The sequence below is a fragment of the Lactuca saligna genome, chromosome 4 (assembly GCF_052625555.1).
Source record: "Lactuca saligna cultivar CGN05327 chromosome 4, ASM5262555v1, whole genome shotgun sequence".
Classification (NCBI taxonomy): Eukaryota; Viridiplantae; Streptophyta; class Magnoliopsida; order Asterales; family Asteraceae; genus Lactuca; species Lactuca saligna.
Window position 1 is genome coordinate 269,370,764 of NC_136420.1, and position 72,089 is coordinate 269,442,852.

The 72,089-nt window shown below is 38.5% G+C and overlaps 2 protein-coding genes across 2 annotated transcripts; one reads left to right on the plus strand and one right to left on the minus strand.

Moving 5' to 3' along the window:
* Window positions 1-32,759: 32,759 nt before the first annotated feature.
* On the minus strand, window positions 32,760-36,290 carry LOC145043598 (Wound-responsive family protein). The gene is made up of 9 exons (XM_078992301.1): window positions 35,961-36,290; window positions 34,914-35,132; window positions 34,778-34,824; window positions 34,646-34,702; window positions 34,215-34,280; window positions 34,026-34,094; window positions 33,534-33,643; window positions 33,349-33,440; window positions 32,760-33,259 (listed from the first exon to the last, which is right to left on the minus strand). Exons 1-9 carry the CDS (start codon window positions 36,217-36,219, stop codon window positions 33,207-33,209), a joined length of 972 nt encoding a protein of 323 aa, XP_078848427.1. The 5' UTR covers window positions 36,220-36,290; the 3' UTR covers window positions 32,760-33,206.
* A 7,578-nt stretch (window positions 36,291-43,868) lies between these two features.
* On the plus strand, window positions 43,869-44,509 carry LOC145040649 (secreted RxLR effector protein 161-like). Its single transcript, XM_078988554.1, has 2 exons — window positions 43,869-44,318; window positions 44,423-44,509. Exons 1-2 carry the CDS (start codon window positions 43,869-43,871, stop codon window positions 44,507-44,509), a joined length of 537 nt encoding a protein of 178 aa, XP_078844680.1.
* Window positions 44,510-72,089: the final 27,580 nt, after the last annotated feature.

Below are 72,089 nucleotides of genomic sequence, written 5' to 3' on the forward strand. Positions count from 1 at the left end.
AGATCACAACTACCAATTACAAATGTTCACGAGTAAGAAAACTTTTCTACCCCACATTTCGTGATGTGTTATAAACCTACTTAGAATATGTCACTCAATGTACAATCTTGGAATATGACTCTAAGACTTGATTTTGGAATGAAGTATGATTCACCTCTTTGATTTAACCATTTCATAAATTCCCAATTCCTCTTCTTAGCTATACAAGTGCACTAAGGTGTTATTAGAGGATCTATTGTGATATGGTTTCATAATCATTAAGACAATCATAAAACATGAGACTAAAGTACTCTCCTTTCCTTCCGGATTGGAGAAACTTTTATCTTTCTGCCTAATTGATTCTTCTTATTCATTCTGCTATACATTGAAACTTTTCCAATGATTCAAAATTATACTTAATTTTGTAAGCATAATCATATTCACTAAACTCTTTGTAAATCATGACAAATAGTCTTATTGTTCTTTTGTGTTGGACCTGACTAGTGCACAACAACTTGTACTAGATCCCCTAGTCCTTCACTTGACTCAACTCTGTATGTGAACAAGGAATTAGTCTTAATTTCCTAAGGATGAAGGTTCCCATTTATCATACAATACAAGTTGCACGGTTCCAAGTTTCTGTCCAATTGAAACTTGGTGATGTGAATCTTTCCTTATTTTGTAAATTTAGACACTACCACAAACGAAATAATCAAATCCATATTGGTAAAAATAGAAACGTACAAACCTCAATTTTCACAAATGTCATTGCAAGGAAATATAAAATAAGATAAAATCAAAATTTTTCTTTATTTATTAAATGCGGAAAACCTTTCCTTACAATGCATATACATATGATAACTATGTTTCTAAATATTCCTAAGCAATCTTTCATAACTACTAAGTAGCAGCTTAAAAATTCCGATCATCGAATCATGCGAGCGAAATCCATCTTTTCGCGATTAGACTCTGCATGCTTTTCCTTAAAGCTTCCTTTCTCTTCATTGATCCTACAAAACATAAAAATGTGATCTCATCATATCATGTATTCAGAATCTACAAATAGGAACATAATAGTGTTAGACAGTGGACTTACCTGAAGCAGAGTCAAACACTTTGACTTTACCATCCTTGTGATCTTTCAGGTAGATACGGCATCTTCGCATCCTATGCCCCTTCTCTTAGCAATAGAAACAAACATACACTTTCGGAATGGAACATGGGACAATCTCAGACTTATCCTTTCTCTTTACCATTTGGTCAAATGGTTTGACCATGGCCGATTCCTTTCGATTGGGAAAAGAATACTTTTCTGGACTTCCAATGTCTCCAATGTCAATATCCATGGAAGTTTAGGAGATTGATCTTCCAATCAAATTTGTTTCACCAGTGCGCCAAATCATTGCAAATTCAGCAGCAATAAGCAAATAAGTAAGATCGATAAGGGTCACGTCACGATCTGTCACATAGTAGTCCTTAACAAACTCACTATATGACTTAGGAAGTGATTGAAGAACCAAGTCAATAGCCAACTTCCTTGACACAACGACACCTAACATTCCCAGCCTGTCAATGTGTGACTTCATCTCCTAGACATGTGAACACATAGAGCTTCCATCTTGGTGTTTGCTTGCCAATAGGGTTTGAGTGACCTTGAACTTTTCAAGTCGACAAACATGTGGGTTAAGAAAAAGTATAAGTGGAGGTGGAAGAAATGAAGTATGATTTCATAGAACATCATCTTCATGAGGAAAGCTTTTTCCTTAAGATTCAGGAAGACCATATTTTTCAGAACTAGACATATAGAGGGGAGAAATTGAAGTTAGGTGATTTAAGTCCTTAATATAACACCCAAAATGAAATATTAAGGCTAGGAACCATCACAATATTCTATAATTCGGAAGAGGGATGTCGTAATCCAATTGTAAAATATTTGAAGGTAGGTAAATGACGATTTAACAATTTCCACCATGAAAAACGAAAAGGAGTATTAAGTTTTAAATGAATTAAAATTCCTAGATTCTTTGAGATTCATTGAGACTTTTCAATGGCATGTTTAATCTCGATTATGCCCTTCAAGTTTGTGGCTGGGATGCCGAGGATCACAAACAAGGTGTGAATAACCATGCAAATTAGCTTGGTACTCTCGAAGTCATTTATCACCTAATCAATGTGTTGGTTAACCACACACACTCCATTGATCTATGACAAACGACGAGCTACCGATTTCCATCCTTCATTAGTCCCATATTAGTGTACCATTTAACCACACACACTCCACTAATGACTAATAAGGTACAATGTGCAATTTCATGGGTTAGCATCAAAGTCACATTTTTCCTAAGTAACTAAGATTGAGAGAAAAGTGGTGTTTGATACTTAGTGAAATGAGGGCAATTGAGAGAAATGAGGAGAGAGGATGTTTGTTCCAGCTCTAAAAACGTGGGAATGAGGGTAAATTGAGTGTGAGGGACATTGATGTGACCTAGGTAAGGTGGGGAGGTATGGCTGGTCATAGAGTGGGTGTGGGGTGGTTGCTTGTGACTTTGGATAAGGCAAAGTCAACACTCCACCTTTAATAATTCACCCATTTGATTTTTATTGTTTAAATAATGATTTTCATCAAAATATGTTTAAATTATGAATATTTAGGGTTTATTATGTTAAAATATAATTTCTGGAGAAAATCCCGCTTTAAAATCACGAAAAACGGGCTTAAAATGTTAAAAATATCAAAAATAGGCTAAAAGTGACAAATATGCGAAATCTGGCAGAGGCTCGGCCTTCTTATGCTGAACCGAGAGAGAGGGAGGCAGCAACCGAGAGACGAAGAAGAGAAAAGGGAAGGAACCGAGAGAGGGAGGAGAGAACAGAGGGCACGAAGAGACAGAGCGAGAAGCGAGAGAAGGCGGGGGTTCGGTTCGGGAATAAGAGGCGAGAACGTGCGAACCGAACGGACTGTAGTGAACAGTAGTGAACAGTACCTTCGGTTCGCTTAGTGAACAGTAGTTTTGGTTCGGTTCCTCCTGGCTCGGGTTCGGTCCTCTCACTTTCGGTTGGGTGAACAGTACCTTCGGTTCCTAAGGACCTTCGCCTCTCATAAGAGGGTTTTGGTTCCTAAGGTCTATTTTTCTTGTTTTTATCCCGTTTTAAGCCGTTTTTGACCCGGTTAAGGGTCGGAATGAGCCGAATGATTCTAAAAAGTTACGGAAAGCTTTTGAGAGAGATTTGGGAGAGATTTCACATACTTGGAGAGATTTGGGAGAGATTTGACATTCTTGGAGAGATTTGGGAGAGATTTGACATTCTTGGAGAGATTTGTCATACAGAGAGATATTTGAGAGAGATTTCACATACTTGGAGAGATTTGGGAGAGATTTAACATACTTATAGAGATTTGGGAGAGATTTAACATACTTATAGAGATTTCTCATACAAAGAGAGTTTTGGGAGAAGTTTCACATACTTAGAGAGATTTCAAATAGAGAGAGGTAGAGTGAAAACGATTGAGAGAGGTTTCGAGTGTGGCATGTGTGAGTGTCCGGCTTCGCAATGCAAGGTCTGTAAGCCCTATTAAGCCTTGTTTAAGGATCTTACACACTCCCGATGAGTATGCAACATTGTTTTATCGTTCTAGTTCATTGATTAGAACTAGGGTTTAGGAAATTTTTAACACAAGACTTTTCTCAAGTGAAGTTTTCCCATTAATATAGCAAGTTATACAGTATGAACATAACACAAACCCTAATACACAAGGTTTAATCGAGTTGATCGGTCTTGACTTGATGATTTGACTTGACTCAAGATTGACGATTGTCACATAAAGGGTAGCAGATAATGGCATACCAAACAATTATCACAAATACAATCATCTCAACTATAATCAATACTAGTGTGTCGACATTGGTGCCTTCGACCCACTCCTACTGGAAGGTAACTCACCTCAAATGTCGTGTAGTAGATGAACTACCATCAACTCTGGATCAACTCCTCTCAAACTCCTACACATAAAATATCCTTTATTTACCCTTTCATACTCATAACCCCTTCAAGGGTCAACTTAGGTCAAAGTCAAAGTCAATGTCAACACCCTGGTCAAAGTCAACCTTTAGTCAAAGTCAACATCTGGTTGACTCAACTCACCAAGTTGGTCCATCAACTCGCTGAGTTCCATAAATTAGAGAAACTCAAACTCGTGATATGGCTCATCGAGTTACCCTCTAACTTGTCAAGTTCTTCCTTATGACAGAATCGGGACTTTTTGCTTGAACTCGTCAACTCCTTCCTTGAACTCTTTGAGTTCTCCAATCTTCAAAGCCTTAAAAACTTAGCCAACTCACTGAGTCATCTCCTATACTCACTGAGTTTGCTTAGTAACCAGAAAAGGTTGGGGCCACGATCCAACACATCGAGTTCTTTCATGAACTCGTCGAGTTCCACTTCATAACATAGTTGGGACCTTTCAGTCACAACTTGCCGAGTCCTTCCTTAAACTAATCGATTTCCTCAATCTCCATAACCCAAAACCATGGCTAACTCGTTGAGTCATCTCCTAGAATCAACGAGTTTACTTGGTAACACAAAAGGTTGGGTACCACGACCCAACTCGTTGAGTTGTATGAACAACTCGTCAAGTCCCCCAAAGTCTAAATCCATACGGTGGTTTCCAATTGGGTTCAATGCTTCCAAACCACAGATCTGGTTCCCTAGGGTCAATATATCATGTAAAGCTTCTAACTTTACATCCATGCATGGGTTATTTAGCTCAAAATGCCCTAAAAAGTAGTTCACAAGTTGCATGGGACTCCCATGGCCATAAATTTGGCACCTTTATGACATGGAGTCCCTCAAAGGCTCTAGATATGAAGTCATGACTCCAAAACATGCTTGCATCCATGAATGGTTCCAAAATAGGCTCCTTAAGGCCCTAAACTACTCCATGAAGAGATCTAGTAAATGAATAGTCAAGGTATAGACTTTATACCTTAATAAGGTTGATTTAACACAGAACGCTCTGGATCCAAAGCTTCTTCCTTCAACCAAGAACTTCTAACTTCCACTCCTTCAAGGAAATACCAGGGAATCACTCTCTTTTCACTCACACACACTCAAAAGGCTCAAGATCATGAATTACGGTTTTGTTGGGCTAAGGGAGGCGATGAGGGAGGCCACAAATAAGTGTTAATGTCCTTAAATAGTGTGAAAACCCTTAAATTAGGGTTTCACTCTAGCAGCCTTACTCGTCGAGTTGAGGTTTCTCAACTCATCGAGTAGACTCCAAGTCCCGCGTCCAAAAATTTGTTTCTACTCGACAAGTTTGGGGCCTCCAACTCATCAAGTCCCTTAACAAAAATGAATAATTTTGTGTAAAATACATACCAGGAACCGAGCATTAGAAACCTCCCCCACTTATTTTACATTTCATCCTCGAAGTCTGTTGCATCTAGGAATAGCTCTGGGTAGTGCTCCCTCATCTTGTCCTTCGGCTTTCATGTCCATTAAGAGCCCTTGCAGTGCTGCCATTGCACCTTCACTAACTGAATTTCTTGTTCCTCAGATCTTTCTTCTTCATCTCGAGGATGGCTATCGGCCGCTCAAAGTAGTTCGGGCTATCATCCACCTGAATATCCTCTAGAGTTACCACCACAGAGTTGTCTACCAGGCACTTCCGCAGCTGGGAGACATGAAAATGTTTAGTTTTGTGTACTAGAACACTCCTATGGTGCACATATAACCCTAAATGTTATGGATCCAAGTTTTCTCTAGTTATACATGCAACAAAATTATCCAAAGTATGAAACCTATAACTAGCATTCAACATAGATATTTGTAACATGAATCACTAGTTAGAAGAATACCACTTAGTTGTAGCTTGTAGAATTTTGGCCTTTCAAGAGCTTAGCTCCTCAAGTGTGATGCCTCAAACAATTCACATACACCAATGAACAAAGTGGAAGATTATGAGAGAGAAGTTATGAACCTAAAATCGGCTAGGCTCTTCATGAAATTCAAGAGTCGTGATTTTAGGGTTTAGGGAATACATATATAGTGTAGAATTCCAAGAATTATATGCAAACCCTAATTCTTAAACATAGGCTTATGATCCAATAAATCACATGGACTAACTCTTAACGGACTGTCACATAAACTTAGTTCATCATGGATCAATAGCCCAAACCATATGTATCACTGATTTACATAATCAGTCCCCGTTAATTTAATTAGTCTATTTGATCACTAAATTAATTCCAAGTTAATTCTTGGTCAATACTAATTAAATAATATGGTTTCTCAATTAATATATTATACTTATAATATATTAATAAATCACAAATAACCTCTTTCACAAATATCCATCCTATCAGATTGTTGTTGTGAAGGAAACCCAAAATGGACCATGCTACTCTCAGGTCAAGTACATACCAATTATAGTTATGGGCTTAGACACCTAATCCAACAGTCTCCAACTTGGATAAGTCTCATAATTATTATTACAAGTACGACTCCAAAACCTGACTAGCAATCGTAGCTCTCAAAAGTCGTTGTTGAACTCTGATCTTATCAACAACGCGTCCATTAGATAAGGGATCCTATATTCCTCCATTATAGATAACATATGGACATGATACAAGGGTTATAATCATTCTCTCTTTCCATGTGTTGTTTTCTGATTTCCGATTTATGATGACCAACTAATTGAACAAATCAAATCAATTCAGGCTTGGCTAAGCACTTCGGGTTGTCATCACTAAATCATTGAGGGGCCCACAAATATCGCTTTTATCCCTCTCAAGGAAAATGGAAAGGATAAACTTCAACTCGTATTCTTACTCTATTTGCTCATCAAATCACACACAACAATACATTTTATAACACCAAGTTACTGGTGCGTTTTCACATCATGAATGTCCAACCGACTTGCAAACTACAACTCATATGTATCTATTTCAAGAATATAAGATATTATCACCTCACAATCACTCGTGATAAAATCCATGAAGTAATTAAATGAGTGTGGGTTTAATCCAATACTCAAATCTTTTTACAGGAGTACTCATGAATACTGCATCGAACTTGTGTTATGTCTAACACTTAGAAAATCTATAGACGGATTCATAACAGTCTTGCCTCAATACCTACTTCCAAAGTATGATCGACTGTGGATGGTTTGAATAACCTTATTATTCGAGAAGTCAAAACATGCGAAGTAAAACACAAGAATAATCGAATCCAATATCGTCTCAAAATTTTTGAATATAAATAAAACACCATTTATTTAATCACAATATTGATTACACATTATTCGTTGTATAATGTTTCCATCAATCAACTTAATACTTGAATTAAAACAATAGTCATCCCATGCTCCAAGCATGCACACTATGTTTACCTATGGTCCTTACTTTGAGAAATTGATCAATTGTAAACATTTCCAATGACACTCATTTCACAATTCGAAATCCTTATTGTAAGTGTAAGAATACCAAGTCCTTGCCACTTACTGTAATATGTTAGATATAAAGCTTATATGTAGTGATCCTTTTGTAATGACTATGTACACAAGTCACAGAGACTTTGCCAATTATAAAATATTCCATTGGAAATTGTTACAAGACAATTCCATAGATACGAAGTCTCATATTCAAAGCACATTCATTTGAACATCCTTCTTGCATAAGAGTTTCTAACTTACTCATATTCTTGATATCCAACTCCTATTATGGAATCTTATCCATAATTTCCATATGACTATCCATTCGAAAAAGAATCCTATCTATTCATAATTATATCAATATGGTCCATTCATTACTATACTTCCAACTGTCCTTAAGCAACCAATCCTTAGCGAACCTCAGATCATCCTCGACAGTTGTTTAATAACTTTAGTCATATCCGGTTCTAGTCCTGTTTTTCTTCTTAATGTCGTACATATTTGAAAATTATAACACATGAATATTTAGAATTTTCAATTGATCCTCTACCCGAAGCATATGGGACACGATTCATAATATCTTACATAAAGACATGATACTTGACCAGTCTTTTTGCTAAAATATTCTTATATATAGAATTTCCTTATATTGAATCATTTCAACATAACATTCACATATGTCCATGACTAAATTAAAATTTTAATCTAAGCTTTTAGATTTGAAATGAAGTATAAATATCCTCTCCCTTATTATAGCGAAACAATTTTCCAAATTCTGCAACTTTGCAAAATTCTTAACCTTTGTTTCTTATAACCGGTATTGCTAACTTGCAACACTTCACATAATAATCATGCTCCCACTATCATCATAATTATATTCTTACCAGCATAACATTTATACTCCCTCTAGCTTTGACATGTACTCAGAAATTTGTTGGACTTCTAAAAATCAATACTTAATTCACTTTCTTACTAAAGTTCAGATTTCTGATATGAGTTGCTTTGATAACCTTTATCTAACCTCATACACCTTTTATAAGAAAGCTCATATGTGTGTCTAAACTATTCAGAACTTACAAAAATGAGTTCCGAATGTTCAAACTATTTTCTATTTCTCACAATTCGAACTATGAAGAGGGATGTCGTAATCATAATCGAATTTTAGAACGTAATTAACACGGTTGCTATCTCCTTGAAATCTACTTAGTGAAAGCATTTCCTCACAATCATTTTCATGAATTATAGAGAAACCTTATGTCACTTAGATTCTATGGCGTATGTCTTTGTATCCATGTGAAACTATCATTTCCAACCATTATCATTAGATAAGGTCTATGGCAGATTCAAACTCATATGGATTGAATGTGTTCAATCTTAATTTCTTGCCACTAGGAAACAAGTGCCTACCATTTCTTCCAAGTTGTTAAGCAGTTCACCATTACATATCAATAAACTTCCATCAATCAAGGCACTTTGCCTTATGCGAACAATTTAGAACTCATGGAACTCATATGTGTAGTCAACTTTAATTGGAACAGACACGGAAACAAGAATATGTCAACACGATAGGTTACAACCCTCAAGTCGTGTGCTAGTGATAAACAATAGGGTTACTCTTGATTAGTTCTTGAAACTTTTCAAGATCTTTAAGACTTCCACTGACCTCTTGATATATAATATTCTCTTATCAAGAACCATTCCTTGACAAACAAATATTAAAGAGTTAATGAGGATTCTTATCAAGAATGATACTTCCTATAACTGGTCTTAATTGGTCTTTGTCTTATCCAAGAGATCACAACTACCAATTACAAATGTTCACGAGTAAGAAAACTTTTCTACCCCACATTTCGTGATGTGTTATAAACCTACTTAGAATATGTCACTCAATGTACAATCTTGGAATATGACTCTAAGACTTGATTTTGGAATGAAGTATGATTCACCTCTTTGATTTAACCATTTCATAAATTCCCAATTCCTCTTCTTAGCTATACAAGTGCACTAAGGTGTTATTAGAGGATCTATTGTGATATGGTTTCATAATCATTAAGACAATCATAAAACATGAGACTAAAGTACTCTCCTTTCCTTCCGGATTGGAGAAACTTTTATCTTTCTGCCTAATTGATTCTTCTTATTCATTCTGCTATACATTGAAACTTTTCCAATGATTCAAAATTATACTTAATTTTGTAAGCATAATCATATTCACTAAACTCTTTGTAAATCATGACAAATAGTCTTATTGTTCTTTTGTGTTGGACCTGACTAGTGCACAACAACTTGTACTAGATCCCCTAGTCCTTCACTTGACTCAACTCTGTATGTGAACAAGGAATTAGTCTTAATTTCCTAAGGATGAAGGTTCCCATTTATCATACAATACAAGTTGCACGGTTCCAAGTTTCTGTCCAATTGAAACTTGGTGGTGTGAATCTTTCCTTATTTTGTAAATTTAGACACTACCACAAACGAAATAATCAAATCCATATTGGTAAAAATAGAAACGTACAAACCTCAATTTTCACAAATGTCATTGCAAGGAAATATAAAATAAGATAAAATCAAAATTTTTCTTTATTTATTAAATGCGGAAAACCTTTCCTTACAATGCATATACATATGATAACTATGTTTCTAAATATTCCTAAGCAATCTTTCATAACTACTAAGTAGCAGCTTAAAAATTCCGATCATCGAATCATGCGAGCGAAATCCATCTTTTCGCGATTAGACTCTGCATGCTTTTCCTTAAAGCTTCCTTTCTCTTCATTGATCCTACAAAACATAAAAATGTGATCTCATCATATCATGTATTCAGAATCTACAAATAGGAACATAATAGTGTTAGACAGTGGACTTACCTGAAGCAGAGTCAAACACTTTGACTTTACCATCCTTGTGATCTTTCAGGTAGATACGGCAGCTTCGCATCCTATGCCCCTTCTCTTAGCAATAGAAACAAACATACACTTTCGGAATGGAACATGGGACAATCTCAGACTTATCCTTTCTCTTTACCATTTGGTCAAATGGTTTGACCATGGCCGATTCCTTTCGATTGGGAAAAGAATACTTTTCTGGACTTCCAATGTCTCCAATGTCAATATCCATGGAAGTTTAGGAGATTGATCTTCCAATCAAATTTGTTTCACCAGTGCGCCAAATCATTGCAAATTCAGCAGCAATAAGCAAATAAGTAAGATCGATAAGGGCCACGTCACGATCTGTCACATAGTAGTCCTTAACAAACTCACTATATGACTTAGGAAGTGATTGAAGAACCAAGTCAATAGCCAACTTCCTTGACACAACGACACCTAACATTCCCAGCCTGTCAATGTGTGACTTCATCTCCTATACATGTGAACACATAGACCTTCCATCTTGGTGTTTGCTTGCCAATAGGGTTTGAGTGACCTTGAACTTTTCAAGTAGACAAACATGTGGGTTAAGAAAAAGTATAAGTGGAGGTGGAAGAAATGATGTATGATTTCATAGAACATCATCTTCATGAGGAAAGCTTTTTCCTTAAGATTCAGGAAGACCATATTTTTCAGAACTAGACATATAGAGGGGAGAAATTGAAGTTAGGTGATTTAAGTCCTTAATATAACACCCAAAATGAAATATTAAGGCTAGGAACCATCACAATATTCTATAATTCGGAAGAGGGATGTTGTAATCCAATTGTAAAATATTTGAAGGTAGGTAAATGACGATTTAACAATTTCCACCATGAAAAATGAAAAGGAGTATTAAGTTTTAAATGAATTGAAATTCCTAGATTCTTTGAGATTCATTGAGACTTTTCAATGGCATGTTTAATCTCGATTATGCCCTTCAAGTTTGTGGCTGGGATGCCGAGGATCACAAACAAGGTGTGAATAACCATGCAAATTAGCTTGGTACTCTCGAAGTCATTTATCACCTAATCAATGTGTTGGTTAACCACACACACTCCATTGATCTATGACAAACTACGAGCTACCGATTTCCATCCTTCATTACTCCCATATTAGTGTACCATTTAACCACACACACTCCACTAATGACTAATAAGGTACAATGTGCAATTTCATGGGTTAGCATCAAAGTCACATTTTTCCTAAGTAACTAAGATTGGGAATTTATAAAAGGTTTAGTTACTTAATAATTCATCATATTTTTAATGAGGATTTAAATGTCCTGTCAAACCCATTCGGCTAACAACCCTCCACTAGTCAAGAGTGCGGCGAGTAAGAGTGGATACACATTCAATCGTCATTTTATATGCAATTTCCTAAAATATCCCTTATACACTAGCTTCGTGAATGAGGCCTACTAATGATAAAACTAACTTTTTACTTATACATATATAAAATATTCAACGTTAAATTTTATATAGTATAAGGGTGTATTTTAAACTTTTAAAATATTAGGTGGTTTAATCTATTAATAAATTATAGTCTTAATTTAATTAATCTTAAACCATGTGAGTATGGATTTAAGAATATTCTCTTAATTAAACATTTAATTAACTTAACAGAATCCATAATAGTGTAATTGAACTATTCAAAAACATCAAGGTTCTAAATATAAAAATTCAAAATCTAAAACTATTTAATTAATTTTAAGTTATCAACCCAAGAGTTATACCTTTTGAAACCTTTCAATTACTAGATATTTTAGAATTCAGTATTTCAAATTAAAACTTTTTAATTAAACTTTTCAACTTTCAAAACTTGATTCAAAAACTCTTGAAATCTAAACATGATGACAAATTTTGTAACTTCTTAAAAAAACATTTTGAGTTCCAAAACTTGATGGCAAGCTTTATAACTCTCTTTAGTCATAAAAGAGACTTTCCAAGTTCCATAACTTGAGGGCAAGTTATGAAACTCTTCAAAGTCATTTAATTCAAATTTTAAACTAATAAAATAATCATATAATTTTATCTTTTACTAATCTAAACTCAATAATTCATATGGCGATATAATTTCAAATTCTACAAATAATTAGTTTTTCACAAAATCAAGTAATTATCTTAGAATTTGAAAATCATAATGTTATTGAATAGGGATAATCATTACCATATCAGTAAAATCAAATTTTTTTAGCCAAAACATTTTGTGATAATGATCCTAATCCAAAACATGCCAAAAAAAAAACTCGAAAAATCTTCCATCTAATGATCCAACTCGTCGACCCAAGCTATGGACTCATCGAGTTCTGGTCATGTGAGCCAACTCGTCGAGTCCACTCATGGAACTCATCGAGTCCAGTAGTCAGACAACACTTTTTTATGTTTTTTTTTCAACTTTGAACAATTAAACAATGCATCTATATAACAAAAAACTACCCATGGCTCTGATACCACTGTTGGGTTTTGTGTACTAGAACACTCCTATGGTGTACATACAACCCTAAATGTTATGGATCCAAGTTTTCTCTAGTTATATATGCAACAAAATTATCTAAAGCATGAAACCTAGAACTAGCATACAACATAGATATTTGAAACATGAATCACTAGTTAGAAGAATACCTCTTAGTTGTAGCTTGTAGAATTTTGGCCTTTAAAGAGCTTAGCACCTCAAGTGTGATGCCTCAAACAAGTCACAAACACCAATGAACAAATTAGAGGATTATGATAGAGAATTTATGAACCTAAAATCGGCTAGGCTCTTCATGAAATTCACAAGTCACGGTTTTAGGGTTTAGGGAATACATATATAGTGTAGAATTCCAAGAGTCATATGCAAACCCTAATTCTTAAACTTAGTCCATCATGGATCAATAGCCCAAACCATATGTATCACCGATTTACATAATCAGCCCCCATTAATTTAATTAGACTCTTTTGATCTCTAAATTAATTCCAAATTAATTTTTGATCAATACTAATTAAATAATATGATTTCTCAATTAATATATTATATTTATAATATATTAATAAATCACAAATAACCTCTTTCACAAATATATATCTTATCATATTGTTCTAGTGAAGGCAAATCGAAATGGACCATGCTACTCTCAGGTCAAGTATATATACCAATTATAGTTATGGGCTTAGACACCTAATCCAACAGAAAGGTATTGTGGATCTGACTAAGTTCGGCTGGCAGATCCAGCCTATATGCCACCTTGCCTACCCGGGTTACAACCCTGAAAGGACCAACGTACCTAGGGCCCAATGTGCCCACTTCCTTAACTGGATGACACCTTTCCAAGGTGACACCTTCAGGAGAGCCATATCCCCAACCTAGAACTCCAGGTCCAATAGGTGTCTGTCGGCATAACTCTTATGCCGACTCTGAGCAGTCTGAAGCCTGCTCCGGACCTGTTGTATCCTCTTTTTCGTCTTGAGTACCAATTTGGTACTCCCCATGACCCTCTGTCCAATCGCACCGCGTCTTATCGGGGTTCTGCACTTCCTCCCATATATCATCTCGAAGGTAGGACGGTCGTACTCGTGTTGTAGTTATTATTGTAGGAATACTCTATCGAGGGAAGGTAGGTATCCCTGCTACCACCAAACTCCAGGACGAATACCCGCAGCATATCCTCTAGATTTTGGATGGTCCACTCCTTCTGACATTTCGTCTGCGGGTGAAAAACTGTGCTAAAGTGCAGAAAAGTACCCAACTTGTCGTGAAGCATCTTCAAGAATCTGGAAGTGAACCGTACATATTTGTCAGAAATCATGGAGACTGGAACCCCGTGTCGAGCTACTACCTCCCTAATATAGATTTCGGCTAACTTCTCGGTCGAAATTCTCTCCTAAATTAGGATGAAATGGGCACTCTTGATCAACCTATCCACGATAACCCAAATCCAATCCGCTCCCCGTGTAGTCCTGGGAAGTTTCGTGACGAAATCCATAGTAATATCCTCCCACTTCCCCACATGGATATCCAAAAATTATGTCTTGTCGTGAGGCCTCTGGTGCTCTACCTTGACCTTCTTGTAGGTCAGGCATCTCTCGACGTACCAGGCTACATCCCGGTTCTTGAAGGGCCACAAGTAATCAAGGCAAAGATCTTTGTACATATTCGTCACCCCGAGATGGATGGAAAATTCAGAATTATGGGCCTCATCCATCAGAATCTTTCGTACTATGCCCCAACACGGAACCTAGACCCTCCCATGCAGGGTCAACAGCCAACGACTATCATAGTCAAAATGAGGCCACCTGTCCTATGATCCGCTCACACTTCCGACAATCCTCCTTCATACCCTTGACCTGCGTCTCTCAGATCCGCTCCAGAAGCAGAGTCACCACCGTCATCCTCAAGAAAATGTCTCTAATCGGGGATGCCTTGTGGATAAGTGCATCGGCCACAACATTTGCCTTCCCCGGGTGGTAGAGGATCTCACAGTCATAATCCTTCACCGCATCTAGCCACTGACATTGCCTCATGTTTAGGTTTGGTTGGTCCATTAGGTACCTCAAGCTCTTGTGATCCGTGTAAATGGTACAATGGATCCCATAGAGGTAGTGTAGCCAAATCTTGAGGGCGGAAAAAACCTCCCCCAATTATGCATCGGGTAGTTTGCCTCGTGAGGCTTCAGCTGCCTCGAGGTGTAGGCGATGACGTGCCCCCTCTGCATCAATATTGCGCCCAAACCTGAAATGGACGCATCACAGTACACTACAAAATCCTCCACACCCTCTAGCAGGGCTAAGAACAGGGCCTCACACAACCTCTGTCTCAACATCTTGAACACTGCATGTTGCTCAGGCCCCTAGCGAAAGAAAACAGCCTTCTTTGTCAGTCGGGTCAAGGGTACTACTATCTTGGAGAAGTCATGTATGAATCTCTGGTAATAGCCTGCTAACCCGAGGAAACTCCGAATCTCAGATGGAGACTTCGGAACCTCCCATCTCATCACGGCCTCCACTTTGGCCAGGTCAACCAGAATACCGTTCTAGTTGACATGGTGTCCCAAGAACTGCACGACATGCAACCAGAACCCACACTTGGAGAACTTGGCATGCAGGCTCTCCTTCCTCATTGTTTCCAACACCTCTCATAAGTGCTCCATGTGCTTCTCCTGCATCTTGGAGTAAACCAAGATGTCATCAATAAAGAGAATCACAGAACAATCTAGCATCGGTCTGCATACGCGGTTCATGAGTTCCATGAACATGGAAGGGGAATTGGTGAGCCCGAAGAGCATCACCACGAACTCGTAGTCACCATAGTGAGTCGGGAAAGTAGTCTTCTGTACATCCTAATCCCTAACTCGCATCTGGTGGTAGCCTGAATGCAAATTTATCTTGGAAAACCAAGATGCCCCCTGCATCTGGTCGAAGAGATCATTAATCCTCGGGAGTGGGTAACGGTTCTTCATTGTTACCTTGTTTAGCTCTCGGTAGTCTATACACATTCGATGCGACTCATCCTTCTTCTTCACAAACAGGATCGGGGCTCCACAGGGCGAACTGTTCGACCTAATGAATCCCTTGTCTAACAACTCCTGTAGATGTGTAGACAACTCATGTGTCTCGGGAGGAGCCAACCGATATGGTGCCTTGGCTATCGGAGCCGCACCAGGGACTAGGTCGATCCTGAACTCTACTTGTCTCTCTGGAGGTATCCCAGGCGGCTCCTCTAGAAATATGACCAGGTACTCTTGCATCACTGTTACATCCCTCACGGTTGCCATACCTACCTCCTAGATATCCATAACATAGGCAACATACTCTACACAACCCTGATGAATGTAGCACCCAGCCCTAGCTGTTGAGCACAAAGTTGGTCCACATTGCAGCCTCTCACCCTGAATCACTAACTCTCCCCCACTTGGGGTCCTCACACGTACCAATTGTTGTGCACAATCGATCACCATCCCCATCAGGGCTCAGCCAATCCATGCCGATGATAACCTGGTTCCCACGCAACGGAATGGGAACCAAATCCACGACGTGACGCTCTTCATACAACCTCAACATGCAATCTCTGAAAACCTATGATGCTCGAACAGATCGGTCGTCAACAATCTCAACCTCTAAAGAGCAGTCCAACATGCTCGAAGACTCAGAAAACCTATTGCTAAGAGCAAGAGAGACCAATGATTGGGTAGCCCCAAAGTCAAATAACACCTGAACTGGGATATCGTTCACATGGAATGATCCTAAGCAAAACACATAAAACAAAGAACATAAATAACATAACTGAAATGTATTAATAGTTAGGGAGAAGAAATCATACCCTTCACCACATCCAATTCGGCATGCGCCTCCTCGGTGGTCAGTTGGAAAGCTCAACTCCTCACTACTGGAGCATTTATCTTGCCCTCTCGGCCATCTGTGATCCGCAAGGTTTCTAGAGCTGGCGCCACCACTGGGGCTCCTGATGTCAATCTCGGGCAATTGGCCTTTTTTATGGCCCTTCTGATTGCAATGTAAGCAAATCAGGTCTGATGTCTGAAGGGTAGGGTAGGAGCAGTACAATCCCTACCATAGTTCCCAAGCTTGTCGTACTTGTAGCAGCCAGATCCCCCTAGTCTGCAAGATCCATCATGTGTCTTGTCACACTTCCCATAGTGGCTCTGGCCTTGCTGACCCTTTGACCTAGAGTCGAATCCCTTGGGTTTCTTCCCTAAAACCCCAATAACCTACCCAGCCTCCTCCTTCCTCTTCCAGAGGTGCTCTATGTCAATGTCCCTCGCCCTCGCCCTCGCAATCATGTCATCAAAATTCGGGTATGATGAGTAGCTGACATGCTTCTAGATGTTATCCCTCAACATGTTGTGGTACCGAGTCTTCCTCATCTCCTCATCCCCTGCGTACTGAGGCACCAGTAAGGCCCTCTCCCTGAACTTGGCGGTAATCTCTACCACCGACTCAACCATCTGCCTCATATCCTGAAACTCCCTGGACAGCTGCTGAAGCTCCACATTCGGCATAAACTCATCCCTAAACCTAGTCACAGAGTCCGACCAAGTCATAGCCCCGATGGTTGGGGCTCCCAACGAATCAATGACTGCATCCTACCAATCTCTAGCTTTGTCCCTCAAACATCATGCAGCATATCGGACCTTTGACCTCTTAGGGCAGAAGCTCATCAACTAAGCAGACTCTATGTCTATAATCCACCTTTTGTCCATAATGGGGTCCTTCACCCCGTAAAAGTATGTCGCACCACTCCCCTAAAATCCTTGAAGGAGAGTTTATGTGTCCCTACCTGGCGAGATGCCATGTCACTCCTGAACACCCTGAGGCGATCCTCCATCAGCTCAATGATCCCTTCTTTGATCGAACCGAAAATCACTAGGGTCGCCTCAAGGATGCCTCTCGTAATCTCTGAAGCAATGAACTCGCCTAACCCATCATCAACCGGCTTGGAACCCGCACCTGAACATAAACATGAACCTAATCCAGACCCTGAACCTCCTGCTCTGTGATGTTTCACCACCATTCTGAAACAAAACACATAATCATCAGGGTCATACATAATCTCGAGAGGTCTCACACACTCTACAAGTTCCATTGTTCTATCTCAACCCTCTTTGACTCAAGTACAAATCTTCTGCTTTCAGTAGTACGGGCCCATGCATAATACCTTCCACATCTATCCATACTTTCCTCAAGGATTTCCTTGACTTCACCAAGTCCCTCTTTACACTACTGCTCGGATCACTAATCTCATCCTCCAACCCATTCTCCACCATCAACTGCATAAGAAGTCCCTGTTACCTTACCCTAACTAGCTCGTGAATACTATCACATATTACTAAGAACATATAATTCTTCAAATGAGAGGTCTCTCCCCACAACGGTTAGAATCAGACGAGAGCTGTGAAATAGGGCTAAACCTAACCTTCTGAAATTATTTAGTCCTCGTAATATGTAACTTAACATATAGGTTTACTAGTTAGTTAAAGATAGCTAGAAATCATAAAAGCACAAAGTAAGCAACATTCAGGCATTGAGTAAACCAAACCAAGCATATCCTATTCAGGCTATCATATCACTGACTAATCAGTATTATCATGCAGCTCAATAAGCACATACAACATGCATATTAGGCATCTTCCTAGATCCTTAGCCCTAATCTAGCATGCAGTTCTCATATAATAAGAAAATAAGGCATCCTTCCTAGATCCTTAGCCCTAATCTAGCATGCAGTTCTCATAATCATATCATATATCATAACAAACATGTATGCGTATCTTGGGGAAAACTAACTTGAGCTCGGTTGATTGCACGCATCACGCACCTTGTTCTTTCTCAAAACACTTTATTTAATTTTTAGAAATGTAACATCCGAAAAATACAACCAGTTTAAATTTTTCAAAAACAACCCGATTTTCATTAAATTGTTTACAAAAAGGTTTTCAATACAAATCATGTAGAGTATTCCCAGAATCACATTGCTACAAAATCATGGGGAGCAGTACGATCGCACCTTCGCCTTGCCACGGTCTCCTGAAGAACCTGAAAAACATTAAACCACAACTGTAAGCCCGAAAGCTTAGTGAGATACCCCCAAAATACCAACCACGTATACGCCCTTCCAGGCTGCGACCTTCCGGTCCAAAACATATTGCCTTCCGGCCCATAACATATAAAACATACATAACATAACAGAACATAGAACAGCCATGCATATCGGGTCTACTGTGTGACTGGTCCGCCGTATCGGGCCTTCAGTCCATCGGATCCATCCTCCAGGTCTAGTCATGTCCTTCGAGTCTATAGTGGGGTTGGTCCGCCCGCATCGGGCCTTCAACCCACCTGGTCCACTCTCTGAGTCTACAGTGTGACTGGTCCGCCCGCATCGGGCCTTCAGTCGGCCTGGTCCACTCTCCGAGCCTCGGCACGTCTGGTCCGCCCTCGTGGGGCCTACAGCCTATCCGGACCGCTCGCTGGGCCTTCGGAACAACCGGTCCGCCCTGGGTATCTTGGCCTACAACACAAAGCAGGACCCGCCTCAACCCATCTCTAGTCCAAACAACCATGTGCACAAAACATACAATCATATAACAGTCATAGCCAACAAACCAAACAAACAGATCACATAGCATATCATTACCCTACCCAGGTTACCGACCTAACCGGTCACTAGCATGGCATCACTTTATATATATCAGGAAACTAACCTTAACAAGGTCTCCTAGCATGTACCATCCTAGCTACCAGGATGCAGACACATCAAACAATAACATAATAACCATATCCGAATTTCAATCCAATAAAGGGTCGGCCTTGGTGCCTTAGACCCTGTTGATATAGTGAGGATAACTCACCTCGAAACTGTCGGCTGAAAGGATAAGATCCCGCTGCTCCGAACTCTGACACGAACTCCTCCACTGAACATCAAAACATACAACTTAATAAATACCCTTAATTACCAAAATACCCCTGGAAGACAACTGGTCAACCTTGGACAAGTCAAAGTCAACCCCTGACTGACCCTACTCGCCGAGTCAATCCGATGACTCGCCGAGTCCTTATGCTCAGAACTTCCCTCAATCAGCGACCCAACTCGCCGAGTCACCCCAAGACTCGTCGAGTCCAACAACTCTGAGTCCACTCGCACCCAACTCACCGAGTCAACCCTTGACTCACCGATTCTCGACTCAACCAGGAAATATTGGGACTCTTCGACAAGACTCGCTGAGTCCAAGAACAGACTCGCCGAGTCTAAGGCTATCTTCAACCTACTCGCCGAGTTGTTCTTTCAACTCGTCGAGTTCCAGGCCATCTTCAAGCAACTCGTCGAGTCCACCCATGTGACTCGTCGAGTACCACAGATCTGAATCCATACAGAAGCATCTCAGGCCATGCAATTGATCCAAAACATAGATCCAACCTCCTACAATCCATCCATCACGTAATGTGGCAAACTTTACGTGAATCTAAAGAGATCTAGGCCTTATTCACCTTAGAACCAAGGTTTGGGACATGATAGCTCCATTAACAACACAAGAACAGGGGCTTTAATGCTCTTAAGATCTTCTCCACTCCAGATATGAGGTAGCAACCTCAGATCCATCCTCCAAACATCAAGATGCCACACAACTAAGCTCCCCACACAACCCCAAAATGAGAAACTAGGAGAACACAGCCCAAGAACGAAAGTATTACCTCCAAGGGATGCCTCAACAGCAATACTACTCGAATCCAAGCAAAGCCCTTTGATCCAAGCCACTTCTCCTTCAAGATTTCTTCAACCAACACCTCTCCAAGCTCTAATTTGCTCAACAATGGGGCTCTCCACGAAATTAGGGTTTTTGGGACTCAAGGGGGGAATAGAGGAGGCTGTGGAGGGGTATAATGATCTTTATATAGGGCTCAACCCCGAAAATTAGGGTTTTCTCCAAACAGCACCTACTCGCCGAGTCCATCTTTGGACTCGCCGAGTAGGCCACTTGATACGCGATCATAGTCGCGACCTGCCTCACCGAGTCTATCCATGGACTCGCCGAGTCACCCTCCGAAACCTACACTTTTATCCCTTCAACTCTACTCTTGCGATTCCGGGATGTTACAATTCTCCCCTACTTAAATTAGGCTTCATCCTCGAAGCCTACGGCATCTCATCTTCAAATTATTTCCCACGACGCGACGCCTGACCTTGACCGAACCCAGTCCCTCAAGGCACAACCATAGAAACCAGAAGCTCACTTTCTCCTTCCATACGGTGTCCCAACCACCTACTCAAACCGGGCACCAGCTGTACTCTCCGATAGCCGCACTCAACAACCGAGGATTACCCATGATGCCTTACTGCTCCAATTCTCATCTCTCACTTGACTCATATGGCTAGAAAACCATGAACCATCAGATCCCCGATCCGAATCCCACTCTATCCATTCCATGACGACAGAAAGACCCATTCTTCCATTCCGGAGCAACTCCCCCGAGTTCTCCTCTCACAATCACACACACACGCTGATCTAGCTCTAGCTCTCTCAGGTTTGGAAAACCTGATACACTGATGATATCCTCAAACATCCTTCCAGGATGAACCGCTAATACATACCCAAAACCCTGATCAGAATCTCACTGAGAGTCCAAGACTCTCTCTCTGTATCCCTTCCGAACCCCTCTCCCTGGCTCTACGCCTGCGGTATTCCCTCCGCACCCTGAGCAAACATATCAAGTCGAATGAGCTTTTATTCTACCGCCGCAACACGCTACTCAAAGACCATCGACGGACCACTCCAATCATAACTCTACACTGCCGCTTTCACTTCCGTGAATTCGCATTCCCTTTCGGAATTTCATTCCTCCCTCTTTCCTTACCAAGGAAACCACTCGTCCGCCCTGTCACCATGACAGGTACTATGGTGCTCACCCCACGCTACACTACCTCTTTAAAGCGTACCCGACATCCATACATCACTACTACTCTGACTCTCATCGCAGGGACTCTCAAGCCCATGCACTACCTTCACTGATCAAGATCGCCACCCGGGGCCAGACCTCCCAATGTAATCACACTGCAACATACGCAACCCATAACCTCGAACCGATCCAACAGTACTCGCAGAGTCTTCAGCATGACTGGACCGCCTCCCCAGGCCTTCAGCCAATCTGGACCACTTTCAGAACCTTCAGCCAATCTGATTGGACCGTCCTCCGAGCCTTCGGCCTGACTGATACGCCTACCGGCCTTCAGTCTATCCGGACCGCTCAACAAGCATTCATCATCCCGAGCTATCTCTTTGGGAAATCTTCCCATTCATGTCGTTCTAGCCCTCTAGGGGTTCCGAACTCTATCTCCATCTTACATGCTCGATCCCGGCCTACTCCCAGGCCTTCCACAATCAAATGCCCTAGGTTTGTATTCCGCCCCGCATGCCTGTTACTCACCCATACGAGCCTGCTCTCGGCTGATAGAAATACCGCTGAATTCCCCAAGCAGCGAAGCAACCTCTCAAGCCTAACGACCATCCGGAGAATTTCCAATTCTCCCCGACTTAAGACATTGACAGTTATTCACCGGTCGCCATCACCGATCTCAAAAAGCAACAATGCAGAGAAAAACAACACTTACACGCAATATGTTTCTCCCCGGTGCTAACAACTTCCATAAAAATCATGTTTCCACACTAAACAACCCGCTCGAAAGGAACCCAATCTTCAAATATCCATTCCTCAGACTGCAGAATCTACCTAGCCTCCAAGCCAATGACGCATCCACCACCAATCCTCACAAAGATAATCAACGATAGCTCGAAGTACTAATCCATAACCATATCGATCCTCCAGGGAGCAAAGGATACCAAAACGAAATCTCGATCACAACTCGCCAAACCCTCAAGGAACGACGGATACCACACGAAAACCCGAAACGCAATTTCCATAACCAACCAACGAAACTAGCAGATAACAATACACCACAATAATCATAAATAATCAAAAACAACAAAAAGAAACATACCCGCAGCAGCAAGCTGAAAAACACATCCCTAAGCCCTTGGGGGCTCCGCTCCACCCTGACCTCCACCTGTGATCCTCAACGTAGCCGGTGTTGGAGCCTGCACCGGTCCTGCAGCAAGTCGTGGACAGTTGACCTTCAAATGTCCAACCTGATGACAATGATAGCATATCCTCAAATCCCGAATTGGCACTGACTGCCGACAATCCCTCGCATAGTGTCCCTCCTTTCCACACTTGCGGCATGCTCCACCGGACCGACAAACTCCGGCGTGACCCCTTCCACACTTTCCACAGATGTGGCTACCCTGATCTCCCATCCTGGAATCAACGGTCTTAGACCGTTTCGTCGTCGGCTGCGACTGAACCGGAGCTTGCCTCAGCTCACGCATCTGTAACTCAATCTCTAACTCACGCCACCTGGCGGCCTCCTGCAACTCCAGCAAAGTCTCGCACCTCTGCGCAGACACAAACTGCCTGATGTCTCTCTTTAGCATACTCAGATATCGGGACATCTGAGCCTGCTCTGAAGCGAACTCAGGGAAAAACATCACCCTCTCAGTAAACATCCTGGTGATTTCCGTCACTGACTCCGAATCCTGTTTCAGCTCCAAGAACTCCTGAGCCAACCTCTCCCTCTCGACCTGCGGAACATAAAAAGTGCTGAACATCTCTCAGAACCGATCCCATGAAATCGAAACCCTCTGCGCATCCGAGTACGACCCCGTGGTCAATCTCCACCAATCCTTTGCCCCGAGCCTTAACAGGTTCAGAGCGCACCTCACCCTCTGATCAGCAGGGCATGAACACGTGAAGAAACATCCCTCCACATCTGATAACCATCTCATAGCAACGATCAGATCCTGAACTCCATCAAAAGTGGGAGGCTTCGTATTATCGAAGTCCCGATACTGAAAACCTCTACTAGATCCTCCCCATGCCGCCGCTACAGCTGCTGTAGCCGCCGCGGCAGTCGTCTCCGTGAGAGCCGCATAGCGCTCATCAAAATACTCTACCATGGCGATCTTGATTGATCCAAACACCTCCGACAGCTCAGCCCGAAACAATGCAGCAACCTCATCATGCAGGATCTCACGAATCCTCGCATCCAACTCGTGCGTACTCATCTGACTGACAACCTCGGGCAGTACAGACCCACCCGGAACTCCCTCTCCTGCTCCTGATCCTGACCCGGATCCACTCCCAGCGTGCCCTGAAATCTCCATACTGAAAATAAAACACCAAAATCTCAGACATATTCCACTATCCCGGGAACCAGCTCTCATCCCAACCCTAGAGGTCATGGTTTCCCTGATACATGTATGGGTCCATGCTTTCGGTAGTACGGGCCCATACTACCTTCCACACCTACCCATATTTGTATGAGGTACTCCCACAACACCCTAGCGACATACATAACAACGCTCTATCCTCACAACTAGAGGAACACTAGAAATCTCTCACAAGGAACCCTAGGCTAGCAGGCATCATAAATCAGGCAACTCATCAAGAAATCCTGAAGATCCCTAGCCTAACTCTAGCATGTTGTTCTATCAAAGCTCAATAAAACAATTGTCATGTATGGTATTTTGGGGTTACTTACTGGCTCCGGCTGATCGTACCTCCGCGTCCTCCTTTACTTATTTTGAAAACCATTTTAAATTCTCTTTGAAAACCCTCCTCGATTTGAGACTAGAGTCACACAAGTGTTCCTCCAATTCACTCAAACCAAGGTTCTGATACCAACTTGTAACATCCGAAAAATACAACCAGTTTAAATTTTTCAAAAACAACCCGATTTTCATTAAATTGTTTACAAAAAGGTTTTCAATACAAATCATGTAGAGTATTCCCAGAATCAAATTGCTACAAAATCATGATGAGCGGTACGATCGCGCCTTCGCCTTGCCACGGTCTCCTGAAGAACCTGAAAAACATTAAACCACAACTGTAAGCCCGAAAGCTTAGTGAGATACCCCAAAATACCAACCACGTATACGCCCTTCCAGGCTGTGACCTTCCGGTCCAAAACATATTGCCTTCCAGCCCATAACATATAAAACATACATAACATAACAGAACATAGAACAGCCATGCATATCGGGTCTACTGTGTGACTGGTCCGCCGTATCGGGCCTTCAGTCCATCGGATCCATCCTCCAGGTCTAGTCATGTCCTTCGAGTCTACAATGGGGTTGGTCTGCCCGCATCGGGCCTTCAACCCACCTGGTCCACTCTTTGAGTCTACAGTGTGACTGGTCCGCCCGCATCGGGCCTTCAGTCGGCCTGGTCCACTCTTCGAGCCTCGGCACGTCTGGTCCGCCCTCGTGGGGCCTACAGCCTATCCGGACCGCTCGTTGGGCCTTTGGAACAATCGGTCCGCCCTGGGTATCTTGGCGTACAGCACAAAGCAGGACATGCCTCAACTCATCTCTAGTCCAATCAACCATGTGCACAAAACATACAATCATATAACAGCCATAGCTAACAAACCGAACAAACAGATCACATAACATATCATTACCCTACCCAGGTTACCGACCTAAATGGTCACTAGCATGGCATCACTTTATATATATCGGGAAACTGACCTTAACAAGGTCTCCTAGCATGTACCATCCTAGCTACCAGGATGCAGACACATCAAACAATAACATAATAACCATATCCGAATTTCAATCCAATAAAGGGCCGGCCTTGGTGCCTTAGACCCTGTTGATATAGTGAGGATAACTCACCTCGAAACTGCCGGCTGAAAGGATAAGATCCCGCTGCTCTGAACTCTGACACGAACTCCTCCACTGAACATCAAAACATACAACTCAATAAATATCCTTAATTACCAAAATACCCCTGAAAGACAACTGGTCAACCTTGGACAAGTCAAAGTCAACCCCTGACTGACCCTACTCGCCGAGTCAATCCGATGACTCGCCGAGTCCTTATGCTCAGAACTTCCCTCAATCAGCGACCCAACTCGCCGAGTCACCCCAAGACTCGTCGAGTCCAACAACTCTGAGTCCACTCGCACCCAACTCACCGAGTCATCCCTTGACTCACTGATTCTCGACTCAACCAGGAAATATTGGGACTCTTCGACCAGACTCGCCGACTCCAAGAACAGACTCGTCGAGTCTAAGGCTATCTTCAACCTACTCGCCGAGTTGTTCTTCCAACTCGTCGAGTTCTAGGCCATCTTCAAGCAACTCGTCGAGTCCACCTATGTGACTCGTCGAGTACCACCGGTCTGAATCCATACAGAAGCATCTCAGGCCATGCAATTGATCCAACCTCCTACAATCCATCCATCACGTAAAGTGGCAAACTTTACGTGAATCTAAAGAGATCTAGGCCTTATTCACCTTAGAACCAAGGTTTGGGACATGATAGCTCCATTAACAACACAAGAACAGGGGCTTTAATGCTCTTAAGATCTTCTCCACTCCAGATCTGAGGTAGCAACCTCAGATCCATCCTCCAAACATCAAGATGCCACACAACTAAGCTCCCCACATAACCCCAAAATGAGAAACTAGGAGAACACAGCCCAAGAACGAAAGTATTACCTCCAAGGGATGCCTCAACATCAATACAACTCGAATCCAAGCAAAGCCCTTTGAGCCAAGCCACTTCTCCTTCAAGATTTCTTCAACCAACACCTCTCCAAGCTCTAATTTGCTCAACAATGGGGCTCTCCACGAAATTAGGGTTTCTGGGACTCAAGGGGGGAATAGAGGAGGCTGTGGAGGGGCATAATGATCTTTATATAGGGCTCAACCCCGAAAATTAGGGTTTTCTCCACACAGCACCTACTCACCGAGTCCATCTTTGGACTCGCCGAGTAGGCCACTTGATACGCGATCATAGTCGCGACCTGACTCGCCGAGTCTATCCATGGACTCGCCGAGTCACCCTCTGAAACCTACACTTTTAGCCCTTCAACTCTACTCTTGCGATTCCGGGATGTTACAAGAAAATTTATTTTTTTCTTGTAAAAATCATTCAATCCCTCGATTTGAGTCCAGACACCCCCGAAGGTGTGTCCGAATCCTTCAAACCAAGGCTCTGATACCAACTTGTAACATCCCAAAAATACGGACCAAAAATTTCATTTTAAATTAAACAAATATAAAACCATTTTTCTGAAAACCTCATAGTAATATATATATATATATATATATATATATATATATATATATATATATATATATATATATATATATATATATCAAAACCAATGTATCCATAGTCAAAACATGTCATAACTAAATCACATCAGAGTATAAATCACATAGATCTCCGGTATGAAAAATGTGGTGTGATGTGCTGCGATCATGCCGGCTCTTTTCCCTTCGAAGACGAAGTACCTGAAACCAAAACTGAAAACCATAAGCACAAAGCTTAGTGAGTTCTCCCCCCCCCCCCCCCCCCATCATACCACATACCAAATAATCACATATTTCCTAGCATATTTGGGTGTTGGGCTACTCCTTTGGTCTCTTTCAACCGGTAACTACCTAACATATCTGGGTGTTGGCCTCCCCTTCGATCTCTTTCAACTAATAACTTCCTAGCATATTTGGGTGCTGGCCTACCCCTTCGGTCTCTTTCAACTAGTAACCAGGGACTATTTCACCCCCTTACCACAACCATATAAAACCTTATCATATACATATAAGTCATATACTACCTAGCATAGCTGGGTGTTGGCCTACCCCTTTGGTCTCTTTCAAGCGGTAACTAGGGACTATTTCACCCCTACCACTATCACATAATAACATAATATACTAGCACATAAATCATAGTAGATAGTGGCATACCTGACAGTTATCACAAAGACAATCATCTCAACTATAATCAATAATAATGGGTCGGCATTGGTGCCTTTGACCAACTCCTACTGGAAGGTAACTCACCTCAAATGTCGTGTAGTAGCTAAACTATCCTCGGCTATCGATCAATTCCTCTCAAACTCCTACACATAAAATCTCATTTAATTACCCTTTCATACTCATAACCCCTTCAAGGGTCAACTTAGGTCAAAGTCAAAGTCAAAGTCAAGGTCAACACACTAGTTAAAGTTAACATATGGTTGACTCAACTCGTCAAGTTGGTCCATCAACTCGCCGAGTTCCATAAATCAGAGAACCTCGAACTCATGATCCAACTCGTCGAGTTACCCTTTAACTCGCCGAGTTCTTCCTTATGATAGAATCGTGACTTTTCGCTTGAACTCGTCGAGTTCTGCAATCTTCAAAGCCTCAAAAATGTAGCCAACTCACTAAGTCATCTCCTAGACTCACTAAGTTTGCTCAGTAACCAGAAAAGGTTGGAGCCACGATCCAACTCGTCGAGTTCTTTCATGAACTCATGGAGTTCCCTTCATAACATAGTCGGTACCTTTCACTCACAACTTGTTGAGTCCTTCCTTGAACTCGTCGAGTTCCTCAATCTCCATAACCCAAAACCATGGCCAACTCGTTGGGTCATATCCTAGACTCAACGAGGTTGCCCAGTAACAGAAAAAGTTGGGGGACCACAAACCAACCTGTTGAGTTGTATGAACAACTCGTCGAGTTCCCCATAGTCTAAATCCATACAGTCGTTTCCAGTCGAGTTTATCCAAACCATATATTTGGTTACCTAGGGTCAATATATCACGTAAAGTTTCTAACTTTACGTCCATGCATGGGTTATTTAGCTCAAAAGGCCCTAAAAAGTGGTTCACAAGTTTCATAGGACTCCTATGGCCATAAAGTTGGCACATTTATGCCATGGAGTCCCTTAAAGGATCTAGATCTGAAGTCATGACTCCAAAACATGCTTGCATCCATGAATGGTTCCAAAATAGGCTCCTTAAGGCCCTAAACTACTCCATGAAGAGATCTAGTAAATGAATAGTCAAGGTATATACTTTATACCTCAATAAAGCTGCTTTGACAAAGAACTCTCTGGATCCAAATCTTCTTCCTTCAACCAAGCACTTCTAACTTCCACTCCTTCAAGGAAATACCAAGAAATCACTCTTTTTTCACTCACACACACTCAAAAGGCTTAAGATCACGAATTAGGGTTTTGATGAACGGAGGGAGGTGATGAGGAAGGCTACACATAAGTGTTAAGGTCCTTAAATAGGGTGCAAACCCTGAAAATTAGGGTTTCACTTTGGCATCCCTACTCGTCCATAACTCTTAAACCCCTAATCTTTAAGTTCATAACCAATATGAACTTGAAGAGGGCATGAAGATGCAAGTGTTCTTCAAGTTTTCTAACCAAAACTAGAGAGAAAGAGAGGGGAGAAGGAGGATTCGGCTATTTGCCTCAAAGGAAGAATGAATCAACTAGCCAAATGCAAGCCCCTTATATATATGCATAAAATGAAAGTATTAACCATTAGGTCTTAACACTTTAAGCACTTGTGTCCCCATGTCATAAACATGTCTCCCATGCTTCATTACTTTTGAATAAACTAATGGAAAACCCATACTTTTCTTCCTTTTATCAATTTCCGAAAAATAATATAAAAAGAGGAAAGTTAGTTTAAATACTATAAACTCAATGTTTATAAAATATAAACTTTATCTTTTGAGTAAAAGACAAAAGGTTTTCAACTAGTCCAAAAAGTTGTGCATGACTTCTTAATTAATACCATATGAAATAATATAATGTTACTTGCTAATGAAAATTATTATTTCTATGAAATACATACTTTCCAATTTAATTATAAGAGTTTTATTGAATATTTATTAAAATCAATTTCTAATAAATAATCAATTGTATCAAGTTGTTGTTAGTGTGGCCCATTAGTATCATATGTTATTTAGCAATATCACTTTAATATGACTCTTGATCATACTAGACCTTTCAAAGGTAACCTTAGATGATCCATTGAGAATCCATTTATCCACCATCTTTACCTTTCGGTTCTTTAAGTCTATTAGGATCAAATTGTGTTTATCTAAATGATCTTTCAAAACAAAATGTTGTTTCATTCTAAGGGAGAACAAGGTTATCTTAGCAACAACTTACTCGTTAGGGACTTTGTAGTGCAAAGAAACTCGAGTTTCATCCATAAACTCATTGCACTTTCTTCATCAACTACCTCGTGTAGTACCTCGTCCTCATCTGAAGGAGATAGCAAAATGGTAGAATGTGCATTTTCTTCTAACTATCCATCATCTACACTTGTGGGCTTCTTCCCGGTAAGTGGAAGTCGTATACCTTATCGTTTTAGTAATGCGTGCATCTTAATCTTCCAAAGACTGGATTTATATAAACCGGTGAAAACTTCTTTGAGGAATCATGAAATCGACCCATTGCACTCAAGAAGACTATGAAAACTTCTTTGAGGAATTTGACCGAGCAGATGGTGTGCGACACGAAAGTTGAAAGTGTCTTTAATACCGTTTAAAGATCGAAAATTACCAAAATATATACACACCTTGTCTTGATGTTTTTGTTGTCGTTGGATTTGAGAAACATGCATGTAGTGACGAAAAGAAATTACCCAATTTTATTATTTTCCAAAAATGCTAACAATTTACAATGGCTCAAGTGAACTATTTAAAGTTTGATACCCACCAAAAAATAATCTTTCTAACACATTATTCTTCGTAATAAACTTCTCAATTTTTTTTTTTGCAAATTATAAATTTCTATTAAAAAAATTGAAGTTTTTTTTATTGTAGCAATCTTTAAAATTAATGTCCTCGTAGCCATCATCACCACACCACTATTATCGCCTCCATTATGACCAATATCCCCCCTCCGCAGTCATGATCGCCACCAATACCATCACCATTTTCGCGCCACCACCACCATCACCATTGTATTCTAAAAATGAAAATCGATAAAAATATATATATACATATAAATATGTTTTCTAATTTTCTACAACATAAAATAAAAACTAAATAGGTTTTATCTAAACAAATTTTCTAAATTTTCTAGCTAGAACTTATTTTGTTTTTCTAAAAATTGAAAACGAAAAACAAAAACTATTTTTCTGCATCTAAATGCAAGCATTGTGAAATTAATTGGCATTTTAAAGAATAGTGCTTATTGGTGGCTAATGATAAATAGATGTTTTGTGACAAAAATATATCATTTGCGACTTTAAGACCATCTCCAACCCATATCTATTTTTTCCTCTATAAATAGAGTAAAAAAATTAAGTAAATAGTATTTCATCTTCAATTCTATTTCATTTTTTACTTTATTTTTTACTCCAAAAAAAATATTCTTAGAATATTTTATTTTTGCAACTTATATATATTATCAAATATACATCTTTACTAATTAGATTTTAATAAATATATATTATATTTTTTATTACAGTAATATTACAAATTGTATTATCATAAATAAATTGTTTATATATAATAAATTTGTATTTATTATTAATTTATTATAAATAATTATTAAATAAATAAGATTATTTATAATAAATATATCAAAATCACGATCATATTCGATTACTATATTATATAAAATAATTCATGTAATTATTATGTCATGTAGTACCGATGTTTTATTAGAATATATTATTGTGTTTGTAAGATATATTTCAATTATAAATTTTTATAATTTATGTTACCGTATTTCAAGTCTTTAGTATATCTTTAATTTTTTATATGAATTCGATAAATAAATACTAAACTTTATATTTATGATTAATTAATATAAATTAGTATATAACATGATTTTACAAATATTAAATATTGCATTTAAATTATAATTAGTAGATAAAAATAAATTAGAAATGTATAAATTTAAAAAAAAAATAAAGCAAAAAGAAAAGAGAGAGAGAGAGAGAGAGAGAGAGAGAGAGAGAGAGAGAGAAATTAGCAACCGAAACTTCAACTCCATTTTTTGAGTATCGGAGAATATTTTTATATCTCCAAAATGGATATAGAAATGTGGTAGGATTTAAAAAGAGTGGGAAAATAAAGAAAAAAATAAGAGTTTAAGAGTAAATCGAAAATGCCCTAACTACTAAGCTACAACAAATCTCTCTTACAAGACTTTTAATATATTTTGTCTCTCAAAATATACTTTGACACCCATTTTTAACATAAAATAAAAAAAATTATGGGATGTTGTGCGCTGTAAACTTCCTTTGGATAAAGTCTGGTCTCCAATTCGAATCTAGCCTAAAATTAAAAAGTTGGGTTGAGATTTTCAACATATTTAAGTTAAATGAGTCATTTAACTTTAATATAAATTTACTTTAATAATTATTTAAATATTATCATGTATTAATTTAAATATTAATTTATAAATTACAATGTTGTATAGTCATTTATTTTTTTTAAAATGCAATCATAATTCTTATCTTTTTTTTTTTTTTTTTTTATGTCAACAACACTAGTCACTCTTCAAAATCACTTCGAAATTACATATCTTTAATATTATTTGAACAATTTTTTGATATTTGTGAATTAAGATTGTTTTTTTATTATACTTTAAAAGTTTATTTAAGTTTAGAACTAATTTAAGTGGTGTAATCTTTAATTATTTTATTTACTTTTTTATTTTAAATGAATTAACCCAAGTTTAAACCCAAATTGGATTGAAAATTACATAAACGAGTCAACTTGATAACAATCCATTTATCTGAAATGTTTGGTTTGGTTGAAAATATCCACCCATTTAAAAAAAAAAAAAAAAAAAAAAAAAAAAAAAAAAAGAAAGAAAGTTGGTTTGGATTGAAATATTCAACCCAATTAATAAATTGATTGAACCTGTACCCAACCCAAATTATATCATCACTACGATTACCAACATCAAATTGTAAAGTAAATTAATAAATTGGTATTAAAAGTATGAAAATAATCTATCTATTGAGCTTGTAAATTACAAGCAATGTAAAAAAATGAAAAAGCTCCCACAATAGCTTTTTTTGACTTTACATAATTTATTCGACCCCGATAAGAAAAACTCCAATACTAAACTTTGAATTCACTCTTCGTACACAAAATCATCACCCCACGCATTTTACTTCACTAGTAAAACCAAAATCATTGTTACATTTCAGATTTCACAACATTCTAAAAGACATATCATTACACTTTTTTAATAAAATTACCATCCACCAATAACAATTTACAAGAAAACACCATCAATTTCCACATAAATAATGGCATTAAAGCTGTACATATCAAAATATTTACATTCATATAGTTTTGAATTTTGATAATTCGATCTTTTAATCTCATCTTCATTACTGTATCTTCAAATGGTTTGAAGTTCCATTCAAGCACCAACAAATTCCATAAATATTTCTGGATTTTTTAGAATGCAAGAACTTTTTTCATATCATCATCATCATCATCCAAAATTTTAATCACAGCATTGTATTTTCAAATTATTTCTTAATAAGAAATAACTTAAAATTACAATGCTATAAAAATCCTATGGGTTGTTTTTTGGCAAACGTAGCTTCAATAGTTTGTCCCTCCACATAGCTGCAGTATAAAAATCGTATTTAGAGATTTGCTTTTGAAACATTAAAAAAATTGCTAAACTATAAAAAAATAAATAAATAAATAAAAACCTGCATCACTGTATCTTTCATCCTTAACAGCAAGGTTCATTTTTGTAACCAAATCAAGCTCCTCAGCAAGAACATCTGGACCATCTATGGCACTGTATAACGAAATTTGAAACCATGTTAATGACAAGGAAGGGTATTTTTGGGATTTTAATTTTACAGAAACAGGAGAAAGGTGGAGGGTATACCTGTCCAAAAACACGTCATATGTCGGTTTTTTATCGCGCAATTTGTTCACCCCGTAGACTATCTTAACAGCATCAGCCAACACAATTTGTTTGCTTACATAAATCGGTGCCTGCTTACAAAAGGTTAAAAATGTAAATTTATCATCCCACCCAAAAAGGTGGAACGAGATGTCGATAGGACAAAATTGTAATTTTGTGTCCCGCCCAAAAAGTGGGACAGGGACTGATGTCAGTCAATAAGACAAAAACTGTCATTTTTTGTCTCATACAAAAAGATGGAAAGAGACTGATGTCAATAGGAAAAAAACTGTAACTTTTTGTATCATCCAAAAAGGTAGGACAGGGACTTGTCCTCTGTCTAGCGTTTGTACAAAAGACGTGAATACCCTTTTTGTCCTTGTTATCAAAGCCTACAAAGCTAGTCCAATTATGTCTGTGTAAAAAAGGCAAACTTGAGAGAGAGAGAGAGAGAGAGAGAGAGAGAGAGAGTACCTGGCATCTTTTAGCTACATTTATGGCATCTGAAGGGCGAGCATCAACTCTAATATCTTCTGTGCCAGGCTGCAAGTTATGAAATTCAATCAAGGTCAAAATGGTCAAATACTCAAATTAACTTCATCTCTTCATAGAAAATTATAATCATAGGGTCTTATGTGAATATGTGATATGTTCTTTATTTACCTTATGAAAACATATATTAGCAAAATATATACTATCCACTCTTTCTGTAATTTGTACCATTTTTACCTGAAATAAAAAAACAAAGGCAGCATTAGAGGAAACAAAAGGTCTGTTCCTACTTTAACTTCTTCCTGTTGCACCATTGTACTTTTAATTTTTTTTTTATTAAGGCATTTTACTTTGAAAAATGTATCCAATTGTAGCATTGTACTTTCAAGCTTTCCAAATATGGCAATGAAAATGCTTAGAATTTGTATTGAAATTGCTATAATGGGGTAGAAGTTTTGAAAAACAATTTTGTAATAGGAAGAAATGAAAGTAAGATGTTATCATGTTACAATAAACAAATCAATAAAAATCCGTTGTTGTTTCTTGCATTTCACCCAAAAAATAAAATATTATATAAGTGCATGATAAATTCATCTGCTTACTTCATAGCCAAGTTTCCCAACAATATTTTTCACAAGCTGAAAATGATTTGGGAATCCCTGCAATTTAACAAAAAATAAAAAGTTAATATAGAAATTCTATTGAACTTCTCTTTAAGTATAAACAACCTAAACCTCATCTTCCAGTGTGGAGCTTATTAGTTTTTCAACAGCATATTCCCCTACAATTTATTAATATAAAGTGTTATTACAGTTAACAATAGTTGGATAAAACTTCAAATATAACAGCATGATGAATGCATTTATTTACCTACGATAATTGGTAGCAAATAATCTCCATCACAATCACATGAGATTTTAAGAAAGATAGTGGGATTTCGATATTGGCTAAGAAATTCGGGTCCAAATGTATGGATGTTGTTTCTAAGACCTTTTCCTTTACCAGATATTGGAAACAACCTTGCAGTAGGTTTCCAATTTATTGCTTCTTGATATCCTTGTATGTGCATCTGATAGTGCATTAGTGTTTCTGCACAAAAATAAAAGGAACCCAAGATTCATAATCATAATCCAAAACTATAGATTTGACTAAAAACATCAATTGTTACACTTTTTCCACTAATCCCAACAATTTTATAGACATATTTAGTTACAGAGAGTATAACAAATTCAACTCAATAGATTGAACACCACTGGATAAGAAGCATCCTAGGTGGGACATAACTAGCTCTTAGTTTCTTGTTTGTGTAAAAGACATGAATGCCCTCCTAATCCTCATTATGGAACATAGCCCTAGAAAAATTGTCTTGTCCAGTGAACTAGATTGGACCTTTGAACTTAGAGTAGCTTTTTGTCAAGGGTATGCTAATAATGTGTATGAATGGTTTATGCAGTAGATTAGGTAAGCTAATGTTGTAATTGGAAGCCTAAAAATAACTCCACTGGCAATTGACATTATGTTAAATTGATAGTAATTTGATTAGCAATAGCATACAAACTGCTCGTGTTAAGTTAAAGTGGTAGAGCTCTGGTAATCTAATCTATTGCACAACCATTCATACATATTCCCTATACGATCTCACAAGTCACAAATCTCAAAATAAAACTCCAAACTATAAATCAGTAAATGTTCTACAGACTACACTATATAGAGTGCAGTTAGAATTTTACACACAGACGAAACATAAGACTGAGAGGACTTTAAACAAGTGATACGACGACCTACAAAACTAATTCGTCAAATATGGAGAATTCAACTGAAGAAAATTAACTTCAAAGCTTCAAAACAAAATAAAAATCTCTTAATCATCTAGATTGTCATATATCACATCAGATTCTGATAAAGGGACAGTGATACCTGTCATGAGAACAGAAGCTTCCAAGTAATCATCACCATCTTGATAGTCATAGTCTTTAGATCTTCTACCGCGAGAAGAATTACAAGATATGACAACCGATTTCGAGCGCCGGCGACGATAATGCTTTACTGTAGGAGTGGAATATGAAATTGAAGGTGATGAGCATCGGAGCTGAGTGGAGAATAAAGTTTGATGATCGGCGAAGTCGCCCGCTCCGGAGCTGAAGAACGTGCGTGCACACAGTTGAAGTCGGAGCATTGTACCAATAGAGATTCCGATGTTTCGAGAGAAATGGGGTTGTTGGTGAGGTAGAAACAAGGTTCCATTGATCAAATCAGATCTTTATATATATATAAAAAACGTACGATCTTCTCTATTTGACATATTCACGTGGCTTTCTATCTTATTCCAATTATTTGTGTATTAAAATACTTTGGTTCTCTTTACTCAAAATGGAAGTAGAAATAAAATATATAAATACAAAATAATAATAATAATAATAATAATAATAATAATAATGATTTATGTAATAACTTTCTAACAAGTATGGGCGTACATGAAGCGGTTATTTGTCAAAAACGAACCATAAACGGTAATATTGGTTAATGTATTTCGATAGTGATTAGGTTTTAGATGAAAACTATAACCGAGTCATATGTAATCGGTTAATCAAAACTAAAAACTGCACCATATGTTTTAGTAATGATTCTATTAAAATGGTTTGGTTATATTGGTTGATTTGGTTTTTCGGTTAATATGTTCATCCCTACTAGCAAGGGTGTACATAATATGATGATATTGTATTAGTTTTTTTAAATCCAGTATCAATTATAATTGTTTGACATTATAATTGTTTGACATATTTATCAATTGTATTGTATCATGTATAAGGCTATAAGGAATGCATCACAATGTATTTTACGCGTTTAGGGCTGCCACATCACATAAAATCCTTCCACCTTACAAAATATATCAAGTTATTAGTAATGAAAAATGGTGTTTAGCAATAAGGAAGCAGTGAGATGGAGGGGGAAAGAGAGAAATAGATGAAAGAAGAGATAGAAATAGATAGGAAGAGAGAATGAGAGAGATTGTAAAGGATTGTACCCTCACTTACGGAGCATCACAATTACTAAGCTTGGGGTGGTAAAACCAATGAATTAGATATCCAACTACATTATTATTGGATATACAATTAGATAACATCTATAAAGTCCCGATTTTCAACCCAAAATTTTCATTTTTATTTATTCAAATATATCAAAGTATGATTACATTGTGAGGAAACATGTAGTGAATATGTGTGTGTACAGTCGAACCTCGCCCTTCTTACAAACCAAGAAGCTTCTGAAAAATATTTATAAACAACTAGGTAAGCGGTATGCTTAGTGATTTCCCAAAATACCATATACCACAATATATATATATATATATATATATATATATATATATATATATATATATATATATATATATATATATATATATATATGCATACAAACAATGGCTCACAATCTGCCAATATATATCCTGGAATATGCCGGTATGTAGGCTCCCGTCTCTTTAATCGTTCCACCATCATCCCTTAACTAAACATATGTGGGTCTATAGGTTCCCGGTCTCTTTAACTATTCCACCATCAACCCCTACCTAAGTCTAATATCACAACAATTATACATATAGAGATTGCACTTTAGATTCTACTAATACAGGCACATTTATACTTTCTACTCTACCGGTTCACACTTAAGCACATAAAGATTATACTACTAGCTCTACTCTACGCATTCCCTATCCTAACATACATGGATACATATTAGAGTACATGGTATAGTGAGATAACTCAGCTATACAATTACTTCGACGATTGACAGCTATCTGGGTGATCCTACTGGCGATCCAATTAGCAGGAAATATGTCTAACAAGTATTAACCTATAATACTATGACTTATTAATCTTTATGGAAATCTAGTGATGAAAGCTATATCTTTCATTAATCCCAACGAATACTGAGAGTTCTATAAAATAAGGATCAGCATGGCCAGACAGTTGTGAGGCAGGACCATTTCGGCATATAGTCTTTCAGAAATCCAACAACCAAGCCAACATGCTCATTATAGACATCTCTCCCATAATTAGATCAATTAGCATTATAACTGGAATCACTTATAAATATTATTTATACATTCATAACAACGACTATGAATATAAATATAAGTTAAGTTTGAAAGTGTAGCTTAACTTACAGGGATCCTAGCAAGAATCGAAATTTGTGCTCGCAGAACTCCGACCCACCCATTTTTTCTGCCTGACTCTCTGATGTCGTAGAGCCTCACTAAAGTACTCCAAAAACCTAGAAAGATCATACTCGAGGGGGAGTTGAAGGTTTCTAGAGAGAGTTGGAGTGAAGAGAGGAGTGAGAAATAAATGAAACCGCATCACTCTATATTATAGTAAGGATATGCGCCATACATTATTGGTGTGTAACGCGCACTAGGGTAACGTTGATCCATTCTCTGCCTTTCCATGTGTCAAACTCATGTGGTCCACGTTGCACCTTCTACAAGTTGTGCGCCATGCAAAACATGGTTTTTGTAAATTTCATATCTTCTTCATACCAGCTCTGTTTTCAAGGTTCTTTATATCCACGCGTAGCTATCAACGAGATCTGCAACGTTCATTTAAACTTCGTCAGCTAATTCTCAAGTTATAACTTTAACAGACTTAGACTATTAAAACTCGTATAAAAATCATAACTCTCTCTTCGTCGGCTAATTTTAGTAGCCCTTAAAAGAGAGAATGTAAGGTCGAACCTTATAATATGATGATGTTTGAAACTAATTCATCAGCATCAGCGTCAGCATCAGTATCAGCATCAGCATACAAGATGTTTTGTATATATAGTCTTACGTAACAGATTTAGTATTTATCTTGTTTCCATAGTTATCTTGTATTAGTTAGCTGTAACATCCATGATTTGTAGGGATTGTCTATAATAGTTTTATATAATCTTTTGTACGGGTTTGTGAAGGGGTTGTCTTTCACAAACCCTAATAGCCGCTTTGTGCAAACAATAATCTCTTTGTGAGATTATCATTCTTAGTGAAAGCTCTTTGTGATATTTCATCGTTCTGTTCTTATTATTAGTCATTGTTTAATAAATCGACTGATCTAAGGTCCTTTCAATTGGTATCAGAGCGGGTTTCTTTTATCAAACAAATGGCTTCATCCTCTTCTTCTTCAAACTCATCAAATCATCCTTCTGCTAAAATTCCTCTGTTTGATGAAACAAATTTTGCTATGTGGAAAATAAAGGCTCTCTATGCATTAGAGTCGGTAGATGAAGACATGTTGGACATCATCGAAAAGGGTCCATATGTTCCGATGTATCAGCCCCTGAAAAACAACGTTCCTGATGGTGCTATGAAGAAAACACCTAGAGAAAACTGGACTGCAGATGACAAAAGAAAGAATGGTCTAGATGTTCGTGCTTGGGCTGCAATCAGCTATGCTTTGCCATACAATATCTTTGGGCTGGTTCAGAATTGCATCTCAGCAAAAGAGATGATGGATACGCTGACTGTATCTTTTGAAGGCACTGAAGAAGTCAAGGCTACTCAAATAAATGATCTAAATAGAAGGTATGAACACTTTTTTGCAAAGAAAGGTGAAACCCTAACTCAAACCTTTAATAGGTTTAATACTCTTGTTAATGATCTGCGGAGACTGGATCAGTTGAAGCATCGAACTATTCTAGTGTAGAAGTTTTTGGATTCTCTGGGTGCAGGTTGGGAGAACCATGTTGATGTGCTGAAAAATAGTGAGAAGATCAACACTATGGACTTACAAAGTCTCTATGGAAACCTTCGATACTATGAGGAATCCAAGCTTCAGAGAAAGGAGTTGATGAAGGATTCTCAGCGTGAGTCATCAGTAGCTTTATTCTCAAACAAAAAGCAAATGTCAGAGTCAGACACTGAAAACCATTCAGACACTGATTCTTCTAAAAGTGACACTGATGATCTCGAAAAGGTTGTGGCTAGTGCGGCTTTGATTGTGAAGACTTTTGAGAAATCAGGCCGAAATTTCTCAAAGTTTCAGAAGAAGATGAGTGGGAAATCTTTAAAAAGATCAGACGCTGATAAAAAGCATGGTACTGAAAGGAAAGGGAAAGCTCAGTGCTTTAATTGTGGGAGCACTGATCATTTTGCAAAAGAATTCAAACAAAGAACCCAAAGCTCGGATGAATACTAGAAGCAGAATTACAACAAGCTGGTTGAGAAACTGAAAGCAGAGAACTTGGAACATAAAGTTCTTGTCGCTGAAGAAGAAAAATGGAAGACTGATGAGGAATCATCAAATGATGAAGTTAAGTGTTTGATGGTCAAGATAGAAGACACTGATGAATGTAAAGTCAGCAACAGTTCATTTGATGCTGATATATCTGATGCAGTGGAAAACTCCAGGAAGCACAACACTGATTCTCCTTCAATGTATCAGGTTCAAAACTTTGTTTCATATTCAATGAATGAAAAAATCAAAATGTTTGAGTGTTTGGGTGTTCTTAATTCTAAGAAGAATCAAACCATTAGAGATATGCAAAATCAAATCAATCTTCTTAAAACTGAACTATCCTTAAAAATTAACATTATTGACACTACTCAGGAAAATCTAAGAGTTACTAGTTTATCAAATTCCTCACTATCTGCTGAAATTGACAAAGTTAAAGACCTCTTGAACAAAGAACAAACTGTTTTAAAACTTTGGGCTAAATCTCACAAGAATGCTAATTATGTTATTTCTACTCAAATACCTCATTCATGTGAGAAAATCCTTGGGGAAAATTTTGCTGAAGCTGAAAACGTTTTCAAATCTCAAGAAAAAGAATCTGAATTTTATTCCATGAATGAATTAAAAGATAGTTTCAAAAACACATTTTTCAGCAACACCTTTATTAATCAGTCTCTCATTGATGAACACTGTGTTACTGACTCTAATGGTGTTACTGAGTGTAATATTGAAATTACTGGAATTGATCCTACTTCATATCCTGCACATCTTGTGAGACCAACTTCTCTCACTGAAAATATTATTGCATTTCCTATCTCAAATGGAGTGTTTCATGCTATTCATGAACAACTTAAACAATATCCTGATTGCAGTGTTTCAGTACATAAGTCTAAATCTGATACTGATGTCAGCTCCTCACCCATCACTGATTGTGGTTCTTCTGACACTGAATTCTTTAGTAATTCAATGTTAAATAAAAGGACTCAAAGTTCTCTCGGTGAATCCTTCAAATATAAATGTGTCAAATCTAGAAATGTGTTTACCAAGAAAAATTTTGGTACTAGAATTTGCTACAGGTGTGGTGACTCGACTCACAAAATCAGTGAATGCAAGTTTGATAAAACATCATTAAGAGCTGATAACATCAAAGTTAGAAATGAAAAATGGACTCTTAAATCAAATTCTTTAAACTGTCTTCCTAAAGAATGCTATAATATATTATCAAATAATTTTGTGAATGACCCATCTTCCAATGGGTCAGTGTGTTCTAACTAGTTTCTCAGCACTGCAGGGTCAGGAGCATCTTTGGTACTTAGATAGTGGTTGCTCAAGGCATATGACAGGATCCAAGTCTCTCCTGGAAGACTATGTCAAGAAAACTGGTCCTGCAGTAGCATACGGAGACAATGGAAAGGGGTTCACTAAAGGATATGGAAATATCAAGTGCAATAACGTGGTATTTCAGAACGTTTCATATGTAAAGGGTCTCAAACACAATCGTATCTCAATCAGCCAATTGTGTGATGCTGATTATGAAGTTCACTTTACAAAGAAGGAAGGAAGAGTTGTTAACACTAACAAGAACATCGTACTTTCAGCAAGTAGAAAAGATGATATATATGTTCTTGACATGTTCTCAAGTGAAAAGGCGTTGATGCAATGTTTCTTTACAAAGTCTCAAACCAATCTCAGCTGGATTTGGCACAAAAGGTTCTCTCATTTGAACTTTAAGAATCTATCCAAAATTTCCAATCAAGATCTAGTTAGAGGTCTCCCAAAACTCAGCTTTGTCAAAGAGAAGATGTGCTCAGCGTGTGAACAAGGAAAACAAACCAAGTCGTCATTCAAACCCAAGTCATGTTCTAGCATATCAGCTCCTCTTCATTTACTACACATGGACTTGTTTGGACCTATTCCTGTTCGTTCCCAAGGAGGGAACAAGTATACTCTAGTGGTTGTGGATGAGTTTACTCGATTTACATGGGTGGTTTTCTTGAAGAAGAAAAGTCATGCTGCATAGGAAATCATCTCGTTGATTCGTAAAAATGAGACACTGACTTGTCTCAAAGTTAAGCAGCTGAGGAGTGATCATGGCATTGAGTTCCGGAATTCAACTCTTGAGGAATTTTGTGATTATACAGGCATTGGGCAGAACTTTTCAGCTCCTCGCACACCTCAGCAAAATGGAGTTGCTGAACGAAGAAATCGAACACTGATTGAGGCAGGAAGAACCTTAATGATTCATGCTGGTCTTCCTATGTCATTTTGGGCTGAAGCTGTTAATACAGCATGCTATACTCAAAATCGATCTCTAATTCACAGGATTCACAAGAAGACACCAAGATCAAAATTTGAGGCTAAGGCTGACAAAGGTATTTTTGTTGGGTACTCATCTATTTCAAAAGCTTTTCGTGTTTTTCATGTAAACAGGCAATGCATTGAAGAATCCATTCATGTGAAGTTTGACGAGGAATCATACACTGATGGAAAAATAGCTCATTCTTCCTCTATTTTTCAAGAGCTTCTCTCTTGCCCATATGATGAAGTTTCTCATACTAAAGAAGAAACTACTATTCCTGATCCTATCGTTCCAAATCCAAATTCCTTGAATCAAGATACTGTAGTAAGCTCGACAACTCATTTGTCTGATACTGATGAAACTCTTGAGAATGAAGACTCTCCTGCAACTGATGTTCCCTTCAGTAATAACATTTCAGCGTCAAATCCAGTGGAATCAACTTCTTGACATCGAGATCACCCTGTTGATCAAATTATTGGGAATCTTCATGATGGTGTCCGAACCAGATCTCGTGTATCTAATAATTTTTGCATGTATGTTAATTTCGTTTCAATGATTTTACATGACAAGGTTCAAACAGCTCTTCAAGATGCTGACTGGATTAAAGCCATGCAAGACGAGCTGAACAAGTTCGAAAGGCACAAGGTTTGGACCCTTGTTCCCAGACCATCAGGAAAGACCATTACCGGAACACGCTAGGTCTACCGCAACAAGGTTGATAAGGATGGTATTATTACTCGCAACAAAGCAAGACTTGTTGCTCAGGGATTCACTCAAATTGAATCCATCGACTACGGGGAGACTTTTGCTCCGGTTGCCCGCATTGAAGCAATCAGACTGTTTCTCGCATACGCTTCATACATGAACTTCATTGTCTACCAAATGGATGTCAAAACGGCATTTCTTCATGGTGAGTTACAAGAAGAAGTATTTCTCAAACAGCCCCCAGGCTTTGAAGACAAAGAGCATCCTGACTATGTGTACCGACTAGATAAAGCTATATATGGACTGAAGCAAGCTCCCAGGGCCTGGTATGAGACACTGACATCATATCTTCTTGAAAATGGCTACAGAAGAGGAGCAATTGACAATACTCTCTTCATCAAACAGAAAGACTCAGAACTGATTCTTGTTCAAATCTATGTCGATGACATCATCTTTGGATCTCCAAATGAGAAGCTGAGCAAAGAATTCACTGAGATCATGTCTCAAAGGTTCGAAATGACCATGATGGGGAAGATGACTTTCTTCTTAGGTCTTGAGGTTTAGCAACAAAAATCAGGTATTTCAATTTGTCAAAGTAAATACATTGCTGACATGCTAGTTAAGTATTCTCTCAGCGACTGCAAACCAGCTTCTACTCCGGTGACCAAGACTGATAAGCTACACGCTGATCCTACTGGCGCTGATGTTAATCACTCTCTTTATCGAGGAATGATTGGATCTCTTCTCTACCTCACTACAAGTCGCCCTGATATCATGTTTGGAACCATTCTCTGTGCTAGATTCCAAGCTAATCCCAAGGAGTCTCATCTCATTGCAGTCAAATGCATCTTTCGATACTTAAAGGCCACTCAGAACCTAGCACTGTGGTACCCTCGTGACTCAACACTTGAACTCTTTAGATACACTGATTCCGACTATGCAGGTTGCAACTTACACAAGAAGAGCACGTCAGGTGGATGTCATTTCCTTGGAAATCGACTAATCAGCTGGTCCAGCAAGAAACAAACCTCAATAGATATCTCCAATACAGAAGCTGAATATGTTGCCGCTGGAAGATGTTGTGCTCAAATTCTATGGATTCAAAATCAACTTTTAGACTATGGGCTTAAATTCACAAAGACTCCTATATTCTGTAACAACACCAGTGCCATTCAGATCACACAGAATCCGGTTCAGCAATCAAAGACAAAGCATATAGAGATCAGACATCACTTCATCAGAGACAATGTTGAGAAGGGCAAGGTTGTTTTACAGCATGTCAAGACTTCCAATCAAGTAGCTGACATTTTCACTAACGCCCTGGATACTCAAACTAATGCTCACATCATTGGCGAACTTGGAATGATCACTCTCGATTAAAAAATTGTTTTACTAATGTTTGTTATTGTCTTGTACACTGATATGTGCATATTTAGTGTGTATTAAGTATAATTTTTATTTATATATTAGCTAAATTATCGCATATTATGGACAAAAGGTGCTTAAAAGTGTTAAATTATGTTTTTCAGTCCAAAGATGAAGCTCGGAAGCGAAAGGAAGTAAGAGAAGCGGTTAGGAGCTCGAGAGTGGAATGAAGAAGGAAAACAACTAAGAAAGGCTTCTACTCGTCGAGTCGAAGACTGGACTCGACGAGTCCGGTCGAGGAATCAGAAGGATAATGATTTGGAATTCCAGATAGTTATCGCAATACGTGTTATGTGAGAGGGACTCGACGAGTCGGAACGCATATTCAAAGATAACTCCACAGATCGAGAGGAAGGGAATTCTGGGAAGTTTCAGAAGTGCTTTGCTGCGAATAAGAAGCCAGAAGAACCCTAGAAGTCGACGAAGGAAGCTAGAATTCAATTCCGGGAGTAATTAAGGCACAATTTCATCATTCTACTTATTCCTTTTGTTTTGTCAACATGATTAAGCAACTTGAACTTGTTTGTTTGCTGTTATTTACCTTAATTATGAACTAAAATCTTTAGACTTCTGTTTGGGGATACAAAGTTGACAATATGGTTTGATTGATTGGTAGGATTAATTCCAAGTTGGTGAATTTTTGTTATTTTAGCTTGCTAAAGAACCTTGTGTATGAATGATAATTAATTTTCTGTTAATAGGAAGATAATTGATTAGCATGAACATCTATTGATTATCAACCTCATATAATATGTGACCACTATACTATATGTCTAGGATTAATGAATATGAAACTAGAATTAATAAGGAAATTGAGTAAATTCATGTGCAAGCTTGTAAGATGACCATCAAACAAGAGGTTAATTAAGAATAATAAATTAATTAGCTATTGCAAGTCTAACTTAACCCGAATAATTAATCTAGTAAATATAATTAAATTAAGCAATTGGCCACTGTTTGAGTTAGTTTATTTGCTAAGGATTAGGGTAGTGAACATGAACCTAATCACTTGAATCGGTAACCAACGAAAGAATTAATCCATTGCACTATTACCTTGAAATCAACCATAGAGTTAACCGAGTTGAACTAAACAGAAGTTCCTTTCCCATTAATTGAATCTAGTTAAATTGTTATTTTCTAGTCTTAAATTAGTTATAGTTAGTAAGTTTCTAGTCTTGTAAAACTAGAGAAAAAAACCCTTATTTCTTAATCAACTTAGATAGAATTAGTTTTTAATTTAATTTGTCGTTCCCTGTGTTCGATACCCTGCTTATTTAGCTATACCACAATTGATAGGTTCACTGCCTTTTGTGTGTTATTTGATAATTAAAGTAGGATTAAAACTAAGTGAGTTTTACACACATCAAGTTTTTGGCGTCGTTGCTGGGGAACGGTTCTAAAATTAGCATTAAAATTCTAATTCAATCGATCCTTTGTGTAAGATTCATCTTACACAAAGTTAATTTCTGTTTAATTTTTGTTTAAGTTTTTAGAAAAAAAAAAAAAAAAAAAAACCCTGATTTTAACTTGAACTCGCCGAGTGCATTCGCCCCGACTCGGCGAGTACAATGCTGAATCAGATTTAATTTTTTGTTCTTTTTTACGCGTTTTGTTTTGTTTTTTTTTTTTTTTTTGTTTTGTTTGCAGTTGGTTCATGACCCGAGGATCTGCTACGCATCTGGTTCCCCCTCTTGAAGATCCGGAAACCGCATTAAGAAGAAACAAGGGCAAAACCGTTGGAGAAACCGCTTCTTCAAAGAACTCACCACTCAAAAACCTCAAATCCGTTTTTAGCAAGAAAAGGAGCAGCAAATCAGGAGCATCCAGTGCATCGTTGAAAACCGAAGACCCGATCCAAAAAGACACCGAGTACGAGACCAAGGAAGAAAGCGAGCACACATCCGAGTTTGAAGACGATTTAGCCACTGCTATGGCTAATATTGACGAAATCCCCATGGGGGAATGGAAGAAAAGGATGAGTGATGACACCGGCCCGGGACTTGTGCAACCCGCAATTCCCGCTACCGCTACGTTTGAACTAAAAGGCCATATTCTCGCTCAACTCAAGGAGATCCCTTTTCACGGGAGAGATCATGAAGACGCCTATAAGCACTTGGATGAAGTAAATGATGTGGCGGATTACTTCAATGTACCCAATGTGCCTCGCGAGATCCAGCTACTACGCATGCTTCCTGTCACATTTAAAGGAGCTGCAAAGGATTGGTTGAAGTCACTCCCTCCCGGATCGGTTACCACATGGGCCAAGATGAAAGAAGAGTTCATAGACCATTTTTGCCCACCTTCCAAGATAGCCAAGCTAAAGAAAGCCATTGCCAACTTCGAGCAACAACCTGGAGAATCTCTTTATGAAGCTTGGGAAAGATACAAGAGCCTACTTAGAAATTGCCCCCACCACGATCTTAATAGCCAACAAGAGGTCTCCATCTTTTATGATGGAGTTAATGTCACCACAAGGCAGTTACTCAATTCACAAGGCCCGCTCACCCGAAAGCCACCTCCGGAAATAAAAGAATTAATTGAAGAATTCTCTAAGCATTCTAGAGAATACCACAATCCGAGGAATGAAGTGAGTCGTGGAGCAGTAAACTCGGTGAACGATGGCATGGCGACGGTAATAGCTAAACTCGATAGCCTAGACCGAAGAATGACGAAAATGGATCAAACGATCCATGCTATTAGAGTTGGATGCGAAAATTGTGGTGGTCCCCATCTTACCAAGGATTGTGATCAAGACGAGAATGGAAATAAAAAGGCTCAAGTATTCTATTCCAGTGGCGATAGATACGATGAAGACTAGAGGAAACCAAAGAAGGAATGGCTCCCATACGAAGAGTATAAAAAGGCTAAGGAGGAGAAATACAAACAGAGGGAGAGGGTATATTATCAAAAGGAAGAGCCGGTGATGGAAAAGAAGGCAAATTTAGAAGATATACTCACAAGGTTCATAACCGCGTCCGAGAAAAGACACAATGATCACGATGTAGCAATGCAAGAAACCAGAAACATGTTGATAAATTAGCAAGCTTCCATTCTCAACATTGATAAACAGCTGGGACAACTTACACATCAAGTGAATGAAAGAAGACCGGGCCAACTTCCGAGCAACACCGAGCCCAATCCAAGAATGGAGAACGTGAGCGCAATAACCTCCAGAAGTGAAGAAAAATGCACAGAAGCACTAAGGATCTCCAAGAAGAAGGAAGACAAGGTAGAAGAATCGGAGCCAGCCAAACCCGACCCGACTCGCCGAGTCACTCCTGTGGACTCGACGAGTCCATGCGAAAATGAGAAACCCATCAATTCTTCGAAACCTTATAAACCTCCACTGCCATACCCAACCAAAGCCATGCCTGCAGAAAAAGTTGAAGCATACAGAACCTTCATGAATCATGTTAACGCTCTACAAGTTAATGTGCCATTCGTGGAAACAATACTTCAAACGCCTAAATACTTCAACTTGCTTAAGGGCCTTTTTGCTGCTAGGAAGGATTTAGCTGAAGTCGCAGAAGTCTTGATGAGTGAGCTACCTAAAAATAAGGGTGACCCTGGAAATATGGTGATTCCGTGCCAATTTGGTAATGAGATCTTCATACGAGCATTAGCTGACTCGGGGGCAAGCATCAATATGATGCCTTTGTCATTCTATAAGAAGTTGAATCTACCAGAACCAAAACCGGTGAATATGAAGATCCATTTGGCAGACAAGACAATAATCCATCCAAAAGGCATTTGTGAAGATCTCCTTATAAAATTTGACAAGTTTATATTCCCAGTAGACTTCGTGTTTGTTGATATGGAAGAAGACCCCGAAATTCCAATTATTTTGGGGAGATCCTTCTTGAACACCGCGTGTGCTTTAATTGATATAAGTGAGTCTACATTGACATTAAGAGTGGGTGATGAGGCTGTGAAGTTTAAAGCTATTCCAGAAATCAAGCAAGAAGAGAAAAAGATTGAAGAAGTCTCAATGATCCAATTGGATGATGAGATATTAGAAAAAGAGCTTGCACGTTTGATGAAAGAGGATCCAAGCAAGTTTGTGATGCACTCTGAAGAAGAAAGAGATGTTAACAAGGACTTGGATGAATTGGAAAAGCTACTGGAAGGAGCCCACTCAGAAGAAACCCAAGAATCAATAGAATTCGTACCGACTCGCCGAGTCACTTTAGTGGACTTGACGAGTCCAGTCGATTTGGGCAAACACTTGGCCGACTTAGATCTGCTTGTTAATAGTCATTCACATACCTTAGATTTCAATAATATACAAGATTCTTTAGAAGAACAAACAGCAGAAAGAGGAAAGGAAAGGAGAGTTCAATACGCCGATGTATCATGTCTTGATACGGTCCATTTCGAGGAAGGGTTAAGAACTGGAAAGGATGCAGAGACAAAGAAAAGGAGGGAGGAAGCTGATCACCTATTCACTACTAAACCTAGAGCACGGACCATCATGGAATGTGAAGTTATTAAATTTAAAGAGAAGGAGGTTCAAGAGACGGTGAAAAAGAAGGGGGTAAAGAAGAAAAAGAGAAAAAGGGAAGCCCAAGCAGTTGAAGATGAGACAATGAAAAGAAAAAGAAATGCAATAAAAAGGGCTTACAAGAAAAAGATCCACGCTTACAAGACCAAGTACAAATCACAAAAAGTTAGGCGTGCATTCCCGATGCTCGAAGATAACAAAACGTAGATGGGAAGGAGTCTAGCTAATGACTCCTCAAAAAGAAGCGCTTGGCGGGAGGCAACCCGTTATATAGAGTTTGCTTTATTTTACTTTTTAGTTTTCTTTTTATTTTCCCTTCGTTTTTTTGAATCTTAATCTTCCAAATCATCGGGCATGTCTGCTTCAGAGTGTGCATAGGCTAAGTGTGGGGTGAAATGATTCACAATAAACAGCAAAATTTTGAAAATTATACATTTTTTAAGCGACTCGCCGAGTCTGACCACGACTCGACGAGTCCACATGGATTTCAGGAAAAATTAAATTTGCGACTGGACTCGCCGAGTCTTACCACGACTCGATGATTCGGTCTTATTTACAGAAAAAAATAATTTCGAAATTAATTTTACATTGGGTAAGTAGGGTTTTAACCCTAAGAATCAGTTTCACAACTACACTCGTTGGGTGCCGCTATTTGCATTCTCTCTCTCAAGCATTCATCAAGTTCTTCAAGTTCTTCCAAATTTCTCAAGTACAATCCAAAAAGGTAACAAATTTCTTCCTATTTTCTGTTAAGAGCATGATTATAAGGCAATCCATGGTAGTAATTGCATGAAAAACCTGTTTTTGAGAAGTTCTAAATTTCTAGGGTTTTGATTTTTCATGAATTAAGTTGTTTTGAATGCTTATTTTGGCCTTAATACATCAATACTAAGTGTTGAAACAAAACCCTTGAAAGAATTTACAGGTTTAATGGTCCAATTTCATGTGACCCGTCGACCGACTCGTGCAGGTTGCGCGACTCGCCGAGTCTGGCCTGGACTCGACGAGTCCAGTCGAGTTACAGATATAAATCAGTTTTTAATTATACTCTGTGTTTTCTAGGTTTTGTTTATTTGTTTTGCAGAAATCATGTTCAGAAGGGGACAAAGTTCAAGTGGCAACCAAGGGGAGTTTCCATGGCTAAACTTCCCGCAAATTGAATCCGCTTCAACAATGAGGAAATGGAAGAAGAAGCTCTCTGATATTAAGAAGAAGGAGGTGTATGTGCCAAACAGAATTGATTGGGAGTGGCTGCAAAGTGTTCGATATGAGGAGGAATTAGCTCCTTACCTTTTGAAGGAGTTCCAACATGAAGGCGAGACAATGATCTGTGACGGGTGGAGCCGGGTCTTCCGTATACAAGAGCCGGTCTATTTAGAGCTTTGTTTGGAGTTTTTCTCCACGGTATCTTTTACCGGGGGAGTGGATGTGTATCACCCGGCAAGCTTTAGTTTTTGTCTTGGAGGCGAGTATCGTCAATGCTCGGTGGTGGACCTTGCTTGCCGACTAGGGATCTACGATCAGCCCTTGGTGTCAACAAACATCTTTCGGGCCTTTTTGGCAAATACCCATATGGTGTTCCCCGATGGAGTTACAAGCACGGGCTGGTGGAATACCATTGGAAATAAAGTTTACATCCCAAAGTCTGCACAAGAAGGGAGCATCCGATCCCCAACTCACCGCCTCATTCACCACCTTATTTCCTCCACCATCAACCAAAGAAAATAGGATGACAAGGTTTCCAACCTTGACGTCTTCTATCTATGGAGCATAATAACACCCGGCATCTTTTGCAACATCCCTTGGTGTATAGCTTCATACCTTTCGGAGGGTGCGGTCAAAGATCGCAAAACCTCCCGTATTAATGGTGGAATGTTTGTCACCCGATTGGCTAACTCATTCGGGTTGATGAACCGCGGTGCATGGAACTTCATGACATTGATCCCGACACCTCCGTTCAATCCCATTCTTTTCCGAAGAGCGAGGATAATTGAAGACTATGGTGGTGGCCATTATGCCATCCCAAATGATGACCCCGTTGTTGGTCCCGAAGCACCGGGAAGGAGGGTAAGATCACGAAGAGAGCGGGATGTGGAGGACGAGCCGCCGGTGATTCCGGTCGAGAATGAAGACGTACCAATGGATTGGTACAATGTAGAGATGAGGCGGATGCAGGATCAAATGGCGCGGGGGTTAAACTTTAGCAACCAATCTCACATTCGACTTTTTGACCACTTCAATATCCCACATATTGATGGTGGAAATTACCCATTTATTCCATCTTGGGATGAGGTGATTTGTGCGCGACGGAGTGGAGCCGGAGGAAGTGGAGCCGCTAATGATGATGAGGAGGATGAAGATTGATTTTTTTTGTGTTTTTAATCAAACAATTTTAATTTTCTGTTTTGTTTTTATTTTTATTTGGTGTGTATGCCTTGTTTGAGATTTTATTGTGTTTAATGGTTGTTTGCTTTAGTTATTTTTCAGGATTGAATTAGGATTGCTTGCTTAGGATGGTTTAGAGTTATAGCATGGATGTTATCACGAGTGAAAGCGAGTCAAGGAAGCGGAATTTTAACGTCAAAGTGTCGAGTCCGGTCCTTAGGGGTATGAGCAATTGAGTCCGAACGTGAGGAAGAGTTAAAGAAGTTTTTAGAGGCTAAAACAGTTGCAAAATACCAAGATTTTTCGTTCAGTGGCCAACTCGTCCAGTGCACTAAGCTGACTCGACGAGTCGCCTTGTATTTCCACAAATTCTGAGAAGGCGCGCTGGTACTCGACGAGTCCACCATATAACTCGACGAGTCGTTCAATTTTTATGCCGACGGACTGCTGATTTGATGCTGTTACTTGTACCACTTGCTTCCTTATTCTTCCATATCCATTCTTGAAGATCTTACACCGATTTTCGCATATTTGGAGCGACCCACACGAGATGAGACATCCATGACATGGATGAGATGTTACCATGTCTAAAGTTAATTGAAGTTGGAGCTTAAATGAAAGTTATCAACCTATCCACTGCTATCCCAGGGGAGTTTGTTCCAATTCCCTCTTTATTATTTTATTGTTCTGTACTATGCATCATATGCAATGAGGGCATTGCATCACATAAGTGTGGGGTAGGGGGTTGGTTACATAATAGTCAATTTTTAAAAAATTTGCATACCAAAAGTATTATTTAGGACTTAATTAGAAAATTTTGGTGAAGAAATTAGGATTCCATGTTAGAATTGTGTTGATAATTGCATGAAGACCCAAATGTTTAGTTGAGCCTATATATGTTCTAGTGCATTTGTGGCTTCCTTATTTCAGTGAAATCATGAGACAAAAACATGACCTTGCTCAGCCTGAGGGATGCAATATGTTAAGCAGCCTAAACCTGAAATGTATCCAGGAAAATTTTTATCATTAGCCAATAAAGGTTGAGATTGAGCGCCTCTGCTTAAGCATGTAGGGATTTGAGTGAAAAAAAAGTGAGGTATACATGTAAAAAAAAGAGAGAGAGAATCACAAGAAAAGTTGTAAGAATTTTGGAGCAAATGAAGTGAAGATCTAAAGATCAAAATTCCAAGAAATCCAAAAAGTTGAAGATACCAAAAGTCAATACAAGTTGGTGAATTCAGAGATATCACAGATCAAATTATCAAGAAAGTGAAGAATTCAAAGAATTCCATAGTGGTATCGAAAAGTTGTAATTATAGAATATGTATGTTTAGGTTGCTCAATTAAAAATACCTTGAGGGTAAAGAGGTTTTCTAAGGATGGATTCGGAGGGTTGCATAAAATGAGCATAGTTCGGGGTGAGTGAGCGAATGTTTATGAGGATTGTGAGTATTTGGAATATGGGGGGTTCTTTAGGAAAAATTTTAGACACAAATGCATGCGTTGCGGTCTTGGCATAATAGCTGGGTTAGATTGGAGTTGTTATACATAATTCTAATGTGTTAAAATTCAATTTTTCTTGGGGGCAAGCAAAAGTCAAGTATGGGGTATTTTGATATGTGCATATTTTGTGTGTATTAAGTATAATATTTATTTATATATTAGCTAAATTATCGCATATTATGGACAAAAGGTACTTAAAAGTGTTAAATTATGTTTTTCAGTCCAAAGATGAAGCTCAGAAGCGAAAGGAAGTAAGAGAAGCGGTTAGGAGCTCGAGAGTGGAATGAAGAAGGAAAACAACTAAGAAAGGCTTCTACTCGTCAAGTCGAGACTGGACTCGACGAGTCCGGTCGAGGAATCAGAAGGATAATGATTCGGAATTCCAGATAGTTATCGCAATAGGTGTTATGTGAGAGGGACTCGACGAGTCACCATATGACTCGACGAGTCGGAACGCATATTTAAAGATAACTCCACAGATCGAGAGGAAGGGAATTTTGGGAAGTTTCAGAAGTGCTTTGCTGCGAATAAGAAGCCAGAAGAACCCTAGAAGTCGACGAAGGAAGCTAGAATTCAATTCTGGGAGTAATTAAGGCACAATTTCATCATTCTACTTATTCCTTTTGTTTTGTCAACATGATTAAGCAACTTGAACTTGTTCGTTTGCTGTTATTTACCTTAATTATGAACTAAAATCTTTAGACTTCTATTTGGGGATACAAAGTTGACAATATGGTTTGATTGATTGGTAGGATTAATTCCAAGTTGGTGAATTTTTGTTATTTTAGCTTGCTAAAGAACCTTGTGTATGAATGATAATTAATTTTCTGTTAATAGGAAGATAATTGATTAGCATGAACATCTATTGATTATCAACCTCATATAATATGTGACCACTATACTATATGTCTAGGATTAATGAATATGAAACTAGAATTAATAAGGAAATTGAGTAAATTCATGTGCAAGCTTGTAAGATGACCATCAAACAAGAGGTTAATTAAGAATAATAAATTAATTAGCTATTGCAAGTCTAACTTAACCCGAATAATAAATCTAGTAAATATAATTAAATCAAGCAATTGGCCACTGTTTGAGTTAGTTTATTTGCTAAGGATTAGGGTAGTGAACATGAGCCTAATCACTTGAATCGGTAACCAACGGAAGAATTAATCCATTGCACTATTACCTTGAAATCAACCATAGAGTTAACCGAGTTGAACTAAACAGAAGTTCCTTTCCCATTAATTAAATCTAGTTAAATTGTTATTTTCTAGTCTTAAATTAGTTATAGTTAGTAAGTTTCTAGTCTTGTAAAACTAGAGAAAAAACCCTTATTTCTTAATCAACTTAGATAGAATTAGTTTTTAATTTAATTTGCCGTTCCCTGTGTTCGATACCCTACTTATTTAGCTATACCACAATTGATAGGTTCACTGCCTTTTGTGTGTTATTTGATAATTAAAGTAGGATTAAAACTAAGTGAGTTTTACACACATCATACACTAATGTTTTTTTTGTACCGATGATGATGCGTTGATGATGTTTAGCATGCTGAGTACACTGTATGATCTCTTATCTCTTTCTCTTCTATTAAACTAAAGTTGAATGATTCACTGTATTAAACCAGACACTGATAACAACTTGAAACTCTTTGTCGATGGTTAGACAAAATACCAAGTTCTATCACACGCAACTATCCCTTCTTACCAATCTTACACTGATTCTGTGATTCGGTGTGACAAAACACATACTGATGAGAATCTATCAGTCTTTGCTGATGGTTAGACAAAATACCAAGTTCTATCACACGCAACTATCCCTTCTTACCAATCTTACACTGATTCTAGGATTCGGTGTGAAAAAACACACGCTGATGAGAATCTAACAGTCTTTGCCGATGGTTAGACCAAAAACACAAAGGTCTATCACACGCAACAATCCTCTCTACCTTCTTCTCACTCAGTGTCTAATGATTCAGTAAGAAATACCACTCACTGATAAAGACTCGACAGTCTGTGCCGATGGTTAGATAATTAAACTAGTATCTATCACACGCACCAATCACCTTGCTAACCCAATACAAGCAAGTTGTACCTTGAATTGACGACAAACTATCTTTCAGCATGTACCTCTCAGTGATAACAATCTCCGCGCTTCCGCGGTCGCTGATTGTAGTTTCCTCTTCGGTACAACGACTATATTTACCCAACGACTATTTTTTGATTTGACAGTCTGTCAAGATACGCAGTTATTTTCGATGAAGATAATCATTACCTTTTTTTTTACCGTTGCATTCCTTATTTAAACCTTTTCACCTCTTCTCCAAACCTTTTTACCTTCCCCCAATCTTCTCACTCTTAAAAAAAAAAAAAAAAAAAAACCCTAGAATCCTAAACCTCTTCAATGGCGGCATCACTGTTCACCTTCTCCTTCACCTCAAGAAGAGTTGTCCCAGCTCCAAACTCGCCTCCTCTTGCCATATACATCAAAGCCACCAACGTAGTTTTCAACCTTGATATTCCAGAAGTTCATCGAGGTCTTGGACTTGATGATTTTGTTAATTTCTTAGCTTCCTGCCGACTCCGATACGCAATCAGTGACGTTCCATCAGAGTTCTTTCCCGAACAAGTCTGTGAATTCTACTACACTACAACAATTAATGATGAAAACAACGCCATCTCTGGGACTATTGGCCGTGGAAGACACTCAGTCTTCAATACCGCTGACCTCCTCAGTACTGCGCTCAGGTTACCAATCTTTGAACCATTCTCAGAGCTTCCATCTATTGAACGATGTAGATGTCTCTTTGATCAACTGGGATACGATCACTCTAAGGCTGGTACTCGGTCAGCTCTCATTTTGCGTCAGTGCATGACTCCAGGATGGAAGTTCTTCACCGGTGCTCTGTGTAAGTGTGTGGGTCACAAATCTCGCAATGGTGATCAACTGAGCACGTATGAACAACAAGTCGTCTGTTCCTTTCTTCTCAACAAACGCCTTGATTATGGGGCTTTCTTCTTTGATCAGCTTGTCCAACTTCTTCGTGCAAATGTACGCGCTGATCATGTCCCCTTTCCACGCTGGATTGCTCTTGTGCTAGATAAATTTTTCGCTGAAGCTTACTATTCACATTCTGGGAACCCCATCCAATGCCCTTGCATGTCACTGCGAATGTATCAGGATGATCCATTGGACACCGATATCGGCATCTCTGATCGGATGAGAGAATGGATCGCAAATCCATATACTGTTCCTTCCCTCACCGCTAATACTGATGAAGGAGCTGATGGTAACAACGAAGATCATGCTGATCAAGAAGCTGAATCACAGAATGGTGGCCATCTCTCCCCTCAACTCTCTCATCATACTCTCTCTGACACTGAGAGAGGTCACTCAGATCAAGGGGAGCCATTATTTCAGGGGGAGCAACCATTCTAGAGGGAGCCACTATCTCAGGGGGAGCAACCTCGCTCACCAGAAGTTACAGGTACTTCATTTCTTCGCATACTGGCCTCAGCATTTAATGAGCTTCTGACACTGACTCGGGACATGAGTCAACGTCTTCTACGAATTGAGGCCGATGTCCAGCAGCTGAAAGGTATTCTCTTGCCAACTCCTTCCCCTAGCCCACAACATGATGATGATCAAAAGGGGGGAGAAACTGATGATGATCAAAACGAGGGAGACACTGAATCTGTTGATCTTGAATCTGTGGACAACACTTTAGTCCAGACTGATCCACCACATCCGATGCACGAGTCTGATAGACCAGCTGCTGACGAGTCAGATAGACCTGCAAATACTGAATAGATTGCTGAAGATAGTGAGCATGATGATGAGTGTCAGATTCTGGACATCAACTTCATTAATCCCACTATTCCAGCTCAAGGAGAAGCCTCAGAGGATAATGAAGATGAACATGATGATGAATGTCAAATGCTAGATATGAAATTCATTGATCTTATTATGCCAGTCCAAGGAGAAGATTCAGATGTAGCTAGTGAGGATACTCAACCTCTATCTTGCAAGCGCAAGGCAGCAGATACTGAATTGGCTTCTTCACACACTGATATTTCTCTGCCTAGCAAGAAACCTAAGTCCATCGTCAGCATATCCAACTTGGCAGCTGAATGGAATATGTCTCCTGATCAAGTTAAGCAAATTCTTGATGAAGCAAATCAAGCTCAGCTTCTAAAGAATATTGCTCAAGCTGATGAATCTCTCATTCAGCATCAACTTCAGGCCAAAGGATCTTTTGAAGCTCAGTTGCAGAAGTTCTTGGAATATCAGTCCAAATCCAAATCTTCCCAGCCTCCTCCCAGTAGCAGCAAGTCAAGGACTAAAAATGTTCTAGACAGGATTGATCGAAAGAGGTTTCAAGATGTTCTTAAACGACGAGTGAGCAGTGATAAGATCATCAAAGTTAAAGCTTCTAAACCTCGTAACGAGAAAATTCTTACATTGTTGATCACTCATCAAGGTCCTCAACATCCATACACTGAAGTTGTCAAGAGGGATGAGCTGATCAGATACAGATATTTTGAATGGATGGAATTGCTCGAATTAGCATCCAAGCAAACTTCAGCTCTTTCTTCAGAACTGACATGTGCTCTCCATCTACTGATCAAGAAAGTTCAGCATCTGGATCTTGTTCCCGTGAAACACTCTCAGCAGCAAGGCCAAAGTTCCTCAGTTCCTAGAATCAGAAGGACCAGGTTTCAAGTTGATAGTGAAGATGTTTTGGTTCTAAATTTTGGTGCTGAAGGAATAAACAACTCTCTTCCTATCGGTGTTGAGCCAGTTCAACATAAGTTCATCTCTGTTCCTGAACATGGAATGTTTTATCTCGATAAAAACAGAAGAATGTGCTTTCAGCGCACCACAGAAATTCCAAGAGCTCCAACAGCACATCTTGTTGGCCTAAGACAAATGTGCATGAGTCATCAAGATCTTTCTGGAGAGTTTCACATACTGATTGCTATGGAGCTACTGAATAGAAGACAGGAGCTGCTGGATAGTCCTTACTAGCCTGTAAAAATAGAAGCTGAAGCTGAGTATGAAGAATTTTTGTCCAGAGGTGTTCTTGAATAGTTGTTGTTTTGAACATCATCATATTGGGGGAGATTGTAAGGTCGAACATTATAATATGATGATGTTTGAAACTAATTCATCAGCATCAGTATCAGCGTCAGCATACAAGATGTTATGTATATATAGTCTTACGTAACAGATTTAGTATTTATCTTGTTTCCATAGTTATCTTGTATTAGTTAGCTGTAACATCCCTGATTTGTAAGGATTGTCTATAATAGTTCTATATAATCTTTTGTACGGGTTTGTGAATGGGTTGTCTTTCACAAACCCTAATAGCCGCTTTGTGCAAACAATAATCTCTTTGTGAGATTATCATTCTTAGTGAAAGCTCTTTGTGATATTTCGTTGTTCTATTCTTATTATTAGTCATTGTTTGATAAATCGATTGATCTAAGGTCCTTTCAGAGAAAAAATGATTAAAAAAACTAACTAGTTTTTGTGTCTTACTCTTCTTTATATGCTCAGGCACACATGGGAATGACCATACTTCCATTAAGTGTATAAGTAAAGTCATGTAAGAGGGTATGGTCTAAAAATCAAGTCAAATAATCCAAACTCACATCCCATAAGGGATCTACGGTTTTTGAGTGTGTAAGCACCAATCAAGAGTGTGTTGCACTCTATCTTACAAACTAGCTACTTACATATGAAGTAAATGATTACTCAAAGTGTCTATTTAATTTGTGCATAACATATATATATCCAGACCATATTAATATAATTAGTTTTTGTTATGTTTTATTTTTATTTCCTAGAAACAATAATTTTCAATTAATTATTAAAGTATTATTTTCATAAAATAATAATTCTCCAACTAAATACAAGTGTTGATTATATTTATTAATAACCAAATTACTTTAATAAATAATTAATTAGTAGTAATTTGTTATATGGTGTGACCCTATAAGATCATATGTCATTAGCAAATATTATTCTATAATGACTATTGGGCATACATATCTTTCAACGACTAGATCTAGTATTTTAGATGTTTTTGGTCCTTTTTTGTTGTGATTCAATGTACTTTGGACAACTCTAGGTCCAAACGCAGTATTAGTTGTTAATATGGACCTTCTATGGTGATTTGTGTGCATGTTCACCTTTCCTTTCAAGCCAAGCATCAAGATTTTCCCATTTTAGCCTCGTTAGATCTAGGGTTTTATAGAAAGCTTTTTAGAGGCATGCTAATGGCTAAAGTTGGAAAATTTATCCATTAACTCCACCTTTTGAATTATTCTGGATGTTTTGAGCTTAGGCCTTACGAGATTAAGTGCTTAACAAGAAATGGAAATCCGCCTGAAAAACACGACTGTAACACCCATTTCTACAAGTATCGATGGGTTTTATAGGTTATAAATTTATGCATGAGGCGAAAATTACTTAACTCTTAAGTTCACACGCAACCTATGTAACATTTGGGTTCTAGTATGTTTCCTTTTTAACTCTTAATTCTTAATTCATAACATTTTGGTCCCTGGCTAGTACGCGGGGCATACTCTATGAGTACGCTTAGCATACTAGCTCTCTGATTGATCGTGAGTTCACCCATGTGCGTTGGGCGTAGGTGGGAGTATGTTGGGCATATGCAAGGATTGGGAAAACCCTAATTTTTAGGGTTTATGTCCAATTTAAGTAGCTTATGTTGCCTTGGTGGTATCTTTTGGCCAACCTCCACTGCCCTAAACCCTTAGAACGAAACCGTAATATCTTTTGTGATCTTTGGAGATTGGAAATGAGTTTTGGTGGTATTTTTGGTGATTTGAAGGAAGAACTCTTGGAGATTGTCTTGGGGTAGCTTGAGCTTGTAGATCCAAACACATCATCACCATAGCAAGCCATTTGAGGTAAAAAAAAAAGCTCTCATCTTGATGGTCCTCTGTGATAGATCCATGTTATGATGTTATTTATGCATTTTTTTGGTCTTTTAAGTCATATATGAATTTATGGTCTACCCCAAAAGTTATAGATGTTAGATCTATGCTTATTTAAGGTCCCTTGTCCATAAAAATGCAAACTTTATGTAAGATATTGGTCCATGCAAGTGTTAAGACTCTTATTAAGCTTCTTTTTTAGTGTTGGGTTCCAGTAAGTCATCATGGGTGTAAAGTTGCCAAATTTACGTATTAAGTCCCCATTTAGGATCATATCTGAGAGTTAGGCAAGTTGTGTTAACTGAATAAGTGCTTAGTGTAATGGATTGGTGATACGGGGAGTACATTGGGTGTACCCAGGTAGTACGTTGCACATACTGGCCCCAGAAGGAGTACGCGAAGCGTATGAGCTGAGTACTCCCCGTGTACTCAACATATTGACTTTTGGGTTGAGTTTCTCAAGTTTGAGCCATATTTTGGGCTTTTAGGGTTTGGGCCTTGTTGGGCCATTGGACTTCTGACTTTGGGCCATGGGTAGACTATAGAATTTCTTAGGATTAGGCCCATGATAGTTTTTGGGCCCAATTAGGAATTTGGGCCACATTGGGCCTTGGGATGCCATTTAAGGAATATGGGACTTTTGAGTGGATGGGTTGGTCCTTGGTTTTGGGATAACTAAGGAAAAGGGTAAAATGGTCTTTTACCCTAGATATTGGACAAATAGCTTAGATTCTTGATTATGGGTCGAGATCCAATTATTAATTGGGTATTATTTTATGATGTTAGCATGGGGATTTTCCTGACCAACAGACTGATATTTTATCCGAGTGATTCTGTAGTTTAATATGAGTTCTTCACTGTGTTTAGCGGGTCAAAGACACAAATGTTGGCCCATGGGTTTGATATGTTAGGATACTAGTTGTTTGCATGACTCTTGCATGTGTTATGTGGTTATATTTTTACCGGGCGGGGCCTGATGCCGAGTGGGGCCCAATGATTATCTTGTATGCTATTTATCTTTGTGATTATTGTATGTTTTTTATGTGATTATATGTTTATTCTTTACGTATACCGGTCGGGGCCTGATAACTGAAAAATCTGTTTACCGAGCGAGGTCCATTATATGTTTTATACATATGGTATGTGGTATTTTAGGGAACTCGCTAAGCTTTGTGCTTACGGTTTTCAATTTATGTTTTAAGTACTTCTGGTTCGAAGGGTAAGAGGTCGGGGTGATTGCAGTGCACACACCACATTGTTCCGCCTTTTTATATTACTCTGATGTACTTGGATGTTATTAATACACTTTGATTCACCATTGTTTCTATGTTGTTGATTGGATAATGTTTTTAATTAATTCAAAAATCAAATTTTTTAGTCTTAATTTTTGGGGACGTTACAAGTTGGCATTGGAGCCTTCGTTTGAGGGATTCAGACATACTCTTGGGTGTGTCTGAACTCAAACTGAGGGTTTGGTAGAATTTTTCAAAAAGAAATGTTTTATGAAAATGGTTTTCTAATAAAAGAAAAATGGTGTGGTGCATGCAATCGATCGAGCTCAAGTAAGTTTTCCCAAAATACCCATACATGTTTTATGATATGGTTTGATTTGTGAATATGTGAATCGCATACTAGTCAGGGCTAAGGATCTTATCAGAATTTGCATGATAGAATGTTAGGAGAGATGCCTTTATATGCCTACTATATGAGCTTGTAGACTTGCATGATAGTACTGATCACATGGTGATAGGATAGCTTGTTTAGGTTATGCTTGTTTTGATTACTCGATGCTCGAATGCTACTTGTTTTGTGCTTTTAGGTGTTCCCATTAGCTTCAGCTTACTAGTAAGCAAATATACTAAGTTATATATTATTGAGACTAAATAATTTTAGAAGGTTAGGTTTTAACTCTATTATGAAGCTCTTATTTGAGTCCAACCATTGTAGTGTGATACCTTTCATTCGAAGAATTATCTGGTGTCAGTAATAGGTAATTGTATTCATGAGCTTGTTAGAGGGTACTATTAGGAGTTCTTTCTGCAGCTGATGGTGAAGAGTGGCATTGTGATTGCCCTAGGAAACCCTAGGAAGATATTTAGTGTTACGATCCTTGTCTTATTGAGGATTGTATGTGTCAATAAGGAGTGACTTGGAATATTCAACGCGATCCTTGAGGAAATTACAGATAAATGTGGAAGGTAGTATGGGCCCGTACTACTGGAAGCAGAGTATCTGTACTCGAGTCAAGGAGAGTTGCAATGAAACTAGGAAGCTTGTAGAGTATGACACTCCTAGATATATATATATATATATATATATATATATATATATATATATATATATATATATATATATATATATATATGTGCGTATTTTGATGGTTTATATGGTCTATTTTTAGTATGGTGATTCTTCGAGGTAGACCGGTTAGTGGTTCTGGTGCTGGTAAGGGTTCGGGCTCGGGTTCTGGGTTCGGGTAGTTGGTTGATCGGACATGGGAGTTCATTTCATCTGAGATTACCCGCAACATACTTGAGCAGACTCCTACGATCTTTGGTACGGTCAAGGAGAGCATTCTGGATATTCTTGATGAGCGTTTGAGCGCTTTATGGTCTGAGATTATGGCATTGATGGGAGCTCGCACGTTAACCTTCTGAGAGTTCCAAGCATGTGGGGATCCAGAGTACTTCGGAGATAAGGAACCGATCGCGAGCAGACATTGTTTAGCAGATGTTGCTAATGCCTTCCGCACTAGCAGTTTTCCCGATGGGGGCACAGGTCAGACTTGCTTCACGTCTTCTGAAAAACAGAGCTGAAGATTAATGGGAGGAGGTTGGATGCTCATTGGGTGATGGGGCGATTGATTTATGACGTAGGATGATTTTGTGACTAGATTTCAAGTTGAGTTCTCACCGGTGATTGCGGTGCAGCAATTGGTGAGGGAGTTCTAGGACTTTCGCCAGACTACTAAGATGGTGGCTGAGATCACCACTATATTCCATGAAAAGGCATTGTTGGTTCGGCAGTATGTGGCGGATGAGGAGATGAAGAAGGAGAGATATCATGATATGTTAAGGAAAAATATTCGGTAGTTTATAAGCTGATCCAACTGCAAGATACTAGAGTATATGATTGCTAGAGCCAGAGAGAGGGAAATTGATCTTGAGATGGAGAGAAAGAGGAAGTTGTATCAGTCTCAGGTTTCAAGGGGTTTGGGCAAGAGAACCAAGGTATTTAATTCAAGATCGAGAGTCCAGCGCGGCCGGAGCTGTTGTGGCAAGTACGGAAACACGCGCGATGGGGTGAGGAAGGTGGGTGGCTCTGGCTACTGCAAGTGCGGTCGGACGGGTTATATTAGCAGGGATTGCACTACTACTACTACCACCACCAACCAAGCATCTGATCTGATTTGCTTTAATTGCAATCATATGGGCCACAAGAAGGCAATTTGTCCAAGTTTGGTAGTAGCAGGACCAGTGGTAGCACCCGCTCTAGTGACCCTACGAATTCTTGATGGCCGCCAAGGTAAGGCGGATACGCGAGTAGTGAAGAGCAGGGATTTTCAGTTGACAACCAAGGAGGCTCGTGTAGCACCTGATGTGGTGACGACTATGTATCTTCTCTTTATCCCTTTATTCATGTTGATTTTCTACTTATAATTGTATCTTTTGTTTTAGGATCGTTCTTTGTGAACGGTATATCTGCCTTGGTATTGTTTGATTCATGGGCTAGCCGATCTTTTGTATCTCTTGCGCTCAGCAAGCGGTTTGTTGGAGCTCCGGGGTAGCTGGATTTTCCATTAGATGTCAAGATTGCAGATGATTGATTTGCCTGGGTATCGAGGGTTCATCTAGGTTGTGTTCTTGAGATGTTCAGTGAGCAGTATCCGATTGATTTGATTCCCATTCCTTTGTGTGGGAACAAGGTTATTGTAGGGATGGACTGTTGAGCCCCAATGGGGCAATGATTGATTATGAGAATCAGTTGGTGTGTATTCGAACCCTATGGGGGAGATTTAGTGGTTCAGGGAGAGAGAGCTCAGTGTGGGCTGATTTTATGTTCAGTAGCGAGTGCCAGACGCTATTTGTAGCAGGCTTATTCTGGATTTGTTGCCTATGTTATGGATACCCGAGATAAGGGTAATGAAATTGTGGATGTTGTGCCGGTTGTTCGGGAATACTCGAATGTGTTCCCGGAGGATTTTCCTGGGGTGCCTCCAGAGAGGCAGATGGAGTTTAGGATTGACTTGGTTCCTGGTGCATCTCCAACAGCCAAAGCACTGTATCGGTTAGCTCCTATAGATATGCAGGAGTTATCTACATAGCTACAGGAGTTGTTAGACAATGGGTTCATTCAATCGAGCAGTTTTCCTTAGGGATCATCGATCCTATTTGTGAAGAAGAAGAATGGTTCTCATCGGATGTGTATTGACTGAATTGTTATCCACTGCCGAGGATTGATGCTTTGTTTGACCAACTTTAGGGTGAATCTTGGTTTTCAAAGATTAATTTGTGTTCGGGTTATCATCATATGAGTATCAGAGAGGAGGATGTGTAGAATATGGCCTTTTAGACTTGTTATGGTCATTACGAGTTCGTGTTGATGCCCTTCGGGATCACTGATGCTCCAGTCATGTTCATGGACCTCATGAACCGCGTATGCAGGCCGATGCTAGATCGGTCTGTGATTGTATTCATTGATGATATCTTGGTCTATTCCAAGACCCAGGAGTTGCTTGACGAGCACTTGAGGGAGGTTTTAGAGACTCTGAGGAGGGATATACTTTTTGCGAAGTTCTCCGAGTGTGAGTTCTAGTTGCGAGAGGTGCAGTTTCTGGGGCACCTTGTCAACTAGAATGGTATTATGGTCGATCCGGCCAAGGTCGAGGTCCTGATGAGGTGGAAGGTTCCAAGGTCTCCATCTGAGATTCAGAGTTTCCTTGGGTTGGCTGGCTACTATCGGAGGTTCATTAAGGATTTCTCCAAGATAGCGGTTTCTCTGACTCGGTTGACGAAGAAGACAGTCACTTTTTGTTAGGGTCCTGAGCACCAGACAAATTTTGAGACCTCGAGATAGAGATTGTGTGAGGTGCCAATTTTGAGCCTGCCAGAGGGTGTCGAGAATTTCATGGTTTATTATGATGCATCGATCACGTGTTTGGGGCAATTCTGATGTATAGGGTTGCGTGATCACTTACACTTCGAAGCAGCTGAAGCCTCATGAGGAGAATTAACTGACATATGACTTAGAGTTAGGGGGATGTGGTTTTTGACCTCAATATTTGGTGACATTACCTCTATGGGGTCCGCTATACTATTTATAAGGATCACAAAAACCTGAGGTATCTGATGGATCAGTCAAATCTGAATATGAGGCAGCATCGGTGGTTGGATGTGGTGAAGGATTCTGATTGTGAGATCATTTAACATCTGGGGAAAGCCAATGTGGTAGTCGATGCTCTTAGCCACAAGGCAGTCACGACTACCATCAAGGATATTTGTTTAAGGAAGACTGTGATTACTCCATTTTTGGAGCAGATTCGAGAGGCTCGGGTTGAGGCTATGAAGGAAGAGCACCGGAAGATTGAGTGTATAGTGGATTAGGTGGATTCCTTTGATTATGATAGCCAAGGGTTATTGACTCTCCATCAAAGAGTGTGGGTTTAGTATTGGAGTGGTGTGTGTCAGGTCCTAATGGAGGATGTGCACAAATCGAGATTCTCCATTTATCCTAGGGCGACAAAGATGCATAGAGATCTTCGTCCTAATTATTGGTGGCCCTGCATGAAGTGGGATGTAGCTTGGTAACTGGAGAGGTGCTTGACTTGCAGGAAAGTCAAGGTCGAGCATTAGCGGCCTCACGGAAAGATGTAGCCGTTAGACATTCCTGTTTGGAAATGGGAGGATATTACCATAGATTTCATTATTAAGTTTCCTCAGACTGCGCGCGAAGTGGATTCAATTTTGGTCATCTTGGATCAATTGACTAAGATCGCGCATTTTATTCCGATTCGGGAGAGTATCTCTACCGAGAATTTGGCTGAGATATACATCAGGGAGGTCATGGCATGGCATGGGGTGCCAGTTTCTATGGTTTTAGATAGGGACGTTTAGTTTACTTCTAAATTATGGAAGAGGTTCCATGACAAGTTAGGTACTCGTATGCATTTCAGCATGGCTTTCCACCTGAATACTAATGGACAATGCAAGCGGACTATTCAAACTTTGGAGGATATGCTTTGAGCGTGTGTATTGGATTTTGGTAGGAGTTTGGGATACATATCTTCTGTTAGCAAAATTTTCGTATAACAACAGTTATCATGCCAGCATTGATCGACCTCCTTTTTAGATGCTCTACGGGAGGAAATGCAGGACCACTATTTGTTGGGGTGAGGTCGGATAACGAGTCATGGGGAGTATTGAAGTGGTACTCAAGACTACTGATTTGATTCAGCAGATTCGAAGTAGAATCCAGGCATCTCAGAGTACACAGAAGAGCTATACTGGCAAGCTCCGATCAGATCTAGAGTTCCAGGTTGCGGATATGGTTCTCCTGGAGGTGTCACCTTGTAAAGGTGTCATCTGATTCAAGAAGAAAGGCAAGTTGGGCCCCAGATACATCGATCCTTTTAGGGTTTTGGATCGGGTGGGTCGGGTTGGTTATCATGTGGATCTTCCTGAGGACCTCGGTGCTCTATTTAAGCAACCTACGTTAGGTGTATGTGGGAGTACATTGGGCATACGTAAGGATTGGGTAAACCCTATGTTTTAGGGTTTGTGCCCTATTTATGCAACTTATGTTGCCTTGGTGGTATATATTGGTCATCCTCTACTCCCCATAACCCTTAGAACGGAACCCTGGTGCCTTTGTGATCTTTGGAGCTTGGAATTGAGTTTTGGTGGTATTTTTAGTGGTTTGAAGGAAGAACTATTGGAGATTGTCTTGGGGTAGCTTGAGCTTGTAGATCAAGATTCATCATCACCTAAGCAATCCATTTGAGGTAAAATGCTCTCATCTTGATCGTCATTTGTGCTAGATCCATGTTGTGGTGTTATTTATGCCTTTTTGGGTATTTTAAGTGATATATAAAGTTATGGTCTACTCCAGAAGCTATAGATGTTAGATATTTCCTCATTTGAGGTCCCTTGTCCATAAAAATGAAAACTCTATGTAATACATTGATCCATGCAAGTGTTAAACTCTTATTACGCTTCTTTTTTAGTGTTGGGTTCCTTTAAGTCATGCATGGATGTAAAGTTGCCAACTTTATGCATTAAGTTGCCATTTAGGATCAGATCTAAGAGTTTGGCAAGTTGTGTTAACTGAATTAGTGCTTAATGGAGTGGGTTGTTGATCTGGGTAGTACGTTGCACGTACCTAGCTGGTACGTTGCACGTACTGGCCCCAGAAGGAGTACATTAAGCGTATGAGTTGAGTACATCTCGTGTACTCAGCATATTGACTTTTGGGTTGACTTTCTCGAGTTTGGGACATTTTTTTAGCTTTAAGGGTTTGGGTCTTTTTGGGCCATTGGACTTCTGACTTTGGGCCATGGATAGACTATAGACTTTCTTGGGATTATGCCCATAATAGTTTTGGGCCCAATTAGGAAGTTGGGCCACATTGGGCCTTGGGATGCCATTTAAGGAATTTGGGCCTTTTGAGTGGATGGGTTAGGCCTTGGTTTTGGGCTAAGTAAGGAAAATGGTAAAATAGTCTTTTACCCTGGATATTAGACAAGTAGCTTAGATTCTTGATCGTGGGTCAAGATCCAATTATTAATTGGGTACTATTTGATGATGTTAGCGAAGCATTTTCCGGACCAGCAAATTGATATTTTATCCGAGTGATAATGCAGCTTGAAGTGAGTTTCCTCAGTATGTTTAGCTGGTTGAAGGCACCAATGCTAGACCATGGTTTGATATGTTAGGATGTTAGATGTCTGCGTGACTCTTGCATCTGTTATGCATTTATATGTTTACCGGGCGAGGCCAGATGATTATCCTATATGTTATTTATCTTTGTGATTATGGCATGTGTATATATGATTATATGCTTATTGTTTATGTATAATTATCGGTGCCCGATGCTAGGCGCGGCCTAATGACTAACTGATCTGTTTATTGAGTGGGGCTCGATTTCAGGTGGGGCCTGATGATGGGCGGGGACCATATATGTTTTATATGTATAGTATGTAGTATTTTGGGGAACTCACTGATAAGCTTTGCGCTTACAGTTTTTATTTTATGTTTCAGGTACTTCTTGTTCGAAGGGTATAGCTCAGGGTGATTGCAGTGCACACACCACATTGTTCTGCATTTTTATATTACTTTTATGTACTTGGATGTTATTTATACACTTTGATTCACCATGGTTTCTATGTTGTTGATTGAATAATGGTTTTAATTAATTCAAAAATCAAAAGTCTTAATTTTTGGGACGTTACAACCTATTTGGATCTATGTTTTCTTTTTTGATAACAATAAACTATGAACATCAAGAACCCTAAAGGAACTTTATAATAATCGAAATTTACATAGAGGTAGGGCTTACATACCTCTTGATTGTTGTAACAAATAATCATGCAAATATCCTTCTAAAAAACCATGGAAAGCAAGCACCATAAATCTAATGCCTCTAATGGCTCACACCCACAACCCTATAAACCCTAGAATGAAGAGGAGAGAGAGGAGATGGGAGTAAATTTTGTTCCTATGCTTGTAGGGTAAGGCATGAACGAAAAGTGATGGCATTGGGGACCTCTTTATAGTTTAGGTAACTTGTAGGAAAAGGCAAATTTGAATTAATTAAATCATATATTTGATCCTAATCCAAATCCTTTCATTTTATGCAACCAGGAGGCTTCCAGAAACCCTAGAAGAGCCTCTAAAATTGTCTGTACTATGGAGGGTTCTAGAATTGTTTCTTTTGTTCAACTATTGAACAATTACAATTCACCCCTAGCACCTTTCATTAATTTCAATTAATGTCAAATTAATTTCATATTAATTAGGATTAATAATTAATTAATTTTAATTGATTTCTTATTAATTTATTAACCATATAAATTAACAAATCAATTATTTAACTATTGATCACATGTTAATTTATTAATCACATAAAAAATTAACTTATCAATTATCTATTTCCAATTAATATATTAATCACATAATATATTAAAAAAATTATTTTGTCTGTCTCCCACTCGGATAAGTCTATAACTACAATTACAAGTATAACCAAACAACAAAGAGTGCTTTCTAAAGTCACTGTCGAACTCTAATCTAATATGACATTGGCCCTAAGATAAGTGATCAAATACTCCTTCGTTCTATAAGATATCGTATGGACATGAGATATGGATTATAATCAATCTCATAGTCTAAGATTATGTGTCTCGATTTCTTGATTTATGACGACTGAATTCAGACTACTAATTGAACATATCAATTAAGTTCGAGATAGGTCAATCACTTTAGATGTCGACAACTAATCATTGAGGGGACCAAAGATATCTCTTTTCCCGTTAGGTAAAAAGGAACAAATAAACTTCGAATTATATTCTTGTATCTTTTACTCACCAAATCATGCATGACACTACGTTTTATGACATCACATTACTGATGCATTTTCGTAGTACCAACGCACAACTAACTTGTAACTTACAACTCATATATCCCCGTTATAAGAATAAAATATATTATCGTCACATAATTACTCTTGATAGATTCCATGAAGTAATTCTATGAGCGTGGGTTTATCCAATACTCAAAAGCCCCATTTTTCTAAGTACTCATGAACATTGTATCAATCTTATTACAATGTATAATCCCCATAGACAATCGACAATTCAATTCATGATAGTCATAATTCACTACTTACTTCCAAAAGTATGAGCAATTGTGGAATTTCGAATAATAAAATCATATATGAAGTAAAACATGAAAGTGAAACACAATAATAAACTAATTAACGATGGTCTCAAATCTATTGAATATAAATAATCTCTATTATTTAATCACCATAATAATGACTTTATTCATTGTATAATGTTTCGAGTAATCAACTAACCACTTGAATTAAACATCAGTCGTGTCATGTTATGAACATGTATATTATAGCTCTCTATGGTCCTTCATTTGTTAACATATCAACTGGACATTATTCCAATGATGCACATTTCATAATTCCAAATTCTTATTACTATCCAGCATGTGATAAAGTACAATTATTAGTTGAACAAAATGCTCTAGAACCTTCTGTAAAGGTGGTGGACGGTTTTAGGAGGATATTCTAGGGTTTCTAGAATATCCCGTGTGGATAAATAAGGAATTGGGTAATTTCCAATTTAAAATATTATTATTATTATTATCCAATTATGGTTATCCAAGGCATCCTTGTACCACTATATAAACGACCCTAGGGCCTTCAATTTTCGACCACTCCATTCCATAGAGAGATAGCCGAAATTTCAGTTTTTCCCTCTCCTCTCTCTTACATCATCCTATTTCTAGTTTGGGCCATTAGAGGCACGACATTTATGATGTTAGCTTTTAAGAGATCTACATTTGAAGAATCATTGCTATTTGCCACAACAACAATCAAGGTATGTAATCCTAAACCCTAATTTATGATTTTCGAAAATTACTTAGGGTTCTTAGGGTTTCTTATTTGACGTTCATAGTTATAGGTTCAATAATGAAAACATAGATCCTTTAGGTTGCATGTAAATTTAAGGTTTTTAAGTTTATTTGTTTTACCAAAATCCCATTAGTGGTATCAGAGTGTTTGGTTTGTTTTCAACTGAATTTTCTATAATTGTTGAATTTGATTAATTAGGGTTTATAGAAATTCAACCCTAAAAGGCTTAGAATTTCAACTAGGGTTTGTGTTTTTTTTGAAACCCTAGCCCATCCCCATTGGATTTCGAAATTATGGTCATGGTTTTGAAACCCTAACCTTCCTCCCCAAGTTCTCAGAAATTGCTATATGGTTAAGGTTTCCTATTTTTGATAATTGTTATTTTAATTTGATTAAAAGGGATAATTATAAAATTGGATAAACCCTATACCCATAGTTTTCAAAACTTTAGACGGCAAGGATTAGGATTTAATTATGTGATTAATTTAAGTAGTTAATCCTTAACTGATTTAATATATTTAATTAATTGTTAATTAATAGATAAATATTAAATCATTTGGTTTATTTTTGAATTTAAATTAATTGTTTATTAATTTCGAAATTCAAAATAGAATAAACCTAGTATTTTGAAAAGTTTAAAATACACATTATATATTATTATTAATTGTCAATATTAGGGGTTATAAGGAAAGTGCCTATAAAATGGTAGTTAAATGGGTGTCCACTCTCACCCACCGCTTCCTTGATTAGTGGAGGGATGTTAGCAGAATGGATTTGATAGGACATCAATTCTCATTAAAAGTATAATGATATTAAAAGTAATAGAACCTTCTTTTATTAAAATCCCAAATCTAGTCAGTTTAAGAAAACTTTGAATATGCTAACCCATGAAATTGCACATTACATTTTATAAGTCGTTAGTGGAAAATGTGTGGTTAACCGACACACTAATGGGACTAATAAACAGTTGTAATGGTTATCTCATAAATTATCGTTATTGATGGAGTATGTGTGGTTTACCAACACATCAATTGGGATGATAAATTACAATGAGGTTACCAAGCACATTTGCATGGTTATTCACATATTGTTTGTGATCCTCGATAACCTAGTCACAAATAGAAGAGCATAATCTAAGATTAAACATGCAATTGAATAGTTTCAATGAATCTCAAAAGACCTAGGAATTTCACTTAACTAGATTTCGTTTACTATTGGTGGAATTGGTAAATCGTCATTTACCTACCTTTATAAAATTTACAATTAGATTACGGAATCCCTTTTCTAAGTTGTGAATTATATAGCTGGATCCTAGCCTTAATATTTTATTTGGGCTTTCTGTATTAAGGATTATTCTTATCTAACTAAAATTACCTTCTTTTTACCGATGTCTACTCCAATTGATGCTTT

What these genes read in the sequence shown, in the direction of transcription:
- LOC145043598 (XM_078992301.1), bottom strand. Translation starts at nt 36,219, where the DNA reads ATGCTCCGACTTCAACTGTGTGCACGCACGTTCTTCAGCTCCGGAGCG. An exon ending in TTTGCTACCAATTATCGTAG is followed by an intron (nt 34,825 to 34,913) that starts GTAAATAAATGC and finishes AATAAATTGTAG; the next exon opens with GGGAATATGCTGTTGAAAAA. An exon ending in ATGTAGCTAAAAGATGCCAG is followed by an intron (nt 33,644 to 34,025) that starts GTACTCTCTCTC and finishes TTTTGTAAGCAG; the next exon opens with GCACCGATTTATGTAAGCAA.
- LOC145040649 (XM_078988554.1), top strand. Translation starts at nt 43,869, where the DNA reads ATGCTAGTTAAGTATTCTCTCAGCGACTGCAAACCAGCTTCTACTCCG. An exon ending in CCAATACAGAAGCTGAATAT is followed by an intron (nt 44,319 to 44,422) that starts GTTGCCGCTGGA and finishes TAACAACACCAG; the next exon opens with TGCCATTCAGATCACACAGA.